This window comes from Stegostoma tigrinum, chromosome 12 (genome assembly GCF_030684315.1).
Source record: "Stegostoma tigrinum isolate sSteTig4 chromosome 12, sSteTig4.hap1, whole genome shotgun sequence".
NCBI classification, from domain to species: Eukaryota; Metazoa; Chordata; class Chondrichthyes; order Orectolobiformes; family Stegostomatidae; genus Stegostoma; species Stegostoma tigrinum.
Window position 1 is genome coordinate 39,023,680 of NC_081365.1, and position 72,089 is coordinate 39,095,768.

The following is a 72,089-nucleotide window of genomic DNA, read 5'->3' on the forward strand; positions in this document are numbered from 1 at the left end:
CACATCAGAGCAAAAGATAAGGCTGAAGCATTCACCACAATCTTAAGCCAGATACGCCTCCTCCAGTGGTCCCCAGCAATACAGGTACCAGTCTTCAGCCAATTTGATTCACTCCGTGTGGCATCAAGAAACTGGATACTGCAAATGCTATTGGCCCTGACAACATTCCAGCAGTAGTACTGAACACTTGTGCTCCAGAACTTGCTGCTCCCCTAGCCAAGCTGTTCCATTACAGTTTCAACACTACTATGTACCTGACAATATGGAAAATTGCCTAAGTATGTCCTGTACATAAAAAGCAGAACAAATCTACACCAGCCAGTTACTGCCCCGTCAGTTTACCCTTGAACTTCAACAAAGTGATGGAAGATGTCACCAACAAGCAGCTATCAAGCAGCACCTGGTCAGCAATGATCTGTTCAGTGATGCCCAGTTTGTGTCCCACCAGGGCCACTCAGCTCATGATATCATTACAGCTTTGGTTCAAACATGGAAAAAAGAGCTGAATTCCAGAGGTGAGATGACCGTGACAGCCCTTGACATCAAGGCTGTATTCGATCGAGTGTGGCATCAAAGAGCCCTGGCAAAACTGGAATTAATGGGGTATTAGGTGGAAAACTCTCCAGTGGTTGGAGTCTTACCTGACTTTTAGGAAGACGGTCGTGGTTGTTGGAGGTGAATCATCTCAGCTCCAGCATATCTCTGCAGGAGTTCCTTAGGGAAGTGTCCTAGATCCAACACTTTCAGCTGCTTCATCAATGTCCTTCCTTCCATCATCAGGTCAGAAGTGGGGATATTCATCAATGATTTCACAATGTTTAGCACCATTGACAACTCCTCAGATACTGAAGCAGTCCATGTTCAAATGCAACAAGATCTGGACAATATCCAGGCTTGAGCTGACAAATGGCAAGTGACATTAGCACCACACAAATGCCTGGCTATGCCCATCACCAGTAAGAAATAATCTAACCACCACCCCTTGGCATTCAACAGTGTTACCAACACTTAATCCCCACTAACAACATCCTGGGGGTTACCATCGATCAAAAACTCAACTGGACTCACCACATAAATAGAATGGCTACAAGAGCAGGTCAGGAGCTAGGAATACTGCAGCTGCTAACTCCTCAAAGCTTGTCCATGTTCTACAAGGCACAGGTCAGGAGTGTGATGGAATACTCCCCACTTGCCTGGATGAATGCAGCTGCAACAACACTCAAGAATATTGACACCATCCAGGGCAAAGCAGCCCACTTGATAGGCATTACATCCACAAGCATCCACTCTCTCCACCACCGATGCTCAGTATCTACAAGACACACTGCAAAAATTCACTCAGGATCCTCAACACCTTCTAAACCCACTCAGAGATAGTAAGTACTGGAGTCAGAAATAACACAATGTGGAGCTGGAGGAGCACTGCAGGTCAGGCAGCATCAGAGGAGTCTTCTGAATCCTCTACCACTTTCATCTAGAAGGACAAGGGCAGCAGACATAGGGGGACACCACCACATTCAAGCTCCCCTCCAAGCCACTCACCATCCTGACGTGAAACTATGTCACCAAGCCTTCACTTCCTCTGAGTCAAAATCCTGGAATTCCTTCCCGACAACATTTTGGGTCAACCCACAGCAAGTGGACAGCAATGGGGTTCAAGAAGGCAACTCACCACCACCTTCTCAAAGCCACGAGGGATGGGCAATAAAGGCTGGCCAGCCAGCACCACGCACATCCCAAAAATGAAGAGAAAAAAGTCCTTGCTATCCTGCAGGATTGGTGACCAGATCACACTCATTTATTTCTACTTTCACACTCAATTTCTCTGTTTCACCTTAAATGCTTTATGCCTTCAGGTAAAGAGCCTTTAATTCTACCTTTTTATTTTTCATAATCTCTAATCTTCTGTTGATTTACTTTGATTTGTTATTTGATCCTTGCCTGTCAGTCTTTTTTCATTTCTTATATTTATACCTTTCTCTTTTGCCTCATCACTAACGTTTGGTTCACTACACTGTCCCAAAATAAGTCCTTACTATCACTACTTAGTTTAAATTCCTCTCTACTTCCCTGAATATATGGTTCAAAAAAACACCAATCCAAGTCTGACTGAAGTGGAGAACATCCAAATAGATACAGATCTCATTTTTCCCAATACTGGTGTCGGTGTCCCATGAACCAGAACACACTATCTGCACATAAGCCTTTAAACCACATATCCATGTTTGTTAAGTTCCAAGAAGGACAAGGAATATGGAGGATTAGACAGCAGGCGCTTCATTATGGAGCCAAAATAAGACAAAGAACTGCAGACGATGGAGAACTGTTTGTTTTGAAGGTTCTCACCGTACAGGTAGCATGTTTAGAGAAAATTGCTTGTCCACATAAAATGGCCAATGACAACACCATTATCTTATGTGATTGTACTCTTCATGTGACAGTCCACATATGGATCGCTTACAGTCCATTCATTTGACAACGGTAATCTAGAGAGTCCAAAAGCTTTCCCATGTAGTTGAATAGCTGCTACTTAATTGTATAAGTGTAAGCTGATAACAACAATACCCATATTCACATCCAGCTCATTGCAAGAGAAGGCATTGCTGCTTGAGTCCCAAATGTTATTCTCTCTGGTCTGTGGTCTGTTAGTAGATTAAGTCCTATCCATACATGAATCATTTAATACCAAAAATGATTTCTAGACCTTCATTCTCTTTCCTTGCTTGTTAATTTCTGCTCTGTTTAACAATCAATGCTGAGGATACTTAGCATCTGCACCATTGGGATTGCATACACCTGAAGAGTGCTGGGATAGGTGTTCTAGCAAGCAGCATAACTGGAGAGTCGAGACAAGTGATAATAAAGGCAAGAATTCATTTATGGAAGTGATTTATATACAACGCCTAACTAAAGCAACGTGGCAGGGCAGAATTTAAAGCAAGGTACAGCAATAATCATGGGTGATTTTACTTTATGTGCAGATTTGAAAATTCAGATAAGCAATGTTAGTTTTGATGTGGAGTCCATACAATGCTTTCAGGATAATTTCTCAGAACAGTATACTTTACAGCCAACAAGAGTGCGGACTGTAGTAAACTTGATATTATGCAAAGAGATAAGATTAATTAATGACCTCATAGCAAAAGCACCAACTAGGTAACAGCAACAGAATATGATTGAATTTTACATTCAGTTTGAGGGAGAGAAGGGTAGGTTCATAAATAATATTATAAACTTAAATGAAGGCAATTATGAAGGCATAGAGGCAGAGTGGAAACTGGCAAATTAAGTTAAGAAATGAAGTAGCAGACATTTAACGGCTTATTTCAGAAAGAACAAAGTAAATACTTTCAAACAAGGAAGAAAAACTCAGGAAGGCACTCATAGAGTTAGTTATACAGCACAGAAAGAAATTCTCCAATCCAATCACCCATGCCAACCAGGCACCCCAACCTGCTCTAGTCCCATTTGCCAGTACTTGGCCCATGTCACTCTTAACCCTTCCTATTCATATAACTATCCAGATTCATTTTAAATGTTGTAATTGTACCCACTTCCATCGCTTCCTCTAACAACTTGTTCCAGATATGCACCATCAACTGCGTGAAAAAAAAATGAGCCTCAGGCCCTTTTTAAATCTTTCCCCTCTCACTTTAAACCTATGTTCTGTGGTTTTGGACTCCTCCACACTGGAAAAAAGACATTGCTGTTCACCCTATCCGAGCCCCTCATGATTTTATAAACCTCCATAAGGTCACCACCCAGCCTTCAATTCTCCAGGGGAAAATCCCCAGCCTATTCAGCCTCTCCCTCTAGCTCACACCCTCCAGTCGCAGCATCATCTTTGCAAATCTTTTTTGCAACCTCTTTAGCTTAACCAACATCTTTCCTATAAAAGGGCAAACAGAACTGTACACAGTATTCCAAAAGGAGCTGCAACATGACATCCCAACTCCTATACTCAATGTGCTGACCAAAGAAGGCAAACGTGCCTAATGTCTTCTTTGCCACCTTGTCTACATGTGATTCCACTTTGAAGGAACTGTGCACTCGCACTCCTAGGTCTCTTCATTCAGCAGCACTCCCCAGGGCCCTACCATTAAGTGTAAAAGTCCTGCTCTGGTTTGCCTTACCAAAATGTAACACCTTATACTTAATAAATTAAACTCCATCGGCCACTCCCGGGCCTATTCGCCCAACTGATCAAGGCCATCATCCATGATTAACTAAAGATGGTGAAGTGAGCATCACACTTAAAGAAAAAGCATATAATTGTGCAAAGGTAAGTGGCAGATCAGAAAATTATACAGAATACAATAAAGTAGCAAAGAATGACTAAAATTAATAAGGGAAACATTAACAGTTTGAGAGAGCTAGCTAGAAGTATTAAGTCAGATGTTGAGAGTTTCTTTAGATGTTTAATAATGAAAGAGTTGAGTGCTGGTCCAATAGAAAGTGAGACTGGAGAATTAACAAGACTTTTCTACGAAGGATAAAAGTCAAAACACAGAATTGGCAGTAAATCAGAATATGGAAGAAAGGAACACAAAAAAATTACAATTTATCTTGGAGGTAGTACCAAGCAAATCTTTGGAGTTGTAGGCTCACAGTCCCTGGGTCTTGATAGACATAATTCTGGAGTCTTAAAAGAAGTAAGATGTGAGTTAGTTGACATATTGGTTTTAATTATGCAATCTTCTCAAGATTCAGGGAAGGTACTGTTAGATTTGAACATAGTAAATGTAACACCTTTTTTCACAAACAGACGGAGTCAAAAATTAAGAAACTATAGTTAGCCTACATCTGCCATAGAGAAAATGGTAGAAGCTACTATTAATGACACTATAGCAAAGCACTAGAGGCGATTAAACAGAGTCAACATCAGACTGTGCAAGGAAATTATGTTTAACTAATTTATTTGAAGTATTTTTAAGACTTTACATCTGCTGTGTGCAAAGGTGAATTGTTCAAAGTACTGTATTTAGATTTTGGGAGGATATTTTGTAAGGTCGCATCTCTAAGATTGTTTTGGAAAATAAAGTTTATAGTGTGAGGGGTAACATAAAAGGTGTGGATAGAAGATTGATTAGCTAACATGAACCATACAGTAGTCATAAATAGATTTTTTTGTGTAAGCTGTAATGAGCGGTATACGACAGAGGCCATTGCCTGAACCTTAACTGTTTACAATTTGTTTTACTGATTTGGACGATGGTGTGGTTACATTTCATAATGACCCAAAAGATGTTTGGAAAGTGAGTTTTTAGGTGAAATTAATTAGGTTACAAAGAGATATATAGAAAGTGGGTAATAATTCGGCAAAGTATAATGTGGGAAAATGTGAAATTGTCCATCTTCGCAGGAATAATAAAGATGGATCTGATATAGAATCATACTGGGTCCAAAGTGTTAACTCTTTTTTTTCTCCATAGATGCAGCCAGACCTGCTGAGTTTCTCAAGCACTGTTTTGCTGTTTATATTAAAACTGGATATTGTCTAACTAATGAGAAATTTCAAAGCTCTGAGATAAAAAGTGTTTTGAGTGTCCTAGAACATTAGTATGCTCTATGTAATTAAAAAAACAAACACTGTTATTGTTTATTGTAAGGGGAATTGAATGCAAATTTAGGTGGCTATGCTTCAGTTATATAGGGTATTGGTGAAACCGCATTGCAGTACAGTGTACAGTATTAATCTCCTTATTTAAGGATGGACGTAAATGCGTTGAAAGAATTCGGACATTAAATGAACTCATCCTGAAATGGGCAGGTTGCTTTCAATTAGAGGTTCAATAGATGAAATTTATATTCTCTGGAATTTAGAAGCATAAGATGTGATGTTCTTGAAACATTGGTCCTGATAGGATGGATGTGGAAAAGATGTTCCTTCTTGTGGCAGAATCCACAACCGGGGGCCATTGTTTCAAAATAAGGAGTCACTCTTTTAGAGGCAGAGATTAAGAAAAATACTTTCTCACAAAGGGTCATGAGTCTTTGCAATTCTCCTCATCAGCAGATGGTGGAAGTAGATTCTTTGAATGTTTTAAATGCAGATATAACTAAATTCTTGAAAGGCAAGGGAATGAAAAGTTATCAGTGTAGGTATGCTGGCAGAGTAATCAGATCGGCCATAATCTTATTGAATGGCAGAAGAGGCTCTCAGTATCCAGGTCCCTACAACTGAAATGTATCTTCATATAATGGTACTACTTCCAAGTCAAAGGTCACCAGGTCCCATCAACCAATAATTTCTATTGATCAAGAAAATTACATTTGATCACTTTACAATTGATACAAACTCTTTAAATTTCTTTCAAACATTGTGCACTACCATTACGGATTCCCCAGAACTTTCAAAATTACAAATCTTACTTGCTTCTGGACCAAAGATGTGATACAATTCTCTGCATTTTGGGTGCTTTTTATAGTTGGTTAAAGTTTCATTTGTCAATAAGGAGTGATATGATAAACTATGAAGTATTATTATTCCTGTTTCCTGGTTTCTGCCAAATCCAGTTTCTCACAAACCTAGGAAAAGGAACAGAGGCCATGCAGAGCTCAAGTGGTTGAAGAGGGAAGAGCAGGAAAAGAAAATGGCTCTTAGAAGGAGGCTATAACTTCTAGGGATTTTTATAAGTACAAGCATGGCTTCCAAGATCCATTCAGATTTCAAATTTTCCAAGATTTCGGGTTATGCTTCGAAATGTCCTACAAGATGAAGCTGGTTGTCTGTAAAAGGATGTGCTTCTATTTTGATGACCATTCATGTAAACTCGTATAAAGCAAATTTAATTAGTTGAGGCTCTGGGGAGTTCCTACATTGCCAGAATGAAGTGCAATACTCTGCTGTATTGCCAACTTAAGGTTTCACTTGTTACTATCTAGTTTATGCTGCAAAGATTCCCTGTGGCTGTTTGAAAGCAGTCTGGCCTATAGAAAGCTAATGACCGTGATGACCTTCACAATTATTGTTCTGGTGCACCCATAAAAGTGGACAGTTATTGAATGGACAGTAAATGTTATGAGTGGCTTCCGGTGACTCTGGTTTTAGGTCCATTACAGTTTTTTAAACAGAATGAGTTGTGGTATTATACCTGTATTTTATCTGCCTGAAATTCATGACCAAGATTTGAGATATTTGCAGTTCACTAAAGAGATTTTCACCGAAATCTGCCAACAGTTGCAGCCACAAAATGTTCAGAGCAGGGCAGAGACTGAATTGTAACTGTTCTGGTTGAGTAGCGAGCAGTGTGTGTAAGCAATGAACTATGTGTTTGCGATGTACTATATGGATGGTACGGTGGCTCAGTGGTTAGCATTGCTGCCTCACAGCAACAGGGACCCAGGTTCAACTCTACCATTAGGTGACTGTCTGTTTGCTCTGGTTTCCTTCCTCCAGTCCAAAGATGTGCAGATTAGGTGGATTGAGCATGCTAAAGTTGCCCATCATATCCAGGGGTGTGTGGATTAGACATGGAAAATGCAGGGGGACAGGGGATGGGTCAGGGTGGGATGGTCTTTGGAGGGGCAATGTGGACTTGTTGGGATGAATGGCTGTTTCCACACTGTAGGCACCCCATGATTTTATTCTATGTGAGGGTGGGGTGAAACATGTAAATATGAACTATTAAGTCGGCAATGGGGGCATGGAATTTTGTATCAGAATAAAGTCACTGATCTTGAACACATTTCTTAAATCATTAAATGCTTTTTAGCACAGCATCAAGGGTCTTGGGATTGACTCCTGCTATTGACCGCCGTGTCTATCAATTCCAAGTGCCTTCTCAGCTAGTGTCTGGAAGTCCTCCTGATGCTCTGGGAGCACAGGGAAGCTCAGTGATGCTTCAGAAAACCAGGATGCCCATTTCTTTCCTTCGTCTGCAATTTCTTTTCCCTTAGTTCATAATTTGATACAACATCCACTCCTGTTCAAGTCACAATGCACATCCCCTTTAAGTCATTAATGATAATTTGGCCTCTCAATCAACAGTGCAGTAAGTGCTGGCTGCATACTCAATCTTTGATGTTGGCATGCTGCCTACATTTTGACTCAATGGACACCGTGATTCCATCAACCAAACCCATGCTTTGGGATGAAACTGAAGATTACAAGGAAGCTTTCAAATTGCGAAAAGTGATGTATCAGTTTCCATTTTGTCAATTCCTCATTTTAGATGAAAGCAATTTAAGTCAGTGGGAAAAATGGCAAATCACACATTTTTCGCAAATAATTGATGAATCCGTTCGATGATACGAGCTGATCAGAAACTTACTAATTCAAAATATTTTGAAATAGGATTGCACACCATCATAAATGTTGTATGAGGGGACGTGAGAGGAAATTTTGTCAGCACTTATTATTTTTCTACTCGCTCAAGGCACGTGGCCTTGCTGGCCGACCAGCATTTATTGCCCATCCCAAGTTGCCCACAAGTTGGGGGTAGTGAGTTGCCTTCTTGAACTGCTGCCGGCCACCGAATGCACCTATAATGATCAGAGATAAAGGGAACTGCAGATGCTGGAGAATCCGAGATAACAAAGTGTGGAGCTAGGTGAACACAGCAGGCTGAGCAGCAACCCAATTCTGATGGAGGCTCGAAACGTCAGCTTTTGTGCACCCATAATGATTCCTGGATTTCGGCCCATTGACACTGAAGGAATGGTGGAACATTTCCAAGTTAGAGTGGACATGGCTTAGGAGGCAATTTGCAATTGGTAGTATTCCCATGCGTGTGCCTCCCTTGCCCTTTCAGGTGGTTGGGTTGTGGGTATGGAAGGTACTGCTTAGGGAGTCTTGGTGAATTTCTGAAGTACATCTTGTAGATGGTACACTGCTACTGGGCGTCGGTGGTGAAGGAAGTGAATGTTTGAGGATTTGGTGTGAATTAAGCAGGCGGCTTTGTTCTGGGTAACATCAAATCTTGAGTGTTGTTGGAGCGCTGTTATCCAGACAAGTGGAAAATAAGCCATATTTTCCTGACTTGTGTGTTGTAGGCTGCTTGCAGGCTTTGGGAGTCAGAAAGTGAGTTACCTGCTGCGAGATTCTCAGTTTGTGATCCACTGTTAGAGTCATATAAGTCTACAACAAAATAAAAAGCCCTTCAGCCCATTGAGTCTGCGCCAGTCAAAAACGTCCATCTATTCTTTCAGCACTTGGCCTGTAGCCTTGTTTGTCTTGGTGTCACAAGTGTAGTATATAGCCTTAGCATTTATAATGCAGTTCAGTTTTTGGTCAATGGGAATTCTACAGTGTTGACTGTGGGAGAATTTGCAACAGTAATGCCATTGAGAATTAGTGATAGTAATGCCATTGAATGTCAAAGGATGATAATTAGATTCTCTGTTGTTAGACATGGTCCTTTCCTGGCATTTGAGAAGCCTCGTGTCCTGTTTCCTTGCACCTGAAACAAGTGCATTTCTGGCACACCGTGCCAAAGAATATCTGACTTAAAATAAAGGGCAGTTTTGTTTGAAAGAATTGAACTAAATGATACGGGTTTGCACATTTATCACCTAACATTCAACACCGTTTTAACAAACCATCTCTCTTGTTTTACCCAAGACATTATCCTACTGTGCCAGTTCACACCAAGAGGTGGGCATTTTCATGTTTGAGAAATTCATGGAGGAAATTGAACAGCAGTTTCCCACATGTTGTATGACTCTAACTGCAATAACTTGCCCAGTACTTTTTGTTCTTCAAAATGTTGGATATTGCTGTTTTAAATTTGAAAAACATTGTACACTTTTAGGGCTCCTTAGAGGAATGTTTACTTATAAAGTTTTCGCAATCATTTATGGTTTGCCAAGTTCATGTTTTTATTTTCTCATGCATGGCATTTTGAGAAATAACCTGTGTTACTTAGCAAGCCCCAGTTAGACAAATTCTGGTCAAACCTCATCTGAGAGAGAAGTAGTCAGTCTGGTTTTGACTTACCGAATTTACATTTCAACAAATTACTCTGAACTGAGTTGCACTTGTTGATTGATATTAATGTCAAGTTAGTTACCTTTAGCATGTTCTCATTTTCAAAAAGCTGCTAAGTGCATTTGCAAAGTTCCCATTGAGCTTGGTGTCTAGTTTTTGAATTGAGATGCTGGAGTAACCTTACCTTGCAGAGTTAGTCAAGCGTCAGAATTTGGTGGACGGCCATCTGATTTTCCCTAATCAATCTCTCAAGGAAGTTTTGACCCAGTTATTTTCTCTTTGAACATTCCATAAATGTTTTATGGAAAATTAAAAATTTGAAGGTACCAAGGACAGGTATTTCAAGCATATAACAAGATTAGATTTAATGTTGTCAATATGGATCTCTTGATAGAGCAAAAAATGTCTCCAGCAGGTTCAGGAAAGCCTCAATATGAATGACTGCTCTGTAGAAGATCTTGGGCTGGACACACTACCTGGATATGCCAGTGTTGAATTGGAAAATGGAGGCAAGGATACAACAGTCACCATACACAACTAGGAAGAATATCTCAGGGTATGTGCAATGATTTTCATTTTATGTAGATAACAAATAAAACCAGCGAATAAACTTGGATCATAACAGGCCATGACAGCAATGTTCCACAGAGATGGGTGTTGGGTCCACTTTGGTCTGAGGAACAGATTGGGAGCTGGATTTTGGAAAGGAGCAGAAGTAATAGGGTTGTTGTTATGGGTGACTTCAACTTCCCTAATATCGATTGTAGTTTCCAAGTGCAAATAGTTTGGATGGGGCAAGTTTTTGTCAGGTCAGTCCAGGAAGGATTTCTGACCCAATACGTAGATAGGCCGACTAGAGGGGAGGCCATATTGGATTTGGTGCTTGGCAACAAAACAGGCCGGGTGTCAGGTCTCTCGATGTTAGATCATGACAGTGATAGTGATCACAACTCCCTGACTTTTACTATAGTCATGGAGAGGGATAGGAGCAGACGGTATGGGAAAGTATTTAATTGGGGAGGGGGAATTATCATGCTATTAGGCAAGAACTACACTCCATAGATTGGGAACAGATGTTCTCAGGGAAATGCACAACGGAAATGTGGAGGTTGTTCAGGGAGCAGTTGCTATGAGTGCTGGATAGGTTTGTCCCATTGAGGCAAGGAAAGGACGGTAAGGTGTAAGAGCCTTGGATGACAAGACATGTGGAACAACTTGTCAAAATGAAGAAGGAAGCTTACTTAAGGTTGAGGAAGCAAGGATCAGACAGGGCTCCCAAGGTAGCCAGGAAGGAAATGAAGAATGGGCTTAGGAGAGCTAGAAGGGGGTATGAAAAAACCTTGGAAGGTAGGATTAAGGAAAACCCCACGGCATTCCATGCTAATGTGAGGAACAAGAGGATGGCTCGAGTGGGGGTAGAGCCAATCAGCGATGTAGGGGGTCTTTTCAAACTCTGAAAGACACACCACGAGGACGGGAGTATTGCTTCAGCAGAAGAACTTCTTTATTCACGCTTGCAATTGATTACAGCGTGGAGAGCTCCAAGGCACAGTCACACAGGATGGTCAGGGAGAGTCTGAACATGTTGGACAATCCCTGACATTTTATGGCTTTACAAAGCATGAGTAATTTCTAACTATGTCATCTCTGGTCATGAATCTGTCTCTATCTTTGTTCCCCATCTGTCTGTTTTTCTGACCCTTGATCATGATATGGCCTAATGTTATTATACTATCAGGTTAACATAGATGAAGATCTACCTCCTTCGCTAATCATGTCAATGTTCCTATTTTGTTTGCTAACAAGGGCATTGTTTTCATGCAAGATAGAGTACTGTCATGTGCTTGTGGATATCAACTTCCCTGTTATTTTGTTACACTTGTATAACGATCTTGTTGCTACGTCAGCACAGGTGGATGTGTTATCTTGGTCCCATGGTTTGTAATTTATTTAACAAAATGCTGATGAGTTCATTTGGGCCTGTTTAGCTGTCTTCCTTCTTATTCATTTCAATGGTGTCTCTATCCCTTCCCTTCTCCCCCAGGTGTGGCGTAAGTTACATACGGGTTTGTGCATAATACCATGAAGCCTCAGAGTTAGATGATGGTGTTGGAGTCAGAGGAGGTCCTTAAGGAATACATTGTTTCAGTATTCACTAGTTGGAGGGATCTTGATGTTTGTAAGAACAGCATGAAACAGGCTGATATGCTCAAACAGGTTGATGTTAAGAAGGAGGACATGCTAGAAGTTTTGTAAAACATGAGAATAGATAAGTCCCCTGGGCCAAATGGGATATATCCAAGGTTGCTACAGGATGTGAGGGAAGAGATTGCTGTGCCTTTGGCGATGTTCTTTGCATCCTCACTGTCTTCTGGAGTGATACCAGATGATTGGAGGATGGCAAATGTTATTCCATTGTTCAGGAAAGGCAATAGGGATAATCCTGGGAATTACAGAGCAGTCAGTGTTACTTCTGCGGTAGGCAAATTATTGGAGACGATTCTGAGAGATAGTATTTATGATTATTTGGAAAAGCAGTTTGATTAGAAATAGTCAGCATGTCTTTGTGAGAGGCAAATATGCCTCACAGGCCTTATTGAATTCTTTGAATATGTGCCAAAACACATTGATGAAGGCAGAGCAGTGGATGTAGTGTATATGGATTTTAGCGAAGCATTTGATAATGTTCTGCATGGTGAGCTCATTCAGAAAGTAAGGAGGCATCGGATTCAGAGAAACTTGGCTGTCTGGATATAGAATTGGCTGTCCAATGGAAGACAGAGGGTGATAGTAGATTAAAAGTATTCAGCTTAGAGTCGATGACCAGTGGTATGCTGCAGGGATCTGTTCTGGAATCTCTGCTCTTTGTGATCTTTATAAATGACTTGGATGCATAAGGAGACATGTGAGTTAGTAAGTTTGCTAATGACACAAAGGTTGGTGGAGTTATGGATAGTATGGAGGGCTGTTGTAGGTTGCAATGGGACATTGACAGGATGTAGAACTGGGCAAAGAAGTGGCAGATGGAATTCAACCCAGAAAAGTGTGAAATGATTCATTTTGGAAGGTCAAATTTGAATGCAGAATACAGGGTTAATGGCAGAATTCTTGGCAGTGTAGAGGAATATAGGAATCTTGGGGTGCACATCCACAGATCCCTCAAAGTTGCTACCCAAGTTGATAGGGTTGTTAAGAAGGCGTATGGTGTGTTGGCTTTCATTGGCAGGGGAATTGAGTTTAAGAGCTGTGAGGTTATGCAGCAGCTCTATAAAATCTGGTTAGACAACACTTGGAATATTGTGTTCAGTTCTGTTCACCTTATTATAGGAAGGATGTGGAAACTTTCAAGAGGGTGCAGAGGAGATTTACCAGGATGCTGCCTGGACTGGAGGGCAGCTCTTATGAGGAAAGGTTGAGGGAGTTACAGCTCTTCTCATTGGAGTGAAGAAGGATGAGAGTTAACTTGATAGAGGTGTACAAGATAATGAGAGACATTGGTAGAGTGGATAGCCAGAGACCTTTACCCAGGGCGGAAATGACTATTAGGAGGGGACATAATTTTAAGGTGATTGGAGGAAGGTATCGGGGAGTTGTCAGAGGTAGGTTCTTTGCTCAGAGAGTGGTGTGTGTGGAATACACTGCCAGCAGTGGTAGTGGAGTCAGATACATTAGGGACATTTAAGTGACCCTTGGATAGGCACATGAATAATAGTAAAATGTAGGGTATACAGGGTAGTTTGATCTTAGAATAGGATAATAGGTTGGCACAACATTGTGGGCCGAAGGGCCTGTACTGTGTTGTACTGTTCTATGTTCTATAGATAAGGTGAATGGCAGGTGTTTCTCCCCAGGATGCAGGGCTTTTAAGACTAGGGGGCATATTTTTAAGGTATGAGAAGAAAGATTTTAAAAAAAGATGAGGAGCAACTTCTGTTACACCAAAAGTGCTTCTTGTGGGGAATGAACTTCAGAGAAAGTAGTGGATGTGGATACAGTTACATTACTTAAAAGACATTTAGATAAGTACATGAATAGGAAAGGTCTGAAGGGTTAATGGCCAAGCGCAGGCACGTGGGACAAGTTTAGTTCGAGATTATGATCTGCACAGACTTGTTGGACCGAAGGATCTGTTTCCAGGCTGTATGACTTTGTATTCACTAAAGTGTTAAGACAAGTTAATGTCTGCACCATCCAACACAATTACCTTCTCATTGCCAGCCAATTCCGTTCTCATCTCAACTGTTAAAGTTGACTTACCAGGTGAATCTCAAATACTAGCACAGGGAATTAGAATGTTTCCAGGAAACTGAGAGGTGAGTAAATAACAGCATAAATGAGAACGCAGCAAGAAACAATTGATACAAAAGATCCTGAAGAAGAAAACCACAAATTCAACTAATATTTGAACTTTATTTCATTTCAAGCAAAATGCAGTTTGATTCATAAAAATATAATCACAAAGGTTAAAAAAAAAGCAAACCACATCCAAATAATCTGACACGAAGTTAAAATGCAGAGTCTTATATGAAAGGAACATGAAGTAGGGAATGTCGCTCTTGAGGTCAGTGTACTCCAAATGAATTCTGTCACAAAAAGTGCTGCTCCAGTTCCTGGCCTATTCCACCCCTACCTTATACGATCATCCATACGCCTATCTAATAGTCGCTTAAATGCCCCTAATGAGACTGACTCCACTACCCTCTCCGGCAATGCATTCCATGCTCCTACCACTCTCTGAGCAAAGAAACTACCTCTTGACATCTCCCCGATATCCACCCCACCCCCACTCGCTTTAAAACTATGCCCCTCGTAATAGCTACCTCCACCCTAGGAAAAAGTCTCTGGTTATCCACTCTATCCATACCTCTGATCATTTTGTACACCTCTATCAAGTCACCTCCCATCCTTCGTCATTCTAAAGAAAAAAGCCCTAGCTCTCTCAGCCTTATCTCATAAGACCTTCCCTCCATTCCAGGCAACATCCTGATAAATCTCCTTTGCACCTTTTTGAACGCTTCCACATCTTTCCTGTAGTGAAGTGACCAGAACCGAACACAATACTCCAGATGTGGCCAAAACATACATGAACAAAAATGAAATTGTTCTGCCCGATGATAATATTCTGTCCATATTATAGTTTTGACTTGGCTTATCGATACAATTACCAACAAGTACAATAAAAACTTGAAACATTCCCAAGAAAAGATCCAACACCCCTCCCTATCCCCATAATCCCACATTTACCATGGCTAACCTACTGAACCTGCATAGCCCTAAACACTACAGTGCAATTTAATATAGCAAATTCACTCCAGCTGAATATCTTTGGATTGCGGGATGAAATCAGAGCACTCAGCAGAAATCCATACAGACGCAGGGAAAATGTGCAAACTCCACAAAACCAAAACCAGGTCCCGGACGCTGTGAAGCAGGAGGGCTAACCACAGCGCCACCTAATTTTGTTCTTTGCCTAATTCACTACTGGCAGCATTTCTAAACTGCTGCTTCTTGGCAAATACAATAAACTATCAGAAAATTGCTGAAAATTGCATTGGAAGTAGTTCAGAGAAGGTTCACTAGATCAGTTCCAGAGATGAAAGGCTTGTCCTACAAGGAAAGATGGAGCAGTTTAGGCTATACCTGCTAGAGTTCAGAAGGACGAAAGGAGAACTGGTCGAGGCGTATAAGATGCAAAAGGGGTTTGATAAAATAGAGGCTGAGTGCATGTTTCCCATGCGAGAACAATCTAGAACAAAAGGTCATCACTTTAGGTTAAGGGGTGGCAGATTTAGAATAAAGGTGAGGAGGAATTACTTCAGTCAAAGGAACTCATTACGTGAGAGCATACATACGGATATACATGGGAACATATAGAGGAATTAAGAGCAGCAGAAAGTAATTCAGCCTTTTGAGTCCACTTCACCATTTAATGTGGTTGTGGCTGATCCTATCCTGGTCTCAGTTCCACTTTCCTGTCTGCTCCCCATAGCCCTTTATTAGGTTTTTCATCAAAAATATCAATCTCTTTCTTCAATCTGTTGATTGGTTCAGTTTCCACTGCACTCTGGGGCAGTCACTTCCGCAGATTCACAACCATCTGAGAGAAATCTGTTTCTCCTCATCTCAGCTTTACTCCAGCGTGCAGTGGATGTCAGGACACCGAATAAATGGAAGGAGCAGACAGACCGATTTTAAATTAGTAATGGGTTAAAGGATTACGGGAAGTAGGCAAAAAGGTTAAGACTGAGATGAGATCAGCAATGATCATATTAAATGGCTGAGCAGGCTCAAAGGGATGAATTGCATATTCCTGCTCCTAGTTCTTATGTTTTTTGTTTATATTAGGTAATTGTGTCCACTGCGAACTAGTGCTGCACATCTTGTGTCTGAAAAGCTTTGCAATCCATATAAGAAGAGAAGAATTGTTCAGAGAAAGTATTTGAAGACCTCAATGGTAACATCACTTTTGACTTATAAATCGAGAGAAGGTTCTCCATCATCCAAACGAATCATGGAATTCCCATCTGAAAGAAAAGGAAATGTAAAGATATCACTATTGTTACTGCTCACCATTTCTTACAAGGTGTTGATGTGTAAAACCAGTCCTGCCATGGAGAAGTTCCACATTGTCAAGGACAACTGAAGACATCTTTAGACTGGGGAGAGCATTTCAAAGTTATCCATGATAGTTTAGGCCTGGCACTCAGCCAGCTCAAAAAAAAATGAAGGTAAGAGAGGGAATAATGACTTCTAACCCTCAATCTGGAGAAGATGATGAGATTCCTGATACCTCAGCAAAGACACAGGGCAACGAGTGAAGACAGAAGAAGACTGCTATTAACAAACAGATGAGACTATCACTTCCAGCCATGGAGCTCAGCTTCGTCTATCTCATTGTCTATATGTAGTCAGTGTTCAGATCTGAGCGAAGTTTCCCCATCAGCCATGGAGATTAATATTGCTATACTTCCTCCATCTGGTATTGACATCTGACACCAGTCAACCATTGTCACTTGTTGTGTGTTGTGTATCTTTTTCTACATACTTAGGTTGTGTAAAACATCAAAAGTATTGCTTCTTAAGAAATTTAAATTAACTACCTTAAAATTTCTTATGCATTCTTAATGGCTTACATTGTGACTTCCAAACTCTAAATCCTACAAAACTCAATACATTTAAAGGAGAAGCAAATTTAGAATTGTTCTAACACAGCTTTTAAGGATGTGTTATTGATGTGCTTTTCCTCTGCATAACAAAGATATTTATTTTACACAATTTTTGTAACAGTTTGTTAAGTTAAATATAGTATCAACAATGATCTCGGAAATAGACTCACCTGTGAATGCGACTCGAGCACGCTGAGGTTTACCCATGTACTTGTGCCATACAGAGCAGATATACTGATTTTTGGAGTCATGGTTTTGTTTCAGATAATGGTCCACAGAATATAATCCATTTTTGTCTCTGGTCAAATTTGTTTCACTAACTTCATTCAAATTTTTCCCATGTTTGTCTTCCCATTTAATCTCTGGTGCAGGGTATAAGCCCGAAGATTGGCAAGTCAGCACATCACCATTATCCCCATTTGATTTCCAGACGATACCAACATTTCCAGAACCTCTTGCTAAGAAAAAAATTGTGGTTATTGCAATAACTAATAATAGCATAAATGAATAACAATTTCTGATTTTTCCAAAAGGATCCATATGCATAATCTTCAACCAGTTTTAGAATGTTACAATTTTCAGAACAGCTTTGAACACATATTTAGGACATTTCATATTCTGTGGTCAATAATGTAAGTTTCATTTACTGCAGAGCAAATAAAAAAAACAAGCACTATTTGATTCCCTTATGCGGGAATTACTGGCTTTGAATTAAATAAAGGTACCAGAGAAGCATGGACGATAACAGACATGAGGTCATTCAGCCCACTGTTCCTGTGCAGACATTTGGAAAGTGTTGCTTTGCCATAAGCCATATCCCTGCCTTTTCTATCACCCTATTTATCAACCTCAACTACTTGTCCTACTGCTACTTGATATGATTTACAGTCAGCATGGCTTTAAGAGGGGCAGATCATGCCTCAAAAGCCTTATTGAATTATTTGAGGATGTGACAGAACACAACAATGAAGGTAGAGCCATGGATGTGGTGTATATGGATTTTAGCAAACTATTCAATAAAGTTCCACATGGTAAGCTCATTCAGAAAGTAACGGAGAGTGGCAAAATTGGTATCACTCTCACCTGAATCAGAATGTTGTGGAGTTTTGCCCCAAATCAGACTTTTTTTAAGCAGGACTGATTATTGAATGGACCTTGGAATTTGTCATAAAACCTCATTCATTTCTCTTGATATCTTTGATGCAATAACTTTGAATTTTCTATCCTTTCTCTTCCAATGAATATGTTTCGTTTGTAGCTAAGTGATTTTTTTTTTCCTTTTTATGCTCCATGTATACATATACATATAATTAAGTTGATATAAGGTCTAGATGAGCCAAGCTCTTTGTAAACATTGTCATTTTGATGTTCTTTTTACTCAATGAATGTTATTATGAAAGCAAAATAGACAGCTAAACTCATGTTATGACATGGTTAGAATGCAATAACCTTTTAAAGTATATAAAAGGTGAGACCTAGAGGACTTGTTAAAAGAATAATGCTACAAGATTCTAGATTTTACACAAACAATAATACTTTACTCTGCAAGATAGAACATTAACACAAAGTACAATACATGCACAAGTTAGTGCCCATATTTAACAGGTGCTAAGCATGGGTAATATACTGTGATGGAACACACTACAGTGCTCATCAAATGTACAGATCCCATGGACTTCTTAGCATCTCCTCCAACCCACCACTGCCCCACATCCCCAGATATTAATGACATAGTGGGTCTTCAAATCTCTGTCAATCCAGCCTTAAACATCCCTCCCAAGAGCCAAATCCAAAAGGCTCCAATTCTAAGTCTGCTCCTGTTCTCATTAATCATTTCTTGTTTGCTTCTCAACTTTGTAGTCTTAGCGTTACTGCCCTACTTGCAGCACCCTGAATCCTGTGAGCCATCACAGCTTCCAGAATTTTTCCTTAAGCCTTGACTGAAATGCCTCAGCTGCCTAATAAATCATACAACTTGGTCTGAGTTCTAACACTGCAAGGAAATCCACCTGTTCTTGACTTCTACTCACTATCTCCTCCATGGAACAACCATGAAATTCATTTGTCTTCCACACACACTAGATCTAAGTATTAGTTCTTCTGACACGGAATCTACTCTGGCTCTTTATATACCTATCGATCTTCAGTAACTGTAGTGCTTTGAATTCCTATTCAGTTGACGCAAACGGTTCTGCGTGATTGATTGAAAACCCTGCACCAAGCTCATCTCGAAATGCCAAATTGAATGCTGCCACCCAGCAACTTTTACAACTATGTGCACTCTGAATATTATATTCCCTACGATCCTGGCTTACTTAATACATAAAAAAAGAAAATTTGTCAAGGATTTCATCACAATGTGTTATTTTCTTGAAATTTTAATGAAGTTTATAAATGAGTATCTGTACAATAATGCATTTTCTTTTCACCTGATTCCATGAATACCACTGGCAAATGCTCCCTTTTCCCGTACCTGAGGTTTTAAATTCACTTGAACACAGTGTGGAAAAGAATCCGATAGGGAGAATAACCAACCTTTGACAGAGCTATGGATCATAAATGAGATAAGCGCCCAATGTGTGATCCTCAAAACTCTGCCTATGTCTCCATGAATTGCCATATAAACCACAATGGCCAAATGCACACACAGGAAAGTTTCACCAGTTAATACCAGCAGGCAGGTGTCAGTTTAGAATGACAAATTGCGGAAGATCTGAACAATTCTTTGTTTTGCTATACTCTCCAGCTCTGAAAGTGATGCAGCTCAACAAATTCACTGTGGCCAAGTTTCAACTTCCAATTGTGGTTTCTCATCTGTAAGATAATCAACCAGCAACTGAAAATCAGGGGCATAGTGTTTTAGACTTCAGTCTCATATTCTACATGCAAAGTTTACCAAATTCAATTTGCAGGCTAATCTTGCAGGACTCTGTTTACAATTTTCAGGAACACATTGTTGACCTCTGTTCCAACCACAATGAGCCCATTTATTCCATGCAGTGGGTGGTCTAGCTAACTATTCTGAAAGTGAGACAAAGTGATTATACTTAACATTAATGCCAAGTTTAGCTATCCAGATGAGAAGCCATTATTATTGTGTTTCTGTAAAATGCTTTGCTAGTTACCATAAGAAATAAAAAGTGTCCTTCCCTTTGCTGTCATTGGCAATCTTTGTAATAATTAAAGAAATTAAACAAATGATTTCAATTGTAGAAAGACAGCAGAATGGCTGACATACCCCAAACAGACAGCACAACTGTTGCATCGCCGAATCCATCGATGATGTTGACGCTGCACTTGTACCTTCCTTCATCCCAAACATTAACATTCTTCAGAGTAAGAGATGCATCTCCTCCCTTGACCCTGCTACCTCCAAGTGCAGTTCTCTTGGTGTAGTTCCTGTGTTGTTCACTGAAGTCATCCGCATCATTCCTGTATTCATGGACACTTTGTTCTTCACCTACCTTCTCCCAGATCACTGTCGGGTTACTGTCACCTTTGCCAAAGGTACATTTGAGAGTGACATCTTTGCCAACTGCTGTAACCACATCCTGGTCACAAATAACATCAAATGCCTCTGCATAAGAAATGAAAATTACACATTTACAAACAAACCTTCCAGTACGTATTAAAATAAACAATATAAACTTCTGCTCAAATAAATTTTATACCATTTACACAAGAAGTTGTTATGCCCCTAAAATGGTTAGATTGCGATGGGAAAGTCTTCCAAGTTTGTTTTCACTCTTGTTTGAAGTTATGACATCAGAACAGGAGGAGCTCTAGGGAATTCCCCTGTCTATGTAAACTGCTGTTAAGTCCATAAGATCATAAGATATAGGAGCAGATTTAGGCCATGAGGCGTATCAAGGCTGTTCCACTGTTTGATCACTGCAGATATCTTTTTGGCCCCATTCTCCTGCCTCCTACTGTGACTCTTGATCCCCTTAATGGTCAAAACCTAATCCATCTCTATTTTAAAGATATTCAATGACTTGGATTCCACAGCCTTCCAGTGGCAATGAGTTCCACAGACCCACTACCATCTCACTTCTAGAGTGAGAAATTCCACCACATCTCACTTCTAAACAGTCATACCCTCTTCTACTCGTGGAAACATCTTCTCCACATCCACTCTCTCCAAGCCTTGCAGAATTCTGTAAATTTCAATAAGATATCCCCCTTTGTCCTTCTATACTCCATCAACTACAGGTCCAGAGTCCTCAACTATTCCTCACATGATACGCCCTTTATTCCCCACGATCATTCTTGTCAACCTCCTCTGGGCCCTTTACAATGCCAACACATCCTTCCTGAGATAGAGGTCCCAAAACTGCAATTGTCATGGACCAGGCCAGATCCCTTCAAAATATTTTAGGAAGGTAGTCTAGACACTAACTTTTTTTTATTTTAAAGGAAGAGGCAAGTGGATGTTCCAGGTGTGACGCAACTGGTCAAACAACACAGCTTTAACCAAAACACAATTTATTTAATACTACAGCTGAAACACGCACAAAAGAAAGCAGAATTTAGTGTTACTTACCTCTTGGAAAACTTAACCGACCCATTACAGCGACTTATCTAATTGACTATTCCATTATAATAATATCTCATAAACACACCCCTTGGGAAAAAGGCAAATTCAAACACAGAGCCTTACAGGCAGGAGGGTGCAACATCCAAAGAGATTTCAGAGAAACTCAATGAGTAATCCTTCACTGTAGCTTGCAACACTTCTCCCACTCAAAACATCTTGTGACTGCTACATCTAAAAAAAAATTAGAAAAAAACCTGAAGTGGGGAGAACTGGCCACTCTCCTTCCTTTGCTAACCTTTTACTCATTAGATTCTTTGTCGCCTCTGCCTTTACAACTTCTCTCCAAAAACCAAGGACCTTTTTAAAGTGATAGCATCATCACACAATGCTAACATTGCATTTGCCTTCATAACTGCCAACTCAACCTGCATGTTAAGTGAATGTTGAACTCAGACTCCAAAATCCCTTTGTGGTTCAGACTCAGAAGCCTTTCCCCATCTAGAAACTAGTCAACATTTCTCTTCTACCCATCAAAATGCAGAACCTCACACTTTCTAATACTGTATTCCAACTGCCACTTCTTTGCCACCTCTCCTAGCCTATTCAAGTCCTTCTGCAGCTTCCCTGTTTCCTCAACATTACCTGCTCCTTCCTCCTACCTTTATGCCTTCTACAAACCTAGCAACAAAGCCCTCAGTTCCTTTATCCAAATTGTTAATGTATAACATGAATAGTTGTGATCCCAACACTGACCCCTGTGGAACAATTCCCTACATTTATTTTTTCTAAGTATCTCAGCCAGCAGTTCCAGTATCTTCATATCTAACTATTAATCTGTTATTTTTAGAGCAATAACATTGGTGTACATTTGACGGACTGAGTAACCTCTTTCGTGGTATCTCTATGATGCTGGTGTTATAGCTGAACTTACATTTAGAGACTTTCAGGAAGACCAAAAGTTCACTGGAAAGTCACTTCACAAGTCTGGCTCAGGCAGCCTGTGTGTCGGCTCCTGGTGCTTTAAGCAGACCTCATTTCCACTCACATTCCATTCAGACCAGAGGTAACAAATAATAACGGCAGGCTATATTACCAGATCCTAACATACATATCTGGAAAGGAGCCACTAGCTCACAGGGGCTGCTCTTGCCACTTGGCATTTAAAACTGCATTGGTCCAAATACAGGATCAGAGTGGTAAGTTTCCTGCTTCAGTTAAACAACGCCTATATCACATGATCATACTCTAGGGTAAAGTGTCAATGCAACCTTGTGACCAGAGCTAAGGCTGACAACCACAGAAAATGATTAACAACTATCCAGTCCTGTGATATTGAAAGGATCAGAACTGTCATATTCCGTATGTTGCTGGCATCATTTACGAAGCAAACTTGCCAGATTCATGTGAAACCCTGCCACCACAACATTCGAAATCTCAGTGCTGGTACTCTACAGCAGAATACAATACCCACGCCGTAAAAGGTCATCAACTTCATGTCAATACTCAACTCAGCAATGTGTATGATAAATGGTAGCTCTTTATCTACACCCTAGCCCTAGCTTTTTCTCATCATAATCATCAATCCCATGAAATCTAGCTCTGCCTTAAAAATATTTTAGGACTATGGAACTCTCTGCTTGAAAAGATGGTGAAAGAAAAGCCTGAAGACCTCAGACAGAAAAAAATTGCCCCATGTCAGTTTTAAATGAGTGATGATTATAAATAGTGACTGGAATTCTGGATTCTCCCATAAGAGGAATCATTCTTTCCACTCAGACCCTGTCATAACTTGTGTATTCAGCCCATAATCTTCATACAACCTCTTTATAAGAGCGACACTTTATAAGAAACACTTAGCCCACTTAATGTTTTTGAGAAGATTTGTAGCTTGGGCTAGGTAACATCATCAGTGTGCCTCTGGTGAAGCGTTGGTGTTCTGTCCCATCTGTTATGTATATGCATCGGTTTGCTGGGGTGGTTGGTATTAATTCTGGTTTTGTTTCTCAGTGGTTTGTACACAGGGTCAAATTCAATGTGTTTGTTGATGGAGTTCCAATTGGAATACCAGGTCTCCAGGAATTTGAGCCAAACAGAGACACGCCAGGGAATTTCTGTACAGCCTGTACACAAACCACTCAGAAACAAAACTGGAAGTAACACCAACCACCCCAGCAAACCGAGGCGTATAAATAACAATAGGGACAGAACACTGACGCTTCACCAGAGGCACACTTGATGATGTTACCTAGCACGGTGATGAAAGGCTTGCAGCCAAACCCAACAGCTCGGTAAGCATGTCCACAATCACATTTAGCCCACACTCTTGCTTTTTCTCTATAGCCTCACAAATTTCTTCTCTTCAAATAGTTTTCCATTCCTTTTTCAACAATACAACTGAACGCATCAAAAACTTGGGTAAATACTTTCCAAATCTTAACCACTCATTACGTCATAAAGTCCAGTTCTTACGCCAAACACCTTAGATCAGTGTCATTGTGTGGAGCTGGAAGAACACAGCAGGCTAGGCGGTATCAGAGGAGCAGGAAAGGTGACGTTTTGGGTCGGGACCCTTCTTCGGAAAGGTCCTGACCAGAAACATCAACTTTCCTGTTCCTCTGATGCTGCCTAGTCCACTGTGTTCCTCCAGCTCCATACTGTGTTATCTCTGACTCCAGCATCTGCAGTTCTTGCTATCTCTTAGATGAGAGTCACCTGCTTTTCAGCCCTTCTGCTAATGAACTCAGTTTCTGTGGATCTACTCTGCTCAGGCATCTCATGATTAAATAGCTGCTCAAAAATCTGTCTTCATACCTCCCGAGTAGACCAGCCCCCCGCTTTACCATCAGTTTGTCACCCTGGAACCATTCTGGTAAACCTTTTCTGTATCCTCTCCACACCGTCATAACTTTCCTGACGTGTAATTCCCCGAATTAGATATAGTACTCCAGTTGAGGTGGAATTGGTGATTTATAAAAGTTTCTTGTGGAATCTTTCTTTTCTAGTCAATACATTGGCAAATATTTGAAACACCTATTAGTGACTTTCTCAGCTCTCGTGCTATCTCAAACAATTTGCACCCTCTCCCCCTGAAATGTATCCTTTGGAAATGTATCCTTTATTTTATACTTCCTTTTCTCATGTTCAGACCATAATGTATAATTCCATATCTCCCAACAGTAAATTCATCTGTCACATGTCAGTCTAATCTACCAGCTTGTCTATGCTTTCTGCAGGTTTATCATTGCCCTCTTCACAGTTCACTATTATATATTTTGAATAATATGCAAAATTTAAAATAGTGTCCTACACACACGAATTTAGCTAGCGAGTTTTGAGAAGATTTGTAGCTCAGGTTGAGGTTCTGGATGTGAGTTTGCTCGCTGAGCTGGAAGGTTAGTTTTCAGACATTTCGTCACTTTTTTTTAATATTGAAAAAATATACTTTATTCATAGAATGTACAAAAAATAAAACATTTATACGCCTACCCAGTCATGCAAGCCACTCCGGGTTACCCGGGGCTACATACACCAACTAAAGGAAAAAAAAAACAAAACAGAGAAAAAAAAACAAAGCAAAGAAACCGCCCCGGCAGTCGTCACCCCGCACAGTCCCATTTGGCCCCCTGACCAGTTGGGGAAGGCACCAGCTGGGCCCAGTTACCAGATAGGGCCCTTTTTTCTATTCTGGACGAGGGGTTTCATACCGTGGTCTTTCCCCACCACACCTTGGCGGTGGCTGCCCCAAGCTTCAGCGCGTCCCTCAGCACGTAGTCCTGGACCTTGGAGTGCGCCAGTCTGCAACACTCGGTCGGGGTCAGTTCTTTCAGCTGGCAGACCAGCAAGTTGCGGGCAGACCAAAGAGCGTCTTTCACCGCATTGATGGTCCTCCAGGTGCAGTTGATGTTGGTCTCGGTGTGCGTCCCGGGAAACAGCCCGTAGAGCACGGAGTCCCGCGTCACGGAGCTGCTCGGGACGAACCTCGACAAACACCACTGCATCCCCTTCCAGACCTCCTGCGCATAGGCACACTCCAGAAGGAGGTGATCGACAGTCTCGTCCCCCCCGCAGCCACCTCGAGGGCAGCGTGCGGTGGTGCAGAGATTCCGGGCATGCATAAAGGATCTCACTGGCAGAGCCCCTCTCACCGCCAGCCAAGCAATGTCCTTGTGCTTGTTTGAAAGTTCTGGAGATGAGGCATTCTGCCAAACGACTTTGGCAGTCTGCGTGGGGAACCACACGACGGGATCCACCCTCTCCTTTTCCTGAAGGGTCTTAAGGATATTACGTGCTGACCACTGCCTGACAGCCTTGTGGTCAAAGGTGTTTCCTTTCAAAATTTCTCCACGAAGGACAGGTTGTACGGGACGGACCAAATACTCGGAGCGTTCCACGACAACAAGACCAGGCCCATCCTTCGCAACACCGGGGACAGGTAGAACCTCAGTAAGTAGTGACACTTGGTGTTTGCGTACAGAGGATCTACGCACAGCTTGATGCAGCCACACACAAAGGTAGCCGTCAGGGCGAGGGTGGCGTTCGATACGCCCTTTCCCCCATTTCCCAGGTCTTTGTACATGGTGTCTCTGCGGACCCGGTCCATCCTCGACCCCCAAATGAAGTGGACGATGGCCCGGGTGACCGCAGTGGCGCAGGTCCAGGTAATAGGCCAGGCCTGCGCCACATACAACAGTACCAAAAGCCCCTCGCACCTGACAACCAGGTTCTTACCCGCGATGGAGAGGGACCGGAGCGTCCACCTGCCCAGCTTCTGCTTCAATTTGGAGATACGCTCCTCCCAAGTCTTAGTGCATGCCCCAGCTCCACCAAACCAAACATCCAGCACCTTCAGGTAGTCTGTCCTGACAGTGAAGGGGATGAAGGAGCGGTCGTCCCAGTTCCCGAAGAACATGACCTCGCTCTTACCCCTATTGACTTTGGCACCCGAGGCCAGTTCAAACTGGCCGCAGATGTCCAACAGCCTACTCACCGACCGACGATCGGTGCTGAAGACGGCGACATCATCCATGTACAGGGAGGTCTTGACCTGAAGGCCTCCGCTGCCTGGGATAGTCACGCCCTTCAGGCTCACGTCCTTCCTGATGGAGGCGGCGAAGGGCTCCACACAGCACACGAACAAGGCAGGAGAAAGCGGGCAGCCCTGCCTAACTCCAGATCTAACAGGAAAACTGTCTGATTCCCACCCGTTGATCGAGACTGCGCTAACGATGTTGGCGTAGAGCAGCCGGATCCAATTGCGGATGCCCTCCCCGAACCCCAATTTGGAGAGGACCTCCCTCATGTAAGCATGAGAGACCCTGTCGAAGGCCTTCTCCTGGTCCAGGCTGACGAGGCAGGTGTCCACCCGCCTGTCCTGTACGTAGGCGATCGTATCCCTGATGAGCGCAAGGCTCTCAGCGATCTTCCTGCCCGGCACAGCACAGGTTTGGTCAGGGTGAATCACCGACTCCAGGACAGACCTGACCCGGTTGGCAATGACCTTGGCCAGGATTTTGTAGTCCACGTTCAAAAGTGAAATGGGACGCCAATTCTTAATTTCTTCCCTCTCCCCCTTCCTCTTGTAAATGAGGGTGATGATGCCCTTCCTCATGGACTTGCACATTTCCCCTGCCCAAAGCGCACTATCGTACACCTCCAGCAGGTCCTGGCCGACCAGGCCCCACAGAGCAGAATACAGCTCGACCGGTAAGCCATCACTTCCGGGAGTCCTATTCCTCTGCAAGGACATGAGGGCTCTGGCCAGCTCGTCCAGGGATATCGGCCGGTCCAGCCACTCCCTCGTGCCGTCGTCTAAGACCTCCGTGATAGACGACAGGAACGACTCGGAGGCCATGCTGTCCGTGGGCTTCGTGTCGTACAGTCCGGCATAGAAGTTCTGATGATCCTCAAAACGTCGGGCCGAGACGACGTCACCGAGCCGTCGTCCTCCTTCAGCCGGCTAAGCACAGAGCACTCTTTGTGCACCTTCTGAAAGAAGAAACGCAAGCACGTCTCGTCCTGCTCCATGGAGCGGACCCTGGACCGGAAGATTATCCTGGAGGCCTCCGCGGCGAAGAGCGAGGCTAGCTGGCCCCTCACCTCGCGGAGGTCCTCCGTGACATCAACCCCCATCAACTGCAGAAGGAGCAGGTTCTGCACCCTTTTCTGGAGTCGCGACAGCTTTCCCCGCCTCTCTCTTGCCTTCTGAACACCCTTGAGGACAAAGAACCTCTTGATGTTCTCCTTCACCGTCTCCCACCAGTCGCCTGGAGACTCAAAGAGGGGTTTCACGGTTCTCCAACCGGTGTACTCCGTCTTAAGCTCCTCGACGTTCTCTGGGGTCAACAGAGTCGTGTTGAGCTTCCACGTCCCCTTGCCGGCCGGCTGGTCGTCCTGTAAGTGACAGTCGGCCAACAGGAGGCAGTGGTCAGAGAAGAACACCGGCTCGACACCAGTGGATCTGACCGAGAACGTCCGTGACACAAACAGGAAGTCTATCCTTGAGCGAATAGACCCGTCTGGCCGCGACCAGGTGTACCTCTGCTGCGCTCCGTCTGCAGGGGTGCTGAAGACGTCGAGCAGCTTGGCGTCCTTCACCGTGCCCATCAGGAATCTGGATGTGACGTCCAGTTGAATCCCCCCACCCGCTGTCCCCACGCCGGATCTTCCATCTGCATCAATGATGTAGTTGAAGTCTCCGCCTAGGATGACCGGCCTGGACGTAGCCAGCAGGGGGGGAAGCCGCTGCAGGACGTCCAACCGCTCACTCCGTACCACTGGGGCGTACACGTTGATCAGCCTCAGGGGAGCATTCCTGTAGGTGATGTCAGCCACTAGGAGGCGCCCCCCCCCACCACCTCCTGAACTTGAGAGATGGTGAAGTTGTGCCCCCGCAGCAGAATAGCCAGGCCCAAGGAGCGACAGTCGTTACCCCCCGACCAGATCGAAGGCCCACAGGTCCAGGCGCCGGACCATTTCCCGTACCTGCCGAGGTGCGGTATCCCGCACTCCTGCAGAAACAGGAGGTCCGCCTTGATGGTGGTCAGGTAGGCCAACGTGGACACACATCTCGCGGTTGACTTGACGCTGCGCACATTAATGCTCGCAATTCGTACCCCCATTGTGGGCAGTGACCGCAGTACCCTCCCCAAGTCCAAGGTCCAGCCCCTCCATCTGTCCCTTCATGCCCATTGCCCGGGCTAACTGCTAGACGCTTTCTGGGCTCAGGAAACCGTCTGTGCTGCCTTCCGGGTGGCATCCCCCCGCCAGGGGTGCGGAGGCAGGAGGGTCCGGCTCCGGATCAGGCTGGGGACGTGCTGTTTCCTCCTTCCCGCCTGGACGTTCCGGGGGGCCCTCCAGTGCTCCAGCGGCACTTGACTGGGTGTCGGAGTGAGCCTCAGGACGCCTCCCGTCACCTGGAAGCGGGGTGCTGCTTTCCTTCCCCCTCGAGACCTTTAACTTCTGCTTCGGTTGGGCCCTCTCCGAATCCTCCTCGTCAGAGGAGCTCTTATAGCCCCCCTGTAGCTGCCTCTTCCCTCCTGATTGTTGTGGTTCCTGGGCCCGTCGACGCACCTTCCTCCTCGCTTTCCGGACTGTAGTCCACTCCCCTGGGTTGCCTGTCGCCGCCTCCATTGGCTCCGGGTTGTCGGGGGGGATCGGAGCCTGCAGGGGTGCTTTGCTGGCCTCGGGCCCATCCTGCAGGGCTGGGCCCTCCTGCACGGCCTGGCCCTCCTGCACATTAGTGGGGTCCTTGCTGGGCCCTGGTGCCTTCCTCTCCTCCGGGGGGGCTGGCCCCGCATTTCCCCTGCCGGCGACCTGGGCGTAGGTGGTACCCCGCCGCGGGCATGCCCTATAGAAGTGGCCCGCTTCCCCGCAAAGGTTGCAGCTTCTCTCTCGTGGGCAATCCTTTGCCAGGTGTCCCTCCTCCCTGCAGTTCCTGCAGATGGTGACTTTGCAGTCGGCCGCCATGTGACCTGACCTACCACAGGCATGGCAGACTTTAGGTTGCCCTGCATAGGTCAGGTAGCCCCTGCTCCCGCCGATCGCGAAGCTGGACGGTGGGTGTGCGACATTCCCGTCTGCGCCCATCCTCAGCGTCACCTTGACCTGCCTCTTACTCATCCAGATGCCAAAGGGGTCCACGATGTCAGTTAGGTCCCCTTCCACCTTCACATACCTTCCGAGGAAGGTCAGGACATCAACTGCTGGCACATGCGGGTTGTACATGTGTACAGTCACCATACGGCTCCTCTGTGCTGGCATCACAAACAGTGGGACAGCGGTCAATACAGAGAGGGGGCCCTCACCTCCTTTCTCCTTGAAAACCTCCAGGAAGCGCTCGCAAAGCTTGGCACTCCGGAAGGTCACATCGTAAAAACCCCCTCTGGGGAAATCCTGCAGGCGGTAAATGTCCGCAGCAGCAAACCCGCAACAGTCCAACAGGACCCTCTTCACGAAGAAGGTGCGGTCCACAGGTGCACCTTCATCCACCTTCTTTACAGAAACACGGATGGTGTTCCGGACCCCCTGACCTGGGGCACGAGCACTTGCCGCAGCCATCGTTGCAGGTTGGCTGCTCCCCTGAACCAGCGTTAGGCCGAAGCCAGCATTAAGATCCACTGGTCGCGAGGGTGCACAGCCAACCCGACGTCCTCCTTTCACCTCCAACACAGCACTCTCGTCCTCTCGGTCCACAAGAGAGTGGGTCTTTATTGTGTTTGAGATGTAAGCTGGTTCACTGAGCTGTAAGGTTTGTCCCCAGATGTTTCGTCACCATTCCAGGTAACATCAACAGTGAGCCTCCAACAAAGCGCTGGTGTTATGTCCCGCTTTCTATTTATCTGGTTAGGTTTGCTTGGGTTGGTGATGTCATTTCCTGTTCTTTTTCTCAGAGGAAAAGAACAGGAAATGACATCACCAACACAGGAAATGACATCACCAACCCAAGGAAACCTAACCAGATAAATAGAAAGCTGGACATAACACCAGTACTTTGTCGGAGGCTCACTGTTGATGTTACCTAGAATGGTGATGAAACGTCTGGGAACAAACCGGCAAGCTCAGTGAACCAGCTTACATCTCGAACACAATAAAGACCCACTCTCTTGTGGACTGAGAGGAGGAGAGTGCAGTCTTGGAGGTGAAAGGAGGACGTCGGGTTGGCTGTGCACCCTTGCGACCAGTGGATCTTAATGCTGGCTTCGGCCTAACGCTGGTTCAGGGGAGCAGCCAACCTGCAACGATGGCTGCGGCAAGTGCTCGTGCCCCAGGTCAGGGGGTCCGGAACACCATCCGTGTTTCCGTAAAGAAGGTGGATGAAGGTGCACCTGTGGACCGCACCTTCTTCGTGAAGAGGGTCCTGTTGGACTGTTGTGGGTTCGCTGCTGCGGACATTTACTGCCTGCAGGATTTCCCCGGAGGGGGTTTTTACGATGTGACCTTCCGGAGTGCCAAGCTTTGCGAGCGCTTCCTGGAGGTTTTCAAGGAGAAAGGAGGTGAGGGCCCCCTCTCTGTATTGACCGCTGTCCCACTGTTTGTGATGCCAGCACAGAGGAGCCGTATGGTGACTGTACACATGTACAACCCGCATGTGCCAGCAGTTGATGTCCTGACCTTCCTCGGAAGGTATGTGAAGGTGCAAGGGGACCTAACTGACATCGTGGACCCCTTTGGCATCTGGACGAGTAAGAGGCAGGTCAAGGTGACGCTGAGGATGGGCGCAGACGGGAATGTCGCACACCCACCGTCCAGCTTCGCGATCGGCGGGAGCAGGGGCTACCTGACCTATGCAGGGCAACCTAAAGTCTGCCATGCCTGTGGTAGGTCAGGTCACATGGCGGCCGACTGCAAAATCACCATCTGCAGGGAGGAGGGACACCTTGCAAAGGATTGCCCACGAGAGAGAAGCTGCAACCTTTGCGGGGAAGCGGGCCACTTCTATAGGGTATGCCCGCGGCGGGGTACCACCTACGCCCAGGTCGCCGGCAGGGGTAATGCGGGGCCAGCCCCCCCGGAGGAGAGGAAGGCACCAGGGCCCAGCAAGGACCCCACTAATGTACAGGAGGGCCAGGCCGTGCAGGAGGGCCCAGCCCTGCAGGATGGGCCCGAGGCCAGCAAAGCACCCCTGCAGGCTCCGATCCCCCCCGACAACCCGGAGCCAATGGAGGCGGCGGCAGGCAACCCAGGGGAGTGGACTACAGTCCGGAAAGTGAGGAGGAAGGTGCGTCGACGGGCCCAGGAACCGCAACAATCAGGAGGGAAGAGGCAGCTACAGGGGGGCTATAAGAGCTCCTCTGACGAGGAGGATTCGGAGAGGGCCCACCCGAAGCAGAAGTTAAAGGTCTCGAGGGGGAAGGAAAGCAGCACCCCGCTTCCAGGTGACGGGAGGCGTCCTGAGGCTCACTCCGACACCCAGTCAAGTGCCGCTGGAGCACTGGAGGGCCCCCCGGAACTTCCAGGCGGGAAGGAGGAAACAGCACGTCCCCAGCCTGACCCGGAGCCGGACCCTCCTGCCTCCGCACCCCTGGCGGGGGGATGCCACCCGGAAGGCAGCACGGACGGTTTCCTGAGCCCAGAGAGCGTCCAGCAGTTAGCCCGGGCAATGGGCATGAAGGGACAGATGGAGGGGCTGGACCTTGGACCTGGGGAGGGTACTGCGGTCACTGCCCACAATGGGGGTACGAATTGCGAGCATTAATGTGCGCAGCGTCAAGTCAACCGCGAGATGTGTGTCCACGTTGGCCTACCTGACCACCATCAAGGCGGACCTCCTGTTTCTGCAGGAGTGCGGGATACCGCACCTCGGCAGGTACGGGAAACGGTCCGGCGCCTGGACCTGTGGGCCTTCGATCTGGTCGGGGGGTAACGACTGTCGCTCCTCGGGCCTGGCTATTCTGCTGCGGGGGCACAACTTCACCATCTCTCAAGTTCAGGAGGTGGTGGGGGGGTGCCTCCTAGTGGCTGACGTCACCTACAGGAACGCTCCCCTGAGGCTGATCAACGTGTACGCCCCAGTGGTACGGAGTGAGCGGTTGGACGTCCTGCAGCGGCTTCCACCCCTGCTGGCTACGTCCAGGCCGGTCATCCTAGGCGGAGACTTCAACTGCATCATTGATGCAGATGGAAGATCCGGCGTGGGGACAGCGGGTGGGGGGATTCAACTGGACGTCACGTCCAGATTCCTGATGGGCACGGTGAAGGACGCCAAGCTGCTCGACGTCTTCAGCACCCCTGCAGACGGAGCGCAGCAGAGGTACACCTGGTCGCGGCCAGACGGGTCTATCCGCTCAAGGATAGACTTCCTGTTTGTGTCACGGACGTTCTCGGTCAGATCCACCGGTGTCGAGCCGGTGTTCTTCTCTGACCACTGCCTCCTGTTGGCCGACTGTCACTTACAGGACGACCAGCCGGCCGGCAAGGGGACGTGGAAGCTCAACACGACTCTGTTGACCCCAGAGAACGTCGAGGAGCTTAAGAGGGAGTACGCCGGTTGGAGAGCCGTGAAACCCCTCTTTGAGTCTCCAGGCGACTGGTGGCAGATGAAGGAGAACATCAAGAGGTTCTTTGTCCGCAAGGGTGCTCAGAAGGCAAGAGAGAGGCGGGGAAAGCTGTCGCGACTCCAGAAAAGGGTGCAGAACCTGCTCCTTCTGCAGTTGATGGGGGTCGATGTCACGGAGGACCTCCGCGAGGTGAGGGGCCAGCAAGCCTCGCTCTTCGCCGTGAAGGCCTCCAGGATAATCTTCCGGTCCAGGGTCCGCTCTGTGGAGCAGGACGAGACGTGCTCGCGTTTCTTCTTTCAGAAGGTGCACAAAGAGAGCTCTGTGCTTAGCCGGCTGAAGGAGGACGACGGCTCGGTGACGTCGTCTCGGCCCGACGTTTTGAGGATCATCAGATCCTTCTATGCCGGACTGTACGACACGAAGCCCACGGACAGCATGGCCTCCGAGTCGTTCCTGTCGTCTATCACGGAGGTCTTAGACGACGGCACGAGGGAGTGGCTGGACCGGCCGATATCCCTGGACGAGCTGGCCAGAGCCCTCAAGTCCTTGCAGAGGAATAGGACTCCCGGAAGCGGCCGCTTACCGGTCGAGCTGTATTCTGCTCTGTGGGGCCTGGTCGGCCAGGACCTGCTGGAGGTGTACGATAGTGCGCTTCGGGCAGGGGAAATGTGCAAGTCCATGAGGAAGGGCATCATCATCCTCATTTACAAGAGGAAGGGGGAGAGGGAAGAAATTAAGAATTGGCGTCCCATTTCACTTTTGAACGTGGACTACAAAATCCTGGCCAAGGTCATTGCCAACCGGGTCAGGTCTGTCCTGGAGTCGGTGATTCACCCTGACCAAACCTGTGCTGTGCCGGGCAGGAAGATCGCTGAGAGCCTCGCGCTCATCAGGGATACGATCGCCTACGTACAGGACAGGCGGGTGGACACCTGCCTCGTCAGCCTGGACCAGGAGACGGCCTTCGACAGGGTCTCTCATGCTTACATGAGGGACGTCCTCTCCAAATTAGGGTTCGGGGAGGGCATCCGCAATTGGATCCGGCTGCTTTACGCCAACATCGTTAGCGCAGTCTCGATCAACGGGTGGGAATCAGACAGTTTTCCTGTTAGATCTGGAGTCAGGCAGGGCTGCCCGCTCTCTCCTGCCTTGTTTGTGTGCTGTGTGGAGCCCTTCGCCGCCTCCATCAGGAAGGACGTGAGCCTGAAGGGCGTGACTATCCCAGGCAGCGGAGGCCTTCAGGTCAAGACCTCCCTGTACATGGATGATGTCACCGTCTTCTGCCCCGATCGTCGGTCGGTGAGTAGGCTGTTGGACATCTGCGGCCAGTTTGAACTGGCCTTGGGTGCCAAAGTCAATAGGGGTAAGAGCGAGGTCATGTTCTTCGGGAACTGGGACGACCGCTCCTTCATCCCCTTCACTGTCAGGACAGACTACCTGAAGGTGCTGGGTGTTTGGTTTGGTGGAGCTGGGCCATCCACTAAGACTTGGGAGAAGCGTATCGCCAAATTGAAGCAGAAGCTGGGCAGGTGGATGCTCCGGTCCCTCTCCATCGTGGGTAAGAACCTAGTTGTCATGTGCGAGGGGCTTTCGGTACTGTTGTATGTGGCGCAGGCCTGGCCTATTCCCTGGACCTGCGCCGCTGCGGTCACCCGGGCCATCTTCCACTTCATTTGGGGGTCGAGGATGGACCGGGTCCGCAGGAACACCATGTACAAAGACCTGGGAAATGGGGGAAAGGGCGTACCGAACGCCACCCTCGCCCTGACGGCTACCTTTGTGTGTGGCTGCATCAAGCTGTGCGTCGATCCTCAGTACGCAAACACCAAGTGTCACTACTTACTGAGGTTCTACCTGTCCCCGGTGTTGCAAAGGATGGGCCTGGCCTCGTTGCCGCGGAACGCTCCGAGTAGTTGGACCGTTCCGTACCACCTGTCCTTCGTGGAGAAATTTTTGAAAGGAAACACCTTTGACCACAAGGCCGTCAGGCAGTGGTCAGCACATAGTATCCTCAGGACCCTTCGGGAAAAGGAGAGGGTGGATCCCGTCGTGTGGTTCCCCACGCAGACTGCCAAAGTCGTTTGCCAGAATGCCTCATCTCCAGAACTTTCAAACAAGCACGAAGACATTGCTTGGCTGGCGGTGAGAGGGGCTCTGCCAGTGAGATCCTTTATGCATGCCCGGAATCTCTGCACCACCGCACGCTGCCCTCGAGGTGGCTGCGGGGGGGACGAGACTGTTGATCACCTCCTTCTGGAGTGTGCCTATGCGCAGGAGGTCTGGAGGGGGATGCAGTGGTATTTGTCGAGGTTCGTCCCGAGCAGCTCTGTGACACGGGACTCCATGCTCTACGGGCTGTTTCCGGGGACGCACACCGAGACCAACATCAACTGCGCCTGGAGGACCATCAATGCGGTGAAAGACGCTCTTTGGTCTGCCCGCAACTTGCTGGTCTGCCAGCTGAAAGAACTGACCCCCGACCGAGTGTTGCAGACTGGCGCACTCCAAGGTCCAGGGCTACGTGCTGAGGGACGCGCTAAAGCTTGGGGCAGCCGCCGCCAAGGCGCGGTGGGGAAAGACCACCGTATGAGCCCCCTCGTCCAGGAAAGGGAAAAGAATCCTATCTGGTAACTGGGCCCAGCTGGCGCCTTCCCCAACTGGTCAGGGGGCCAACTGGGACTGTGCGGGGTGACGACTGCCGGGGCGGTTTCTTTGCTTTGTTTTTTTTTTCCTTTAGTTGGTGTACGTACCCCTGGGTAACCCGGAGCGGCTTGCATGACTGGGTAGGTGTATAACTGTTTTATTTTTTGTACATTCTATGAATAAAGTATATTTTTTCAAATAAAAAAAGATGATGAAACATCTGAAAACTAACCTTCCAGCTCAGCGAGCAAACTCACATCCAGAACTAATTTAGCTTTTCAACACAAATCAAGAAAAACAATGGTGCTGACATTTACCCTTGGGAAACACCACTGCTGCCCAGAAAATTAGTATTCACCAGTATTCTGTTTCCTATCATTTAGTCAAGTTCAAAAGTCTGTCACATCACACTTTATCAAATGCATTTGGATAGCCACATATACCATATCAACTACATTAATCTCATCAACCTCTGTTGTTTCATCAAAAAACACAATGAAATTAGGCAAAAATATGTTGCCATAAATATTTAATATTATTCATTCATACTTGCATTTTCGTTTAGATTCAATCATGCGCATTAAGAGGAAGAAAAAAAAAACTTACCAAACTGAGGAAACTGTAGAAGTATGAGACAGCACAGTGCCCGCAACCTGAAGAAGATTTAACAAATGCTTAGAAGCAAGGAACGTGTGCTGAACAGTTCTGGACCATTTCTAAGTGATCCGACATGGCAATGTTATCCTAAAGGGTATAGGTCTGCAACTACACATCAATGATTTGGGTAAACCTAGAGGAATTACTATCTACAGTCCTAAGTAACACTAAAATAGGAGGGCTAGTCAATATTTCAGAAGGGGTACAGACTACAATATTGAATTGAAAAGATGATGCAAAAGAGAGAAAATGTGGTCGACAGAATTCGGTGTCGTCAATTGTGTTTCAGAAAGCAGGGAATGTGAATGAGTCAGTGAGATAATGTGATAGAATGCAGGAGTGAGGGAGTGTGTGCAAGGGAAAATGTATGTGAAGTACAGAGGGGGAAGAGCCACATGAATACAGGAGTGGACAGCACATTGAGAGGTGGTATGAGAGGGAGAGGGGTAGTGTGAGAGAGGGAGCATTAGAGAGGGGGAGGGTTCATCAGAGTGAGAGAGGGGAGTGTACAAGAGAGTGAGTGAGAGTGTGATGTGTGATAATATGACCGCTAGGATAGTCTGTCATCACCACAAAATGGCAGATGTCTCTAAAAACATGAGGTACTGAGAACTGGCATGTATGCCAGCTGTCCTGTCCATCTGAAACCAACTATCCATTTTGCTGTAAACCCAATCTTAAAATCTGCAAATCACCAGACTCGTTGCAGTCAATCCTGATTGATAAAATGTTTGATAACATAAACAAATTAGGAATGGTATAATTGTCACAGAGTACTCTGCATTGTTTCTTTCACTCTTCATGAGACCTGGGTGTCACCAGCAAGCCCAGTGATTTGTTGCCCATCCCTAATTGCCTCCAAACTGAACAGCTTGCTTCATTTTGAAGAGCAATAAAAAGTCAACCAGATGTTGAAAACTTGGAGACACGTGGGGGCCAGATTCCACAAGAGACATCATTGAAACTTTTGCACGCAGATAATTTGTGTTGTTACACACAAAAGCCTCAATTTGTGCAGTAACTGTGTTTCTGGAGTCCCAGAGAGATGAAAACCAATGGCACTTTCTGTCAGTTTTGCTGGGACTGGTTTTCAGTTCCAGACTTACATATTTTTCAATCAACCTGTTGAGAAATGTGTTGACACACCTCTGGAGCAAGTGGCAAGCTTACAGGCTCAGGGATATGGATAATACCACTACACCACAACAGCCCCTAATTTCAGATTTATAAATTAAATTCATATTAATTCAGCTGCTATAGTGAGATTTGAACCCACTTACACCAAAGCATTAAGTTAGTACTTTCAGTGAAGTTCCACCACACCACCATCGGCCTCAAGCACTAAATTACAAATGACAACAACATGCCAATACAAAGGGTAAAACTGGCATTCACTAGAATGACGTCCAGTATTAGAAAGTACAAAGGGAGAACAGGTGTTATGAGGAATGGTAAGATTTCCCAAGCACCCCTTCCACAACACTACATTTCCATGTATCCTTTGGTTACAAGAGTCCATTTAATCAAATCCCACAACCGTCCGAACCAGAGATCGTAGGAACTGCAGATGCTGGAGAATCTGAGATAACAAGATGTAGAGCTGGATGAACATAGCAGGCCAAGCAGCGCCATAGGAGCAGGAAAGCTGATATTTCGCGCCGAGAGGGTCTAGGCCCGCAACGTCAGCTTTCCTGCTTCTTTGATGCTGCTTCGCCTGCTGTGTTCATCCAGCTCTACACCTTGTTATCTCCTTCTTAACCAGTCCTGCCTCTTCTTGGCAGTATTGTGACTGTACTCACACAACATGGACTACAAGAAGCAAGTTCACCACCATCTCCTCAACAGTAATTATAGATAGACAGAAAAAACTACACCAGTAATTTCCGGATTCAAAAAAGTGCTCCATGCCTTTGTCTGTACGACACCAACGTGCTTCCCACACCACACTCTTGAAGTCAAAGATTTGCAGGTACATTGCCTTCAGAACTATAAGCTGTCTGTCGCAAAGCACTCGGCCAACGAAAGTTGTTGTATGTTGTGGGCAACAAAGGAGTTTATACAACTGGGGTTTGATGGAGGCATTCATATTCCTCGAAAAGAAACAGGTCATGCACGGATTAAAGCTCCTGTGCCTGCCCAACGTAAATATTGCCATCTAAGAGTTTTTGTGGAGCAGTGACAGTGATCCTATCTTTGAAGATCCAGTTTTAAGTCTAGAATGAGGATCTGATGAACAGTTAGCAGTGTCGCAACATATCCAGATAAATTGGTTAAGAGACTACATCGTGCATCCCTGGGCCGACAGTGCCATTTCATGGCATAACGAGGTGTAGAGCTGGATGAACACGGCAGGCCAGTAGCATCAGAGGGGCAGGAAAGCTGACATTTCAGATCTAGACCCTTCTTCAGAAAACTATCCAACACCGTTTCAGCAAGAAGACAGGTACCTCAGGTATGTTCTACTCTTCCAAACATATACAAACAAGAAGTCCCAAAGGTTTTTGAAGAAGGGTCTCAGCTGAAACGCCAGCTTTCCTGCTCCTCTGATGCTGCTTGGCCTGCTGTGTTCATCCAGATCTACACCTTGTTACCTCAGATTCTCCAGCATCAGCAGTTCCTACTATCTCTAGGGCTGATTTAGTGTTCTGTCTTCTTGAGCTCCTTCGACCTATTGTTATGAAGCACTCTTTCATTTATAAAACAGCTCTAACGCATTTCTTAAAATCACAATTACATTCCAGTACGTTAATTTGCTCTTTCGATATCGATAGTTCTATATCCGAAACCTTTAACACCCATTATCAAACAGTCTGCTTGAAGAACTTGTTCATAATCAATCAGCAGAACATAAAGATATTCATCTAAACTTAACGGTATAAAAAGCTATCTACAAGAAACATTATGTATAACTTACATTATGTCTCAATTTTGTTCAGTATCAATGTCAGGATCCGCAGTCTGTACAAACAGGAACACAAAACTGCTCTGTAGCCCGCCCAGAACTGCGTGTAAACTCCTATTGAAACTCCCGTTTCAATTCCGTCACTTGTGTCTGGGCAGAAGAATTTTTTACAGGTTTGAAGTAACGACCGCGCTGTAATCCAGACTAAACCCTAATCTGATTTAAATTTCAACGGATGGTATTGGATTGATCTCAAGGTTTGTGTGATAATTAAAGCTGAGTGAGTCCTCATTGTTTGTCAAGCGCAGAGTTTATTCCAAGAACCCTAGTGATCAGACATATACAGGACGTGAAATGTATTCCCACAGTATTTTATAAATAGATGGTGACCAAGTGCAAAAGAGAATTACAAAATGTGCGCCTCCCGAAGGAGAAACGAAACCGAAAGAAGCGCTGAGTCGCTGACTGTTATCATTTGCTGTTTTATTTCACAATTAGAGTATTCTCATTATTTGACTTTTTGCTCAAATTGAGGAAGGTTCCTGCGGGAGGTAGTAGGAACTCCCGATGCTGGGGATAATACGGTGTCGAGCTGGATGAACACAGCAGGTCAAGCAGCATCAGAGAAGCAGGAAGGCTGACGTTTCGAGCCTAGACCCTTCTTCAGAAATGGGGAGGGAAGGGGGTTCCGAAATAAATAGGGAGAGATGGGGAGGTGGATAGAGGAGAAGATAGGTGGAGAGGTTACAGACCTGTCAAAGAGGCGGGGATGGAGCCAGTAAAGGTGTGTGGGTGGGGAGGTAGGGAGGAGATAGGTCAGGGGGGATTTTGAAGCTTGTGAAGTCCAAAGGTTGCAGGAACAGCAACTCATATTCCACTGGGGAACCCTGTAGCCCAATGGTATCAATGTGGATTTCACAAGCTTCAAAATCTCCCCTGCCCCAAGTGCATCCCAAAACCAGCCCAGCTTGCTGTGGTCTCCCTAACCTGTTCCTCCCACCTATCCCCTCCTCCCACCTCAGGCCCCACCCACATCTCCTATACTGGCCTCGTCCAGCCCCCTTGACCTGTCTGTCCTCCCTGGACTGACCTATCCCCTCCCTAGCTCCCCACCGACAGTCACCTTTACTGGCTCCGCCCCCTGTCTCTTTGACCTGTCTGTCTCCTCTCACCCATCTTCTCCTTTATCCATCTTCTATCTGCCTCCCCCGTCTCCCGATTTATTTCACAACCCCCTTCCGCTCCCCCATTTCTGAAGAAGGGTCTAGGCCCGAAACGTCAGCTTTTCTGCTCCTCTGATGCTGCTTGGCCTGCCGTGTTCAGCCAGCTCTATACCTTGTTATCTCAAATTCTCCAGCATCGGCAGATCCTATTATCTCAAGAATGAGAGGTCATTGCTTTAGATTAAGCAGTGGCAGATTTAGAACAAAGATGAGGAGGAATTACTTCAGTCAAAATTTCCTGAATCTGTGAAATTCATTACGTAAGAGCATACATAGGGACATGCATAGGAATTAGGCGTGGAAGTAGGCATTTCAGATCTTCACGTCCATTCTGCCGTTTAACATGACCTAATCCTGTTCTCAATTCCACTTTTATGTTTGTTCCCCATAGCCCTTTATTTGGTTTTTCATCTGAAACATATTGATTTATTTCTTGAATCTGTTGGTTGATTCTGCCTCCACTGCAGTCTGGTGCAGTGAGTTCCACAGATTCATAACCTTCTGAGGGAAATAGTTTCTCCTCATCCTAGCTTTACTTCAGCGTGCAGTGAACGTTAGGACGCTGAATAAATGGACGGAGCAGACAGACTGATTTTTAATTAGTAAGGGGTTAAAGGGTTACGCAAGTAGGCAGGAAGGTTAAGGCCGAGATGAAGTCAGCCATGATCATATTAAATGGCTGAGCAGGCTCAAAGAGATGAATCACATATTGCAGCTTCTGGCTCTTATGCTTTGTGACGGTATTAGGTAATTGTGTCCACTGTGAACTAGCACTGCATATCTTGTGTCTGGAAAAGCTTTACAGTCTGTATAAGAAAAAGAAGAGTTATTCAGAAATAAATCTGGAGAAGGTTCTTCATCATCTGTACGAATTATGGTGTTCCTATCTGAAACAAAAGTAAAATGTAATGACATATTACTATTGCTGCTGATCACAATTTCATGATGTGTTAGTGTGTAAAGCCTATCATATCATGGACAAGTCCCACATTGTCAAAGACAACCAAAGATCCATGCTAGTTTTGGCTTAACACTCTGTCTAACTCAAAAAAAATAAAGCTAAGGGAAAGAATAAACACTTCACAAGCTTCCTGATATCTTAGCAAAGGCAATGGGGCAAAGAGCAAAGAGAGAAGAAGACTGCTGTTAGCAAACAGATAGACAATGACTTTGAGCCATGGAGCACAGTTTCATGTATCCCATTATCCAATCTGTGGTCAGTATACTGCTCTGAGCAAAGTGACCCCATCATCCATGACGATTAGTGTTGCTATTAGTATTTTTATTAGCATTGCCCAACCCAGTATTCCCATTTGGTACCAGTCAACCATTCTCACCTGTTAGGTGTTGTGCATCTTTGTCTACCTATTTAGGTTGCATATCATATCTAAATTATTGATTCTTAAGAAACTTAAATTCAACTGCCTTAAAATTGCTTATGAATTCTTAACCACTTATTTTGGATAATCCATGACTTACAAACCCTAAATCTTGCAAAACTCAATACATTTGAAGGAGAAGCAAATTTAGAATCATCTTTTTTCAGTTTCCAAGGTCATGTTATTGATGTGCGTCTCCTCTACCTAACAGATTTTTATATAACACGACTTTTATAATAGTTTGTTGTTACCTTTAGTATCAATAATGATCTCAGAAATAAACTCACCTGTGAATATGACTCGAGCGTGCTTGGACTTTGCCATCCATCTGTGCCATACGGAGCCCATATATTGATTTTTGGAGTCATGCTTTTGTATCAGGTCATGTTCCACTGCTACTTGACATGATTTGTGGAATTAACTTCAATCACATTTACCAGTACATCTTTCTGGATCCTAGCAACAGGATTTTATTAATCAAATGTTTGAAAACATTGTCTACACTTCTGCACAAAAATAAATGACTTTGAATCTGTGATTTCCAGTTACTGACTCACTCACTAAATAGAGTAGGTCAAAAAAGAAACTGTTCTATCATAACCTCTGATCATCTTGAAAATCCTGATTAAACTTCTTGTAACTTTTCAACATCTCCCCAAAACTGAAATTATGCATTCCTGACAGCATCTGCATTTTCTAAAGGCTTCATTTGATGACACCAAAGAGCATGCGCAGTTTACTCCAGGAAGATGTTTATACATGAGCTAGTGCATGAAATTTATTCAGAAATGTCTTTGTCACTGGGCTGGCTGTCAATATGAAAAAGGCTGGATCCACAGATGGTGTCTGTGACTGTGATAATGGGAACTGCAGATGCTGGAGAATCCAAGATAACAAAGTGTGGAGCTGGATGAACACAGCAGGCCAAGCAGCATCTCAGGAGCACAAAAGCTGATGTTTCGGGCCTAGACACTTCATCACCTCTCTGACGAAGGGTCTAGGCCCGAAACGTCAGCTTTTGTGCTCCTGAGATGCTGCTTGGCCTGCTGTGTTCATCCAGCTCCACACTTTGTTATCTTGGTGTCTGTGACTCTCTGCTTTAACTTCTGCATTTTGGCTGGCTTCTTACCTTTCAATATCTATACCATTTCAATAATTTTCAGACTTTGGCAATATTTTTGAATATTTTTTGAATATATATTTTTAACTATTTTCATCTTTAAAGATCAGGTGGGGTGAAAAGATCAGGCATAGTAGGACAAAAGAAAAGTGGTGGGGAAAGAGATCAGATGGGGCACATTTTCCTCAACTCGCAGACCCAAAACTCCCAGCAGACCTATCCATTCTCTCTCACCCTCCTCCTCCCATTCACGTCCTTTCTCTCCACACTCTCACCCCCATCTATTCCTGCCAACCGCCAATTCATGCTCTTCTGCTGCCCCATAACCCTGTCAGTTCTCTGCCCACTCGATTCTCATTTCAAGCCCATATCATTTCTGCGCACATGCACAATGTGAACTTGTATGAATGATGCAAAAATGTTAACATACAGGAACTGTGCATATGCACATTGCCATATGAATGGATATGTACAGTCACTCAAAGTTCCAGTGTCACCAAACATTACCACTAATTAAAGCATACTGCCTTTCCAGACTGTACCTCCCCAAAGCTCTTCGCACTTCGTCATACTAAACTTTATCTGTCATGTTCCTGCCTATTTTACCATGATGTCTACATCATTCTGAAACTGAAAACCACCCTAATTCATAGGCAATGTTTAATACCATCTTCAAACTTTATAATGCTACCCCGCACCTAGAATATAGGCTGGTGAGAAACACAGACAGCAGTGGGCAGTGACACAGTTGGTAGCACTAATATCTGAATCAAAATCTGGTGGATTTTTGCTCCAATTCAGAGATTTTAAAACTCCAGTGTAGGACAGGTTATTCAATGAACCTTAAAAATTGTCATAAGCCTTCATTCATTTCGTTTGATATCCTTAATGCATTAACTTTGAATGTTCTATCCTTTCTCTTCAAAGATGTATGTTTAGTTGGTAGCTAATTGATCTTTTCATTGAATAAGCTCCTTGTATATATATTATTAAATTGATACAAGGTCCAGATGGGACAAGCTGTTTGTAAATATTATCACGTTGATGTTCTGTTATCTCAACGAATATTGTTATGATCCAAAATTAGGCAGCTCACGTCATGTTATGATGTGGTTATGGTCCGATAGCCTTTTAAGTATATGAAAGATGAGATCTTGAGGACTTATTAAGAGAATAATGTCAAAAGATTCCAGATTTTAGACAAACAATAACACTTTGCTGTACAAGATATAACACTAATACAGAGTACAATACATGTGCAACTTAGTAGCTAGAATTAACAGTGGTAAACACGGGTAATATACTGTGACAGAACACACCACAGTGAGCATGGAATGTATCCAGCTCAGATCCCATGGATTTCTCAGCAACTCCACATTGGTGGGTCTTCAAATCTCTTCCAATTCAGCCTTAAAAATCCTTTCCAAGAGCCGAATCCGGTTCAAAGTCTGCTCATGTTCTATTCACTCACTTCTTGTGTGCTTTTCAACCCCTACTCTCAGCTTTACAGCCCTACTTGCAGCACTCTGGGTCCTATGAGCCACCAAAACTTCCAGGATTTTTTCTTCAGCCCCTACTATAATGCCTCAGCTGCTTAACAAATCATACAACTTGGGCTGAGTTCCAACACCGCAAAGATAGCGAACTGTTGTTGATATCTTCTCACCATTTCCTCTACAGAACAACTATGAAAATCAGTTGTCTTCCGCACACAGTAGAGCTAAATATCAGCGCTTCTGACATGGAATCTACTCTGGCTCTTGCATATATATATTGACCTTCAGTAACTGTAGTGCTTTGAAGTGCTGTTCAGCTACCTCAAACTGTTCTGAATGATCAACTGAAAGCCTTGCAACATGCTTATCCCCAAGTGCCACATTGAATGCTGCTATGGAGCAACTTTTAGAACTTTGTGCACTCTGGGTATTAAATTTCATAGAATTCTGGCTTAATACATAAAAAAGGGTATTACTCATGAATTTCATCACAATGTCTTATTTTCTTGAAATTTTCCAATGATGTTTATAAATGAGTATATGTGCAATATTACAATTTCTTTTCATTTGATTCCAAGTGCGCCACTGGCAAATGCACCCTTTTCCTCAGCCGGAGGTTTTCAATTCACCTGAACACAGTGTGGAGAAGAATCTGATAGGGAGAATGACCAATCTTTGACAGAGCTATTGATCATAAATGGGATAAGCAACTAATGTGTGATTCTCACAACTTTGCCTATCTCTCCATGAACTGCCACATATTCCAGAACAACTAAATGCAGGCACAGGACAACCTTCACCAGTTAATACCAGTGGTATCAGTGGTGATCACTTTACATTGACAAAGAGCTGAAGCTCAGAACAATTCTGTTTCTGTACACTCACCAGCTCAGAAAAACAGGCAGTTCAACAAATTCACTGTAGCCAATTTTCAACTTCCATTTGGCCTGTGTTTGAAGATCAACTAGCAGCTGAAAACCAGGAGCATGATATGTTAGATACCAGTCCCATATTCTACATGCAAATCTTGCCGAACTCAATTTGCAGGCTCCTTGAATGTTTGTTGGTCTCTGTTTACAATTTTCAGGAGCAGATAGGTGATCTCCAACCCATGCATACTCAGGCCATTTATTCCATGCAGTGATAAGTCTAACTAACTATTCTGAAAGTGATAATGAAAGCACAGGCCTAGGATTTTTTTGGGGGGCAGTGCTTTTATTCGAAACAAAAGCTCCCATTACATTTTTACAGTACTGTCATTTTACTCTGCTGACTTTCCATATTGTCAATCTCTTCTATTTTCTAATTTTCCTCCATGGTTGCCTTTGAAGATCAAATGTTTTTGTTTCTTTAACATCTGTCTATATAGATGGCCAATTCCCTGCTTTTCAATGCAAATTACTGGCTTTTATTAACAATGCTTCTCCACCCACATTACCGCCCCCACCCACCTCCGGAAAGGACATCAGGAATTTGGATTCATCAATAGTTCAGAATTATTGTTCAAATCACTACCTATGCACAGGGTAAAATTTCCATTCTGAGGAAGGGTCACCGGACCCGAGACGTTAACTCTTGTTTTCTCCTTCACAGATGCTCCCAGACCGACTGCGCTTTTCCAGCAACTTTGTTTTTGCGCTTGAAGGACTTATTCAAAATCAATCAGCAGAAGAAATAACGACTGCGCCTTAAGCCACAGTAATAGCTAATCCGTTTTAACAGGAAACCATTCGAAACCTCAGAATTGAAACTCCGTATTGGATTTATCTCAAGGTTTGTGTTAAATTAACCTGAGCGAGTTCTCATTTGTACATCAAGCATATGATTTATGCCAGGAGCGCTAGTGATCAGATACATACAGGATGTGAACTGTCTTCCTACCTTTAAATAGATTGTGACCAAGTGCAAAAGTGAGTTACAAGCCCCAGAAAGAGAAACAGAACTGAAACAAACGCTGAGTCGTTGACTGTTACCACATGCTGTTTTATTTCAAAATTACAACATTCTCAGTATTCCGGATTTTGCTCAAATTAGAATACTCACACATTTTCATTGAAAGGAGAAAAGTTCTCGCGTGAGTTCAGTAGCCGGAAATCTTCACTCATTTATAATTAACTCCTTTCATCTAATGCTAATATAGTCAATACAGCATGGAGCTGGAGGAACTCAGCAGGTCAGGCAGCATCAGAGGAAAATGAGGGTCAAAGCTTCGGGCCGGGCCCATGATCAGGCCTGGGGTGGGGGAAGAGAGCTCGGAAATAAATAAGGAGTGGGATGCGGCTGGGGAAGGTAGATGGGATATGGATAAGTAGGGAGGGAGTGGTGGGGATTGGTCACTGGGATGGTTGGGAGAGAAGATGGGCAGGTTGTGTCAGGTCAACGAGGATAAGAGGGAGAGTTGGGCGTCAGAAAAGGCCAGTTGGGGGGCGGGGCAGATTTTGAAAGTGGAGAATTCTATGTTCAGGCCATTGGGCTGTAGACTGTGGAGGGGGAATATGAGGTGTTGCTCCATAAGTGTGAGTGTGGTGTAATTATGCCACTGAAGGAGGCCCAGAATGGACATGTCCCTAAGGAGTGTTGGGGGAGATAAAGTGCTTCAGGACCAGAAGGTGTTGATGATTGTAGCATACGGAACAAAGGTGCTCTGCAAATCGGTCACTGAGTCTACGTTTGGTCTCGCCGACCACATCAGGAGCGTTGGATACAGTAGACCAGGTTGGAGGATGTACGGGTGAATCCCTGTCAGATATGGAAAGTTTGTCTTGGGCCTTGAATGGAGGTGAGAGGGGAAGTGTAACACCTCCTGCTCTCAGGGTCAATTTTCCAGATTTGCCCATCACATTAGCACTTGTTTCTGGCACAAATTGTCAATTGAAATGAAATTTATTCAAAGGAGCACAGTTGAAGATTTCATGGATATACCGCAAAACCATGTGACTTTGAAGCAGAAGTTGGCCATTCAGCCTTTTGAGGGCATGTGACATTATTTAATGGAATGATGGATGATCTGATAACCCTCAAACCCTCAAAAAAGTTAGCGAGTTTTGAGAAGATTTATAGCTCAGGTTAAGGTTCTGGATGTGAGTTTGCTCGCTGAGCTGGAAGGTTAGTTTTCAGACGTTTTGTCACCATTCTAGGTAACATCATCAGTGAGCCTCCGACGAAGCGCTGGTGTTATGTCCTGCTTTCTATTTATCTGAAAGTAGAAAGCGGGACATAACACCAGCGCTTCGTCGGAGGCTCACTGATGATGCTACCTAGGATGGTGATGAAATGTCTGAAAACTAACCTTCCAGCTCAGCGAGCAAACTCACATCCTCAAAAAAGTTGTCAATCTCAGCCTTGAATATATTGTACTACCCAACATGAACAGTTGTGTGGTAAAAAAAATTCCACAGGTTCAAGACCATTTAAGAGGAGAAACTACTCCTCATATTTGTCTTAAATGTGTGCCTCCTTATTTTGAGATTATGCCTTCTTATCCAACATCTTCCACAAGGGGAAACACATTTCCACATCTACTGTGATCAGAGATAATGGGAACTGCAGATGCTGGAGAATCCAAGATAACAAAGTGTGGAGCTGGATGAACACAGCAGGCCAAGCAGCATCTTAGGAGCACAAAAACTGATGATTCGGGCCTAGACCCTTCATCAGAAAAGCGGGATGGGGAGAGGATTCTGAAATAAATAGGGAGAGAGGGGGAGGCAGACTGAAGATGGATTGAGGAGAAGATAGGTGGAGAGGAGACTATGGGTGGGGAGGTAGGGAGGGGATAGGTCAGTGAGGGGAGGATGGACAGGTCAAGGAGCGGGATGAGGTTAGTAGGTAGGAAATGGAGGTGCAGCATGAGGTGGGAGGAGGGGATAGTTGAGAGCAAGAACAGGTTAGGCAGGCAGGGATGAGCTGGGCTGGTTTTGGGATGCAGCAACCACTTTGATTATCAGTTAGTCTGCCATTACACACTACCTATTATTAGTCACTAACAGTCCCCATTAACGTCTATTCAATGATCTAACCAGATCATTAACAACTCCTTTGTCTATCGAACTGCTCTTGACTCTGTTTGCACTCTATAACCACCCTCTCCCCATGTATTCGGTGTCAGGGTGACCCCCCCCGGTTACCCAGTACCCCCCTGACTCTCTCCCCATGTACCCAGTGTTAGGGTGATGCCCCCCCATCTCCCTGTGTACCCAGTGCCCGCCTGCGCCTGTCGCCATGTACCCGGTGTCAGGGTGATCCCCCATGTACCCGGTGTCAGGGTGACCCCCCCATCTCCCTGTGTACCCCCCATCTCCCTGTGTACCCAGTACCCCCCTGCCCCCCTCCCCATGTACCCAGTTTACTCCTTACCCCCTCTCTATCTTCTGCATATAAACCAACATTTTCCTAGCCACTATCAGTTCTGAGGAAGGGTCACCAGACCCAACAGGTTAACTCTGATTTTTCTTCACAAATGCTGAGAAACCTGCTGAGCTTTTCCAGCAACTTTTGTTTTTGTTTTGTCACATTTCTGTAGGTCTGGAGTCACATGTAGACCAGACCAGGTAATGATGGCAGTTTTCTTCCCTAAGAACTAGATGGGGTTTTCTCCAAAAATGTCTGAATGAATACTGGTTGGTAGCTTACTGGACAATGGAATGATTAGATCAGAATTAAGCATGTGCCTATCCTTCCCTTCTATCAACAGATGCTTTCAGGAGGAGTGAATAGCAGTGTAGCAAATAGGAGTGAGAATATTAGCTAACCTTCTCTCCTTGAGGAATACAGAGTCCAATTTCTAGCTGATTGAAACTAAGTAGGACGAGACATACTATGGCATACATTATAAGAACTCATGCCACTAATGAGACTGTCTTCACTTAATTAGAGAAATGTGTCTTTTGAGTGTAATTCATAGTCCCTCTCCATTTAATGCTTTATCAACAATGACAAATGTTCAGTTGGCTATAGCTTTACTTGATAACATTATTGAATTTATTAGCAGATAACATGTCTAAGCATATCGGAAGCAGTTCAAAGAAGTTTACTACATGAATATCTGAAATGTGTGGGCTCCTTATAGGGAAGAATTGGACAGGCGAGATTTTGATTACTGGAGTTTAGAAGAGGAAAGCGTGACTTGATTGAGACATACAAGATCCTTGACAGATAGAATATGGGAATTGATCTTTCCACTTGTGGGAAAATCTAGAGAAAAGGATCATTGGTTAGAGATAATGGATCATTACCATAAGATAAAGCATTTTTTTCCCAGAGAATTGTGAACCTTTGGAATTCTCTTCCTGAAAAGGCACTGAAAAGTCTTTGAATATTTTGTAAGTAGAATTGAATAGATAAACAATAAAGTGATAAGTTTTCAGGGGGTATTTGGGTATGTGGAGTTGAGGTTACAATCAGATCAGCAATGATCTTATTGAATGGCATAGAAGGCAAATGAGCAATTCCTTCTCCTATGTATATAGCTCAAGTGTTTGTATGTACCAAGAACATTATATAGTTTAAGCGCAGTCAATTTCACAAAAAAAATTTAGTGGCTAGTTAGGTACAGGTTGAGAAGTAAATAAGGAGTGCAGTAGAATGATGGGACTTGCAAGTGATAAGCAGGGAGGAGTAGAGACAGGGTTTAGTTCACATTGCAAGAAAGTTTAAGAGAGTCAATGGCCTGGCGGTAGTATCGCTGGACTGTTAATCCAGAGACCCAGATAATGTTCTGGGGACCCAGGTTTGAATGCTGCCGTGGCTGATGGCAGAATTTGGAATTTGAATTCAACTTTAAAAATCTGGAATTAACAGTTTAATGATGATGTTGTAGATTGACAGGAAAACCTATCTGGTACACTAATATCCTTTAGGGAAGGAAACTGCCATCCTGGTCTGTCCTTGCAATGTAGTTGATGCCCCTCCAGGGCACTTAGGGATGGGCAACAAATTCTGGCCCAGCCTGTAATGCCCACATTTCATAAATGGATTAACAGAAAATTTGCTAATGAGTCTCAATATAGCTCTTAATTGTAGGGATCATGAAGTTTAATTTTGATATCAGTGGGGATTGGGTTCTAACTGGGTCATCAACTCTGTTTATATTCCGAGAACTGTCATATGATATTGCTGATACAGTGTTTAACCACATGATACTTGACCATGTGACAGTTGCTTCTTCTTTCCAGATTTTGATCAATTATATCTTAGTATCGGCCTGTTGTTTAATGTATTTTGATCTTGGAGTCAGGCAGCTTTGATACTTCTGTCTAATGACTGGCCGTCATCTCCTTGAAGCTGGCTTTCTGCAGTAGAGTGTAAAAGTTAGTGAACTGTGTTCAGCTTGGGTTCTTCATACAAAAGCTGTTAAACATAATAAAATTGTAGAACACTTTGACTGCAGATCACTTACATCGATTGCATTTTTGAAAATCAGGGAAAATTTACTTAAAGTTTCTCATTGCAGACCTGTGAAAGCATCACTATAGTAGAGTTTATTTAACCATTACTTATTCTTAACTGTTTTATTCTTCCGAGTTCCTCTTTTTATGTATAAATCATGTCTCTCACCAGGCCTTAAAACAAAATGTCAAAATTATACTTCAGAGCTTGCCAGTGAAAATTGCCTGGAAGGTTCTGAGTAACTAGGTGAGGAAGCAACAGTACACATGAACTCTTATTCTCTCCAGCTTGTAACTATCCCTCACTCCTCAGTTTATTTATTTCTCAATTCTGTCTCAGGAATGAAGGGCTCATCATATGGACAGCACTGAGGGCTGTGAATATGTATACAATGGAGTTTAGAAGGATGAGGAGGTGTCTCATTGAAACTTATAGAATATAGACTTGAATAGAGTGAACATGGGGAAGATGCTTCCAATAGTAGGAGAGACTAGGAACTGAGGGCATAGCCTCAGAGTGAAGGGATGATCCTGAGAAGTGAGATGAAGAGGAATTTCTTCAGCTAGAAGGAGGTGATTCTTTGAAACTCATTGCCATAGAAGGCTGTGGAGATGAAGTTATTGAGTATCTTTAAGAGAAAGGTAGGTAGGTTGTTGATTGGTATGGGGATCAAAGATTAGGGGGAGAAGGCAGTAGAAATGGGGTTTGAGAAATATATCAGTCATTTTTGAATAGCGGAACAGCCTTAATAGACTGAATGGTCTAGTTCAGCTCCAATATCTTATAATTTTGTGCCTCTTTCTTTTCAGTCTGTACTTCTTTCTCTTCCTTGCCCAGTTACTGACTCAGGACACCTGCAGGTTCCGGGCAATTTTCTTGTGAAGATTCTTCAACCTAATGGCTTTAAATGTGAAGAATTTTTCTTTGAAAGTAGTGAAGGTACAGGTTGTCCGTCATCGCATGCTCTCAAATGGACTGTTCTTCTGCAATATTTGCAAGATACTTCACAACTTGGGCACCATAGCACTGGATTTATGGTTTATGGATTTGCTCTTGCTCTCCCATGTATACTTGCTTTACTGATGTTTCTTTTATAATCCTGTAATTAAGAACTAGATGGTCACTGGAGGCTTCCTGAGCCAAGGTTTCTCGTTAGTATCTAGCATTGCTCTGTTGTATTTATAGATGGCTGTTCATCTTATCAGTTGTGTTGCTTTTTCTATGGTGATATCACTCCTCAGATTGCAAAAAGCTTGATAGGTATTCATCAATAATACCAACAGCAATGCAGTCTCATATTAATTCTAGTTATTGATCTCCACTTTTGAATCAGCTGGGCCGTATAGGTCTTTAATAAAAGTAGTTACTGGTTCTCATGTTTTCTGGACCCTTTTCCAAGATGCTGTTGCTCCTGAAACTGAAAGAGTCACTGAAGCCTTTTAAGACTTCTGCAGATTTATGCCCTGTGTTGTAATAAGTCTGCTATTGTTCCCATGGATCAATGTGTTGACATGTTCAGCTTCAGCCTTACTGTCCAATCCTTAAGAATCTTTTTTCTCCAAAGTGCCAGTTTTGAGCTTAATCTGGCCCTGCCAAAGCTGTTGAAAACTGTATTAAATTAAGTTATTTCAACAGCCTCTTCACTTCCTCCCCCTGGAGTATTAAATATTTGCAGCCTCTCTTTAGTTTTTCTTGTTGTGTTACCTTGCTGTCACTGTGTTTAGTGGTAGTGACTTCAGACCCAGAGAGCAGGGTGTTAAACATAAGCTGCCCTTACCTGGAATCTGATTTTTCCAAACTACATTTCCTGTAATTCTCACTTCCATTATGAAGATCTCCAAGGTCAGTGCACAGCACTGGTTACCAGAACCAGACCTCAAAGTCCCTGAATGTCAATTGGCATGCATGGAACCTTCAAAAGACTTCTACATGATAACTTGGGTGGGGGGGAGGTCTATTGTTCCCACAGATGTCTGCCTAATGCACAATTTTAATTGATCTTTTACCCTTTTTAAGAGTTGCTCACCAGATCCATGATCTTTGTTTGGTTCTCTTACTCGAAGCCTGCAACTAAGGCATTGGGATTTTCTTCACAGGCTGCTATGATTCTCTGTGTAGCCTTCATAAACTATTTCTGACTCCCCAGTTTGACTATGGAGTTGCTTTGGGAGTTCATCAACTGTTGTTCTTCTGCTGTTTTGGCATTGCAAATTCCGTACTCTGTGGTCCATCACTGCTATCCCCATGTCATTTAGGGGAATGTGGTGGGGTAATGGGTAATGTCACTGGACTAGTAATCCCGAACCCAAGGTTAATGTCCTGGGGATATGTGTTCAAATCACGCCACAGCAGATGGTCAAAATTTGAGTTCAACAAAAAGTCACTCTAATAGTGACAATGTAACCATTGTAAATTGTCATAAACACTCATTCAGTTCAAAATCCCTTTAGGGAGGAAACCCGCCATGCCTCTCGAGTCTAGATGCGACTACAAACTTACAGCAATGTAGCTGATTTGGCCCTAGCCATTGATCCAGACATCTCATGAGGAAATAGATGTTGATTAGTTTTGGAATGATGACCTAATTGTCAGTATTTTCAAATAACAGCTGATTAATTACATACTGCTGAATTATAACTCTGTGCGGTGAGGTCCTACATTGTTGAAGCCATGATCATTCTCCCAATATTTCTGAGTCATATGTCATCTTATGTAATTATGTCGCAGTCATTAACATTTACAAACCTAAATACAACAGAGTTCAGTGGCAAAAACATGCTGAATGATAGGGAGATAGGATGTCTCAGGAGATGTGACTTTAATTGGAACAACCTGTACCATGAAGAAACCAATTAGAAATAAACAGAGAATACAAAATATAAGAGGTTTGCTATTGTTCATTCTAGTGGAGACAGTGCAGAACTTACTGAACAGAAAATAGAGAAGCAAATGGTGCGATTGTTATTTTAAATAACGTAAAGCATTTAAAAATTATTAGATGTTATTTAAAAATTATTAAAAATTATTATAGCACCACCTGCAGACATAACATGGTACAGGCACCTTAAAAATGCTTCAATGACTGAAATGCCATATAATAGACTGAAGTTGTTGAAGGCATTGTATGAAAATATTTTGTTTATAGATCCAATTCTATGAACTATTTCAAGGCAAATGCAGGAAGGATGTTCTGAATGACCAGGGTGTCCAGAACGAAGGGTCACAGTTTAAGGATACAAGGTAGGGCATTTAGGACTGAGATGAGGAGAAATTCCTTCACCCAGAGGGGTAAGCGTGTGGAATTCTCTACCACAAAATCAGTCGAGGTTAAAAGATTGAATGTCTTCAAGAAGAAGTTAGATGTAGTTCTTAGGATGAAAGGGCGATCAGTGAAAGTGGAAAGAGGATACTGATTAATTGTAATCATATTGACTGTTAGAGCAGGCTGAATGGCCTACTCCTGCTCCTATTTTCTATGTGCCTATGTTTCTATTTCCCATTTCGATGCATAACTAATCAGTGTCTGGTGATTTTGCACTTAGGATGTCAAGATCTATGGTCTATTCAGATCGATCAATTTACAGGCAGGAATAATTGAATTAGGGCAAGAAACACAACAAAAAGTGCAGCCGGTTGGCTGATTTGCAATACTGAATGATACCAGCAATAGGGGTTCCATTCCCACACCAGTTGAGCTTAACATAAAGGACCTGCCTTCACAACCTCACCCCCGTGCCTGAGCTGTGGTGATCTTCAGGTTCAACCACACCTCTCATTCAACTCTAATGCGAGAGCAGTCCTCTGAGATGATTGTTACTGTACTCGACAATAGGGTTTTGATAAAACTGCACCTGGAGTACCATGCACAAGGGATCACAAAAGATCGTAGTCCAGTTGAAAACATACTGTTGTTTTGTCTTCACAAAGGACACAAATAATATGTCAAAAATATTGGGGAAAACAGGATCTAGTGGGAGGGGGGAACTGAAGGAAATCAGTATTAGAAGGGAAATAATGTTGGAAAAATTGACAGGATCATAAATCCCAGGGCTGACCAATCTACATCCCATAGTAATTAAGAAAGTGCCTATAAACTATTGGATACATTGGTGGTCATCTTTCAAACTTCTATAGGCTCTGGGATAGTTCCAACGGTTTGTAGGAAAGCTAATGTAAAGCCACTGTTAAAAAAAAGAGCTAGAGAGAAAAAGGAATTATAGGCTGGTTAGTTTGAAATCTGTAGCAGGGTAAATGTTACAGTCCCTCATTATAGATTAATAGCAGAACATTTTAATAGCAGAGTGAAAAACAATTATAGGATCAGACAGATTCAGTATGGATTTACAAAAAAGGGAAATCATGCATAACACATCTACCAGAATTTTTTGAACATGTAATTAGTTGGGTTGATGAGGGGGAGCCAGAGGATGTGGTTTAGTTAGACTTTCAGAAGACTTCCAGTAATGTAATACATAGGACATTAGCATGTAAAATTAAAGCATGTGAGATTGGGGATAATGTACTGACATGAATAGAGAGCCAGCTGACAGACAAGGTACAAAATGTCAGAATAAACAGGCCTTTTCCCAAATGGCAGGAAGTGACTAGTGGGAATAGTGCTTGGATCCCAGCTATTCATTAATATATATATAAATGATTAGATGAGGGAACTAAATAGAATATCTTCAAGTTTGCAGGCAACACAAAGCTGGGTGGGAGAGTGAGCCATGAGCAGAATCTTCAATATGATTTGATAAGTGACTCAGGGGCAAATGTACACAGAGGCAGTATAATGTGGATAAATGTGAGGCTATCCTCCTTGGTTGTAGAAAGAGTATGGCAGATTACTATCTGAATGGTGATAGATTACAAAAGGGGGAGTTGCCGCGAGATCAGAGTGTCCCATAGAATAGTCAGTGAAAATAAATATGGAGGTGCAGCAGGCAGTAAAGAGGAAAAATATTATGTTAGTCTTCTTAGCAAAAAGATTTGAGTAGAGAAGCAAGGATGTCCTCCTGCAATTTTACAGAGCCTTGGACTGAGGAGAAATGTCTTGCATGAGAAAGTAGTGAACCTGTGGAATGCTCTGCCACAGAAAGCTAAAGGGATCGACATGTATGGAGACATATAAGGAACAGGGTACTGTGTTGGATGATCAGCCATGAATATATTGAATAGTGCAGCAGGCTCAAAGGGCTGAAATAACCTACCCCCGCTCCTATTTTTGATGTTCCTTTGTGTGCTTGTCTAAGCAAGGATGTTAGTTCCTCTGGAGATGTTGCATAGTGCATTTACTAATGTAGTTTTTAATTCTTATATTCTTACTTAGGAGGAAGAAGGGAATTTGTATAGCTTTGATTGGAGGTCAGTTCCAGGTATTGAAAGTTATTGCTGGGGTTTCAGTTGGGGGTGGGAATACTCGAAGGGTGCTCAGCGGAGGCAGAAGAGATTTTCTTCCAAACAAACTACTCAGTCGGGGCAAATTCTGTGTCCTACAGATGAAACAGACACAAAAACTCCGTTTTACAAGCACCATTCCGAAGACCAGCCATTTTTCCTGGAGATCAGAAGGGTTAGCAGTATGCATTGGTCATGAATTATGTGATTACATGTCTCATTAAGCCTGATCGTGTTGTGGCACAGTGGTAATGTCCCTACTCCTGGAGCTGGAAGCCTAGGTTCAAGTCCCACCAATTCCAGAGATGTGTAATAACATTTCTGAACAGGTTGGTAAGAGAAATAAGTTAAGCCTGATTGTCAGAGACCACGTGGAATTCACCAGCCTTTAAATATTCAATTAAAGGAAATTGTGACTCATACATAACAATGTCAGACAGAGCAGTCTGGTCCCATAGAGGAAGTTACAATGTTCAAGAAAGTGACAGAGAGATAGATCTGGATATTGTCAAAGAAAGATGACCCATCTAGCAGAACTAGATAGTAGAGGAAATGAAATGAAGAAGAAAAGGAGTATAGTGTTAAATATCACAGCGTGTCAAAGAATAAAGAGAGTCTGTTTCTGTCTTTTCCTCAAATTAAAATCAAGTTAGCATGAACAAGTGAAATCCACTGACCACGCAATGTGTACATACCTCTGTTTCATGTTTAGTAGAATTTCACAATGAGGATGAAGTAACATATGAGCAGCATGAATAAAATATAGCGGACAATTGACAGGAGAGTGTTCAAAGTGATCTTGGCTTCTGCAACACAATCAGGCTGAATAAAATATAATCCTTCAATTGTAAGAAAACTATGATTTTTATCACAAAGTGAAATCCAAAATCATTGATAAGTGAGGGAAATCAGCAGCCAATCTTAAAAGATGGTGCTGCAGGAACAGATAACACAGTGTGGAGCTGGAGGAACACAGCAGGCCAGGCAGCATCAGAAGAGCAGGAAAGTTGATGTTTCGGTTTAGGACCCTTCTTCAGAAAGATCATCCTATGCAGAATTAAATAGTAGAGGAAATGTAATGAAGAAGAAAGGGTTTCTGAAGAAGGGTCCCAACCTAAAATTCAACTTTCCTGCTCCTCTGATGCTGCCTGACCTGCTGTGTTCCTCCAGCTCAACACTGTCTTATCTCTGACTCTAGCATCTGCAGTTCTTGCTAACCCCACTGTAGGAAGAGATTTCTTCAGATCTCTGTTTTAACAAAATCTATTCTGTGGAACAGACAAACGAAGGCTGACTCTCCCTCCTCCTGCTTCTGTTCTTGCTTCTGGCAGAAGATTTTGTCTCAGCTCCTGCCAAAGCCCCAGCCTCTGTCTGCCTCCTCAGCCTCCCCTTCAATGGCGCGTGTGGTATAGATGCCATTATTTCATACAGTATGTACAGGAATGACTGCATTGGTGCATGCAGCAACATTTCTTGCAGCCTGCCCTGTCGCAGGCAACTGGCATCTGAGGTCACATCTGCAGTTTGCAGCAGCCATTTAGTGATGTAGGTAATCATTCTGTTGAAAGACTTTAGAGCTATTAGTAGCTAATTCAAGTTGCAAGAACCAGTTCAATAAAAATTGGAAGGGAAATAAAGGCTTATCTTTGTACTTTATTTATTTTTTCTAGGCATCGGAAAGTATAAAAGAAGATGTTTCTTTGGGCGTTGCTGACAATTTTAGCACAATTTCCAAGTTGTGCGTAGTCATCAAGTGAGGGCTCAGTGCTGTCAATTCCTTCCCTTTCCAAAAATGCAAGTTCTTCTTTGTCTCATCCCATCTCTATTATTTCTGCCCACCGTTACTTATAATGAGAGATAATTAAAATATAAAGAGGAAATTCTGATGGGGAAGTGAAAAATAACAATAGTATAATGCACTTACTTTCATAGGGGTCATATTTGTGAAACTCATCTGTGAAAATTAAATTTAAGAAAGTTAGTATTAAGAAACAAACTTCCAGCAGTAAGTATTTCAGAAGTGTGATCATTTTTGGCACTCCATTGTTATTATAATCACAAATAAATAAAGATGAACATGATGTGATAAAGTTTCATCTAAAAATGTGTTCTATCTCTCAACAGATGCTCAGAATAAGACCAAAGTATAGTTTTCTCAGGAATGACAGTGTAGCTTAAGTTGTTGCTTTTGCCAAGTTTTGTGACATTCACATCAAACCCTAGAAATTGATACAAGGAATAAATTTGAGGTAGCAAACAAGATCTTCATAGAGATCTAATGACAAAGTTGGGGGAGTAGGTTGGTGGAACCAACGTGAAATCACGACTACTTCTAATGTGCACAACTTGAATTTGGATTCTTAACATAAAGTGTTCAAATCTGTAAATGAAGAATAGAAGACATAATCGCATCAAAGGAAGCCCCTCAAAGGGTACAGAACAAATTCCATAAAAACTATAAATGAGCAGAACAATGGCAAACTAAATTTATCCAGATACACATCAAGTAACTCACAAAGAAGTAAAAGAGAAACTCATGAAGAAATAAAAGAGAAACCCAAAAAGAAATAAAAGAGAAATTATATGCAAATTCCATGAGATCATTAAGGATAAAGCAGAGCTGGGCTGACAGGTGGCAAACGGAGTTTAATGCAGACAAGTGTGAGGTGATGCACTTTGGTAGGAGTAACCGGAAGGCAAAGTACAGGGCTAATGGTAAGATTCTTAGCAGTGTAGATGAGCAGAGAGATCTCGGTGTGCATGTACACAGATCCTTGAAAGTTGCCACCCAGGTTGACAGGGCTGTTAAGAAGGCATACAGTGTTTTAGCTTTTATTAATAGAGGGATCGAGTACCGGAACCAAGAGGTTACGCTGCAGCTGTACAAAACTCTGGTGCGGCCGCACTTGGAGTATTGTGTACAGTTCTGTTCACCGCATTAAAAGAAGGATGTGGAAGCTTTGGAAAGGGTGCAGAGGAGATTTACTAGGATGTTGCCTGGTATGGAGGGAAGGTCTTACGAGGAAAGGCTGAGGGACTTGAGGCTGTTTTCATTAGAGAGAAGAAGGTTGAGAGGTGACTTAATTGAAACATATAAAATTATCAGAGGGTTAGATAGGGTGGATAGGGAGACCCTTTTTCCTAGGATGGTGACGGCGAGCACGAGGGGGCACAGCTTTAAACTGAGGGGTGAAAGATATAGGACAGATGTCAGAGGTAGTTTCTTTACTCAGAGAGTAGTAAGGGAGTGGAACACTTTGCCTGCAATGGGAGTAGTTGCGCCAACTTTAAGTACATTTAAGCCATCATTGGACAAGCATATGGACGTACACGGATTAGTGTAGGTTAGATGGGCTTGAGATCGGTATGACAGGTCGGCACAACATCGAGGGCTGAAGGGCCTGTACTGTGCTGTAATGTTCTATGTTCTAAAGCCAAAACAGTCATAGAAGTCTAAGTACAGTCATAATGTTATAGAGTTGTACAGCATGGAAACAGACCCTTCAGTCCAACACGTCCATGCCAACCAGATATCCTAAATTAATCTAGTCCTATTTTCCAGCAATTGGCCCATATCCCCCAAACGTCCTATTCATGTACCCATCCAGATGCCTTTTAAATAATGTAATTGTACCAGTCTCCACCAGCTTCTCTGGCAGCTCATTCCATAGACACATCACCCTCTGCGTGCTTGCTGGTTATTTTTTAATCCCACAACATTCTGTCTTCAATTCCCACCTCACCTCCTAGTTGCCTGTAATGAATTCTAACAGTGTGTAATTGATGAGTTTCAATTCTAGGCAGTAAGAAATTGGGAATAATTATTCCTGTTACCCTCCATAGACCTCAGGGTGACAAACAGCTTTCACCATGACAACTGCCCCAGCCCCTCACACCCGGTCACTTCCCCTACTCCACATCATCACTAAAACAATATTTTCCACCATTGAGCAACATAAGTAAAACTACTGAAAGGTGATTCTGCCTTTGATTTCAAACCCAAGTCAAATGTCCTTTCTGAATGAAGGCTTGGACTTTGTTTTCTTAAAATCCGGCTGCAGCAGCAACCAGCACAGGAAATGAGTCAGGCACCATCTTGCTGCACTTGACATGTATACTTAACCCTGTCAGCATGGCCAGCCAATGAGGTACACAAATAATAATCAATTATAATCAATACATCCTAAACATTAGAATATATATTTTTATTCACTTGTGGGATGTGAGCATCGCTGGTTGCCCAGCATTTATTGCCCATCTCTAGTTGCCCTTGAGAAGGTGGTGGTGAGCTGCCTTCTTGAACTGCTGTAGTCAACCTGCCGTGGGTTGCCCCACATTGCCATTAAGGAGGGAATGACCTTTCAGGGGCTAGCAGCAGCAGTCAGGTAGTGGCACTGTGACCAGCTCTGAGGCTCAGATGGAAAGGGTACAGTCAAACAGAGTGAAACTGACAGGAGACTCAATTTTGAGGGGGACAGACAGGAAATTCTGTTATTGCTGAAGATGCACCAGGGTAGTGTGTTGCCTCCCAAGTGCCAGTGTCAAGGATGTCTCTAAACGGTTGCAGAACATTTTGAAGGGGGAAGGATGAACAGCCAGAGGTCATTGTGCACATCAGTACAAATGACATGAGTGGTCAAAGGGATGGGGTCTCGCAACATGAGGGGAGGGAGTTAGGTAATAAGTTAAAAAGCAAGGACCTCGAGTAGTGGTCTCCAGATTACTCCCAGTGCCACGTGCCGGTGAGGCTAGAAATAGAAAGGTAGGCTATATGAATGCGTGGCTGAGGAGTGTAGGGGGCAGGGTTTTCAGTTCTTGGATCATTGGGATCTCTTCTGGGGTAGAGGTGACCTGGACAAGAGGGATGGGTTGCATTTGAACCAGAGGGGCTCAAATATCCTTGCAAGGAGATTTGCTAGTACTAGCCGGGAGAGTTTAAATTAGTTTGGCAGGGGATGGAACTCTGAATAAGACAGGGATCATTGAGAAGTCAGGGGAAAATACATTAGCCATCAAGAGCAAGTTTACTATTCAGGATAGCCAGGGGCACAGTAAAGGGAAGGAAAGTGCATTTATTTCAATGCATGAGGCCTGACTGCCAAGGCAGATGAACTCAGAGCATGGATAGGCTCTAGGGACTGGGATATGATAGCCTTAACAGAAACATGGCAGAGAGAAGGGCAGGATTTGCAGCTCAATGTTCCAGGATACAGAAGCTACAGGCATGACAGAAGTACAAGTAAGTAAAGATGGAATATTGCCCTTTTGTAAGGGAGGACATAACAACAGTGCTTAGAGAGGATATTCTTAAGTGGTTATCAAATGAAGAACTTGGAAACAAGAAGGGGCTAGTCACTCTGTTGGGATTTTATTATAGACCCCCAAATAGCCAGTGGGTACTAGAGGAGCAGATGTGTAGAGAGATTGCAGATACTTGCAGGAATAATAGAGTAGTATTGGTTGGAGATTTTAATTTCCCCTGTACTGACTGCACCGCCTAGAGTGTAAAAGGCCCGGAAGCGGTGGAATTTTTCAAATGTGTCCAAGAAGGCTTCCTAAATCAATATGTAGAGGGCCCCATCGGGAGCGTGCAACACTCTATCTCCTCTTTGGAAACAAGGTCGGGCAAGTGATTGAAGTATCAATTGGAGAACACTTTGGTTCCAGTGACCATAACTCTCTTAGTTTTAACACAGTTATGGAAAAAGATAGGACTGGTACACAGTTTAAGGTGCTAAATGAGATCAGAGCCAAATTTGGGTCCATTAGGCAGGATCAAGCAACGATCAACTGGGTTTGAAGGAAAAGAAACAACTGGCAAGTAAGAGGCTTTTAAAAGTGTGATATCAGGAGTCCAGGGACAGTGTGTGTAGGGATCCCTGGCTGACAAGGGATATTGAGGCTCCGGTCAAGAATAAGAAGGCTTCCCTTGGGTTTAAACTATCAGGCTCAACTGAAGCCCAAGATGACTCTAAAAAGTGTAGGAGCACACTTAAAAGAGAAATCAGAAGAGCAAAAAGAGGAATGGCATAGATCTGGCAGATAAGGTTAAAGATAATCCAAAGGGCATTTATAGCTGTCTTAAGAGTAAAAGGGTGGCTAGGGAGAGAATAGGTCCGCATAAAAATCAGCATGGCCATCAATGTGTGGAGCCACAGGAGAGGGGGGAGATTTTTAATGAATATTTCTCCTCAGTGTTTACTGAGGAGAGAATCATAGATGCTAAGGAAATGAGGGAATTAAGTGAGATAAGAAGGTGTACAGCTGGATGAACAAGCAGCATCATTAGAGCAGGAAGGCTGACGTTTCGGACCTAGACCCTTCTTCAGAAATGGGGGAGGGGGAGGAGGTTCTGAAATAAGAGATCCACTGAGGTTTTTCCGAAGGGAGGAGGGTAACTTCTTCAGGGAAGGAATCCTTAGAAGAGGTTTCGCAGTGGGGTTAAAATTGTTTCAGAGATAGTAGGAACTGCAGATGCTGGAGGGAAATAAGTGGGAGTGTTTTGGTCCGCATACACATACCCAGAGAGGAGGTGTTTGAAGCCTAAAAGAAGGATAAGGTGGATAAATCCCCAGGGCCGGATCAAGTCCATCCTCAGATGTTGTGGGAGGCTCGGGAAGAAATTGCAGAGGCCCTTGCAGAGATTTTTGCCTCATTTTTAGCCATTGGTGAAGTTCCAAGAAACTGGAAGGTGGCTAATGTTGTTCCATTGTTTAAGAAAGGTGGCAAAGATAAGCCAGGGACCTAAAACCCAGTGAGCCTGACATCAGTGGTAGGCAAGTTATTGGAGAAGATACTGAGGGACAGGACCAATTAACATTTGAATAGTCAAGGTCTGAATAGGAATAGACTGAATGGATTTGTGCACGGGAAGTCATGTCTGACAAATCCTTTAGAATTTTTTAAAGAAGGAACAAAGAGAATGGATGAAGATAAGCAGTGGATATTGTCTATACGGACTTTAGTAAGGGCTTTTACAAGGTCCCCAACGTCAGGCTAGTCATGACAGTTGGGTCGCATGGGATCTAGGGAGAGCTAGCTAACTGGATTCAAATTGGCTTAAAGGTAGGAAGCAGAGGGTGATGGTTGAAGATTGTTTCTCAGACTGGAGGCCTGTGGCAAGTAAAGTGCCACAGAGGTTGGTGCTGGGACCTTTGTTATTTGTTATTTGCATAAATGATCTGGATGTGAATGTATAAGACATGATTAGTAAGTTTGCAGATGATTTAAAATTAGGAGGTATCATTGATTGTGAAGGAGGTTATCAAAAATTACAGAGGGATCTGGATCAGATGGGCAAGTCAGCTGAGGGTTGGCAAATGCAATTCAATATAGATAGGTGTGAGATGTTGCACTTTGTAAAGTCAAACCAAGGTAGGACTTATAAAGTAAGTAGTACAGTCTTGAGGAGTGTTGTGGAATGGAGGGACCTAGGAGTACAAGTTCATGGTTTGTTGAAAGCAGTGTCACAGATCGACAGGGAGATGAAGAAGGTATTTATCACCCTGGCCTTCATCAGTTGAGGCATTGAGTGTAGGAGTTGGGACAATATGTTATGGGTGTATAAGTCATTAATGAGGCCACACTTGGAGCAGTGTGTACAGTTTTGGCCACCCTGTTTTGGGAAAAATATAGTTAAGCTGGAAAGTGTGCAAAGAAGATTTACAAGGATGTTGCCAGGATTAGTAAGCCTGAGTTATAGGAAGAGGTTGGCCAGGATAGGACATTATTCCTTGAAATGTAGGAGAATGAGCTGTGACCTTCTTGAGGGGTATAAAATCATGAGGGACATAGATAGGATGAATGTATATAGTCTTTTTTCCCAGGGATGGTGAATTGAAAATTAGAGGGTTTGGGTTTAAAGTGAGTAGGGAAAGATTTAAGAAGGATATGAGGGGTAACTTCTTCATGCAGACAGTCTGTGTTTATGGAATGGCCTACCTGAGAAAGTGGTTGGGGCAGGTACAGGAGCAACATTTTAAAAACGTTTGGATTGGTACATGGATGAGAAGGGTTTAAACCATAAGACCATAAGACACAGGAGCAGAAATCAGGCCATTCGTCCCATCGAATCTGCTCTGCTATTCAATCATGGGTGATAAGTTCTTCAACTGCATTCTCCTGCTTTCTCCCTGTAGCCTGTGATCCCCTTAATAATCAAGAACCTATCTTTCTCAGTCATAAATGTACTCAATGACCTGGCCTCCATAGCCTTCTGTGGCAATGAATTCCATAGATTCACCACTCTCTGGCTGAAGAAGTTTCTCCTTATCTCTGCTGTAAAAGGTCTTCGCTTTACTCTAAGGCTGTACCCTTGGGTCCTAGACACCCCTACCAATAGAAGCATCTTCCCAACATGCATTTTGTCCAGACCATTCAGTATTCTGAAAGTTTCAATTTGATCCCCCCTTCTCCTTCTAAACGCCAATGAGTATAATCCCAGAGTCCTCAAACGTTCCTCATATGTTAAGCTTTCCATTCCTGGGGCCATTCTCGTGAACTCCACTGAACCTGCTCCATGGCCAGTACATCCTTCCTGATATGGAGCCCAAAACTGCACACATACTCCAAATGTGGCCTGACCAGAGCCTTATAAAGCCTCAGTAGTACATCCCTACTTTTATGTTCAAGTCCCCTCAAAATAAATGCCAACATTGTATTTGCCTTCCTGACTATTGACTCAACCTGCAAGTTTATCTTGAAAGAATCCTGGACGAGAACTCCCGAGTCTCTTTGCACTTCAGTGAGGGATATGGACCAAATGCGGGCAATTGGAACTAGTTGAGAGGGCACCGTGGTCAGGATGGACCAGTTTGTGCTTTAGGGCCTGTTTCCATGCTGTATGATTCTATGTGGTGAGTCCAGTTGAGTTTTGATCAATGATAACTCCCAGAGTGTGAATAATGGGGATTCCATGTCGGTAACACCATTGAATGTCAGGGGATGTTGGGTTAGATTGTCTCCTATTAGTGATGGTCGGTGGCTGGCATTTGTGTGGCGCGAATGTTACTTGCCACTTGTCAGTGCAAACCTGGATATTGTCCAGATCTTGTTGCACTTGGACACAGACTGCATCAGTGTTGGAGGAGTCACGAATGGTACTGAACATTATGCAATCATCGGCGAACAACCCCACTTCTGACATTCTGATGGAGGGAAGGTCAATGATTATGCAGCTGAAGATGGTTGGGCCCAGGACACTACCCTGAGGAACTCCAGCAGAAATGCCCTGGAGCTGAGGTGACGGACCTGCAACAACCACAACCCATCTTCCTCTGTTAGAGACAGTCATAACCAAGCAGTGCAAAGTGATTGTGATTTGATGAACTAATTACTGTGTGTCATCTTTGTTGCAGCAGCACAAGGGAGAGGATCAAGCACTAAATGCTACATGCAGGAAATAATCAGAATGTTAATCTTTAGGAAATGGCTCCTGGATATGAGGCAAGACTGGTAAAGCCTGTGATTTCGAACCTGGGGAAAGAATGTGTAAGGGAAGAAGTTATAGAGTTTTTATGGTCATTTATGATTAAAAGATTGCATATTATATATCTGGCATGTTATTTTAAGTTAAATTGTAAAAGTGGGACAATATCAATACTAAATCATTGATCAGTTACAGCACAGGAAGTTTCTGTATCCATGCTCTCTCTCAACTGATTTCTTCATATGCTCATCTCTTCAGATTCTTATCAATTCGTTTATGAAAGCCGTGATTGAATCCGTTTACAGCATCTCAGCCAATGCATTCCAATCCTAACCACTTGCTATATATAAAAAAAGACCACTTGCTGCATATAAAATAAATTCTGCATTAAACTCTACTTCCTTTTACCATTCATCTAACAGGTTTTTCAATTCTTGATTGTTTTGTCAATGGAAACAGTCCCTGCCTTTCTACCCTATTCAGACCCCTCCCCTGACTTGAACACATCTACCAAATCTCCTCTCAAACTTCTCTAAGGAGAACAACCCCAACTTCAAAGATGGCAAACATGAGATTACACAGCTGCCACATACTAACACATCGCAACGGATGATTGGTAGGCAAAAAGTAAAGGAACAGTGGGCTAATATAAAAGAGGAGATGGTGCACATTAGGTGAAACTACATCCCCCATGACAGTCAAAGGCATGGCAATCAAAGCCAGAGGTCCAAGGATGATGAAATACATAGAGGCTGGATATTTGCTGCAGCTGACACATCGACCGAGGAATCTGAGGTTGCATGCTGCTCCTTAACATGGGGAACCATGTGCCCAGGTCATTATTAAATGCTCAGAATATCTCAGAGCCAGACTGCTGCTGAGGTCCTGCCAGCATTGAAACATGCACCTACTAATAAACTGGAGCAGCTGCCACTGGCAGTGGTCTATCACACTATCTTTTGTCCATGAGAAAAAACATAAGAGAGGATCCAAAGAGGTGAAGAATTAACCCATCTTCACATCATTGCCTCAAAAGAACATAGAACATTGAACCGTACAGCAAGCCCTTCAGCCCATGATGTTGTGTGGAACTTTTACCCTAAACCTAAGGTCTATCTAATCTCCACCCTATCTTATACTATCATTCATATGCCTATCTAGTAGCCACCTAAATGCCCCTAATGAGGCCGACTCCTCTACCCTCTAATGCATTCCATGCCCCTACCATTCTCTGAGTAAAGAATCTACCTCTGATATCTGCCCTATATCTACCTCCACTCACTTTAAAACTATGTCCCCTTGTAATAGCTACCTCCACCCTAGGAAAAAGTTTCTGGCTGTCTACTCTATCTATACCTATGATCATTTTATACACCTCCATCAAGTCACCTTCAAAAGAGAAAAGCCCTAGTTGTCTCAGCCTTTCCTTGTAAGACCTTCCCTCCATTCCAGGCAACATTCTGGTAAATCTCCTCTGCCCCTTTTTCAATTCTTCCATATCTTTCCTGTAATGAGGCAACCAGAACTGGACACAATACTCCACATGTGGCTGAACCAGGGTTTTGTTAAGCTGGAGCATGACTTCACGGCTCTTGAACGCAATCTCTCTATTAATGAAAGCTAACACACCATATGCCTTCTTAACAACTCTATCCACCTGGGTGGCATCTTTCAGTGAACAGTGAACCCTGAGATCCCTCTGCTCTTCCACACTGCCAAGAATCATTCCGTTAACTCTGTATTCTGCTTTCAATTTTGTCCCTCTAAAATGGAACACCTCACACTTTTCAGGGTTAACTCCATCTGGCACTTCTCAGCCAAGCTCTGCATCCTATCAATGTCCCTTTGTAACCTGGAACAGCCCTCCGCAATACCACAACTCGACCCACCTTCGTATTGTCCGTGAACTTACTAATCCACGCTTCCACTCCTACGTCCAAACCATTTACAAAAATCACAAATAGAAGAGAACTCAGAACAGATCCTTGTGGTACACCACTCGTAACTGAGCACCATGTTGAATATTTTCTGTCCACTACCACACTTTGTCTTCTAAGGGTCAGCCAATTCTGAATCCAATCTGCCACATTTTCCCCTATCCCATGCCTCCTTACTTTCTGCATGAGCCAACCATGGGGAACCTTATCAAATGCCTTACTTAAATCCATGTATATCACATCCACTGCTCTACCCTCATCCATGTGTTTGGTCACTTCTTCAAAGAATTCAGCAAGGTTTGTGAGGCATGATTTACCCCTCACAAATCCATGCTGACTATTACAAATCAAACTATGCTCTTCTAAGTGATCATAAATCCTAACTCTAAGAACCCTTTCCAATAATTTGCTCACCACTGACGTAAGACTAATTGGCCTGTAATTCCCAGGGTTATCCCTGTTCCCATTTTTTGACCAAGGGAATGATGTTTGTCTCTCTCCAATCTTCCGGCACAATACCCATGGACAGTGAGGATGAAAAGACCATTGCCAAAGGCCCTACGATCTCTTCCTTCACTTCCCATAGAGTCCTCGGATAAATCCCATCAGGCCCTGGGGACTTATCTATCTTCAAGTTCCTCAAAATTCCTATACACCTTTCTTACTAGCATCTACCTCCTCTAGCCTACCAGCCTGTTTCACATTGTCTTCCCCTACAACTAGTTCCCTCTCAGCTGCGAATACCGAAGAAAAGTATTCATTAAGGACCTCTTCTATCTCTTTATGCTCCGTGCATGAATTCCCTTTACAATCCTTGATCGGCCCTACCCTTTCTCTGGTCATTCTGTTATTCTTCACGGAAGTGTAAAAACCTTGGGGATTTCCTTGAAGTGGAAGAGAGAGTATGAGTCATAATCATACACCATGAAGATATCAGTCAAGGAAAAATTGGCACTCATCTTAGAGATGAGATTGTAAATGACTTTGCACTTATTAAGGAATTGCCAGACACAATTTTCATTGGAAAGCCTCATTCCAAGAGAAGCTTCTACTCTCCAATGCCAAATGTCATGATCTCCTCTAACACGCAGGTGCTAATGTCCACATAAGGAGATTTGTCCCTCTCCATCACTGGGCCAACAAGATCAGCAAATATTCACCATCATACCTTACAAATGCACCACTTGTGCATTGCAGATATAATCATAGAATCCCAACAGTGCAGAAAGAGACCAAACAGCCCATTGAGTCTGCACCAACCCTCAGCATCCCACTCAGACCGCCCCCCTCTGTTTAACCCCATAACACTGCATTTACTATAGCTAAACTATCTAATCTGCATGTTTCTAGGCACTATGGGGCAAGTTAGCATCAATCCACCTAACCTGCACATTTTTGCATTCAACTTGGTGGATTCTCATGTGCAATTAGCTCACTGACACTGGGTGAAGAGCATAAAAACACCACGCAGAATATTGCAGAGGTAGATTTGGGCAAGTCTCCCTGAAGAAGGGAGGACAGACACAGCCTTGCTGAGCTATGCAGATGCAGAGTCTCAGGAATGGAGCTTCTACCTTGTAATTTAGAAGCATAACTTCTGCTACGGCTATCCTAAGGTGGTGCAGGATTGTGAGCTAAAAGTGGAAGAATCCATCCAGCCAGTTCATGTGAATGGCTATGGCTTAGGGGCTGTGTGTGCATAAGCCTCTCCATTGAGTGAGTGGTGAGCCACATAGCAAGTGAAACTGTTAAGTGAGTTATCCTTTAGACATACAGTCAGTGATACACAAAGCGAGCAAAGCATGGGGCAACTCCAGATGTATAAAGCAATGAACAACAAACAAAGCATTCAGACTACCAAAGTTAGTAGCTAGAAGCCATACTATCAGAGGCCTTAGGTGATAGAACAGACAATGCCAATGAAAGACTGTGGGAAACAAAGATAATATGGGACATGCGGATCAAAAAGTGTGGGAATTGTAATATGTGTGCTTCATCAGTATAAAACTTGAAGATTTTCTGTAACTCAACACACTGAGCTTTAACCTTCCCCTTCATATAAATGATTGCTGCTTTGTTTTCCTGAAGTCTTGTATCAATCTATTAAGTGCACCTAAAAGAGTGAGCCATTAGTTTCAGCACCTTCAATGCATAAAGGAACTGTCTATTGATGTCCACAGGATGGAGCCTCACATTAAGTTTTCTAGTTTTGTCAGTGGCATTGGCAGCACATTAATATTTTGAGAGGATATCAGTTGGGCCCCTCCTGATTCTCTCCTCCAGACATCCAAGAGCACAGGAGTGAGGGTGTCACCAAGGCGTTCCGAAGAGGTGACTGTCTTTGTGCCTGTGCAGCAGGGCCAAGGTGAGGAGGCTCCCCCTGCAATGATTCAAAAGCAGTTTCCTTTGGAGATTCTCCCATCCATACATCCATGATGAGGTTAACCACCACAGATGACTCGTCTAAGATAAGTCAGCAGGATGCTCCCACCTTCTTTCAAAGAGAGAACCACATAGAATCAGCCAAGGGCAAAGGCTACTCTGTTAGGCAAAGATAACAAGGTGTAGAGCTACAAGGTGTAGAGCTGGATGACAAAAATCCAACTCTCCACCTTGTTATCTCAGATTCTCCAGCATCTGCAGTTCCTACTATCTCTGTTAGGCAGAACATTGAGTGAGTCATTGTGTTTTCTCCTTGCTGCTTGCAATGTAATAATCTTTTCTAAATATAATAAAAATACTGACATTTGAAGGCATGGGTATGAGTCTCCCTTTTTTGATGGTAAAATGTGAAGAAGGGTATAAAGTGGTGAAAGAGATAAAGAATTCCTCAGCAGTAATGCCAAAGGACAATGTGCATCATTCCTTGGCAGTGTGTACATGTTCCAGGCTGCGTTAGTGATGCCAAGGGATTTTTTTTGTTTTTGTTTGTTCATTCATGAATGTGGACGTAACTGGCTAGGCCAACATTTATTGCCTATCCTTAATTACCAGTGGGCAGTTAAGAGTTAACAACATTTCCGTGGTCTGCAGCCACATATATGTCAGTTCGGATAAGGACTGCAGTTTCCTTTTCTAAAGGACATAAGTGAACTAGACGGATATTTACAACAATTGACACTCAATAATCGTTGGCTTGTTTTAAAGTTCTAGATTTTTATTGATTCAAATTGATTCAAAGACTTTAGGGAGATTCCTAGAACTTTCTAGATGAGGGGCTTTACTGAAGTTTGGATAAATTGAAGAAGATTGTTCTCCTTAAAGGGAAGGTTGAGAGAAATTTTGATAGTATCAAACATCATGAGAAGCCCAGAGTAGAGATAGTTTCCATTGACCAAAGTTGTGGGGACCAGAGGACACAGAGGAAAACATTTTTTTAAACTCAGTCTGTGGTTAGAGTCTGCAATACACTGCCTGAAAAGTTAGCAGAAGCAAATTCAACAGTGGCTTTCCAAAGGCATTTGGGTAAATACTTTGGGGTTGGGTAAAAAACCTCCAGTAATAGCATATATTTCCAAAATATTAACCAAAGGACATGTGCTGCTGCTTCATTGTGCTTTAATGTTGTTGAAATTCTAAGAAGGAACACATTACTTTGTGTGTGATTGCATCTTACATCTGAAACAATTTCTCCAAAGTACTAACCTGCCTTTGTAGCTACGTGTATTTCTGTGCACATTTTTGTGGCAGTTTAATCACCAACTAGTGAACACGATTTCACAAGCTATTTAGTGCTCTTGTAGTGCAGTGACAGCATAACTTGAGCTGGGCCTGGATTCAAGTCCCAACTACTTCAGTGGTGTATTATAACGGGATGATTAAAACTTTTATAAAAGGCTCTCAGTTAAATTTGAGCTGGAGACATTCACTGGAAATGGCTGACGAGTGGAAAAGGACACGAGTTCTGACGAAGAGTAACCAGACTCTATGACCTTAACTCTGCTACCTGCTCACAGATGCTGCCAGACCTGCTGAGCTTTGCCAGCAATTTCTGTTTTTGTGTTGGAAAAGAATTGCTGATTTAATGCCCAAATGCGTACTAGACAGAGCACCACACAGTGGGAAATGTTCCACGCCACTATCAGAACAGCCTGGAGGGAGCTCTTTTAGGCTAGATTACAGACTTTCTCATAGTTTCATAATAATAGCTCATAAACACTGCAAGTCCGGCCATTCAGGATTTTCAGATGTACGAAATTTGCTTTTTTTGGTATCCAAATCAATACCTAACCCAAACTATAGGCAGTTTCATTGAGATATTTTCCCTTACCTTGAACAATTAGGTGAGTGCCAGGGCCAGTGATCTTGCTCAGTTGTGAACCTTCACGAATGACCATGTTGCAATAATACAAACCAATATCAGGATAGCGAAGACCTTTAATGAACAATATGCTG

The 72,089-nt window shown here is 43.8% G+C and overlaps 1 protein-coding gene across 1 annotated transcript; it reads right to left on the reverse strand.

Moving 5' to 3' along the window:
- Nucleotides 1–14,318: 14,318 nt before the first annotated feature.
- Nucleotides 14,319–39,426, reverse strand: LOC125457236 (V-set domain-containing T-cell activation inhibitor 1-like). The gene is made up of 5 exons (XM_048541187.2): nucleotides 39,341–39,426; nucleotides 36,376–36,422; nucleotides 20,333–20,671; nucleotides 17,265–17,552; nucleotides 14,319–16,452 (listed from the first exon to the last, which is right to left on the reverse strand). Coding segments are annotated over exons 1-5 (729 nt in total). The 5' UTR covers nucleotides 39,343–39,426; the 3' UTR covers nucleotides 14,319–16,399.
- Between the last annotated feature and the right edge of the window lie 32,663 nt (nucleotides 39,427–72,089).

Bases quoted from the DNA above. Each gene is read 5' to 3' on its own strand.
- LOC125457236 (XM_048541187.2), bottom strand. The intron at 20,672-36,375 runs GTAAGTTTTTTT...TTTCTTATGCAG, and splicing joins TCTACAGTTTCCTCAGTTTG to AGGCATTTGATGTTATTTGT. The intron at 16,453-17,264 runs GTGAGTCTATTT...CTTTTCTTTCAG, and splicing joins TGCTCGAGTCGCATTCACAG to ATGGGAATTCCATGATTCGT.